At 40.3% G+C, this 72,089-nt stretch overlaps 1 protein-coding gene and 1 long non-coding RNA gene across 5 annotated transcripts; one reads left to right on the forward strand and one right to left on the reverse strand.

Moving 5' to 3' along the window:
* Positions 1–19,893: 19,893 nt before the first annotated feature.
* Positions 19,894–49,284, reverse strand: LOC131226126 (ribonucleoside-diphosphate reductase small chain A). Of its 4 annotated transcripts, none has more exons than XR_009161649.1 (11): positions 49,008–49,283; positions 43,607–43,767; positions 42,485–42,533; positions 42,272–42,398; positions 39,274–39,366; positions 23,774–23,839; positions 23,571–23,687; positions 22,821–22,983; positions 22,667–22,737; positions 20,333–20,613; positions 19,894–20,225 (listed from the first exon to the last, which is right to left on the reverse strand). XR_009161649.1 is itself a non-coding variant. In XM_058221836.1 (11 exons), the coding sequence occupies exons 1-10, from the start codon at positions 49,150–49,152 to the stop codon at positions 20,499–20,501; spliced, it is 1,107 nt and encodes a 368-aa protein (XP_058077819.1). In that variant the 5' UTR covers positions 49,153–49,284; the 3' UTR covers positions 19,894–19,971; positions 20,492–20,498. The 4 variants fall into 4 exon arrangements, 3 of the variants coding, with proteins under 3 accessions (XP_058077819.1, XP_058077818.1, XP_058077820.1); XM_058221836.1 differs by having other exon boundaries at positions 19,894–19,971; positions 20,492–20,613; positions 49,008–49,284; XM_058221835.1 differs by having other exon boundaries at positions 19,894–20,613.
* A 7,712-nt stretch (positions 49,285–56,996) lies between these two features.
* Positions 56,997–57,420, forward strand: LOC131225517 (uncharacterized). The gene is made up of 2 exons (XR_009161380.1): positions 56,997–57,084; positions 57,333–57,420. It is a non-coding gene; the product is annotated as an uncharacterized LOC131225517 (long non-coding RNA).
* Positions 57,421–72,089: the final 14,669 nt, after the last annotated feature.

The raw sequence follows: 72,089 nt of genomic DNA on the forward strand, positions 1-72,089 counted from the left end.
CTAAGTTCTTGTAGAAACCTCTTCATCCAAAGCATCTCATTACATGCCTATGTGACTGCAATGTACTCGGCATCTATCGTCGACAATGTTACGACCTTTTGTAGCCTGCTCTGCTAAGAGAACGCTCCCCCTACAAATGTGAATATGAACCCCGATGTAGACTTCTTGGAGTCTATGCCACCTGCCATATCTGCATCTGTGTAGCCCTCTAACACAAGTTTTCCGTCACCATAGCATTGGCTCAACCTCAATGAGCCCTTAGATATCGCAGTATCCATTTCATCGCTGCCCAATGTTCTTTGCCAAGATTGACAAGATACCGGCTGACAACACCAACTGCATATGCTATGTCCGGGCGTGTACACACCATAACATACATCAAAATTCGTACTGCTAACGCGTAGGGTATTTTTAGCATCTCATCTACCTTTGACTTTGTCTTGGGACACTACATGTCGCTCAATTTGAAGTGACCATCTAGTGGAGTACTGACTGTCTTTTCTGCATTCATATTTAACTGCTTTAGGACTTTCTCAATATACTGTTCTTGTGACAACCAAAGCTTTTTGTTACTTCTGTCATGAGTTATCTCCATTCCTAGGATTTGTTTAGCCGGGCCCAAGTCTTTCATAGCAAACGACTTGCCCAACTCCTGTTTCAGCCTATCAATCTTTTTTATGTCTTTACCCATGATGAGCATGTTGTCAACGTATAATAGCAAAACTAAGAAATCACCATTTGAGAACTTATGCATGAACACACAGTGGTCCGACTCCGTTCTGTCATATCCATGCTTTAACATAAACCAGTCGAACTTCTTGTACTATTGTCATGGAGCTTGTTTCAACCCATACAAGATCTTCCTCAGCCTACACACCATATGCTCTTTGCCCTTGACTTCGAACCCCTTTAGTTAGTGCATATAGATCTCTTATTCCAGGTCACCATGAAGAAAGATAGTTTTAACATCTAACTACTCTATCTCTAAATCCATGCTAGCCATCAACCCAAGCAACACCTGTATGGATGTCATCTTCACCACTGGTGAGAATATCTCCTCGAAGTCTATACCTTTCCTCTGACCAAACCCTTTCACCACAAGTCTGGCATTGATCCTCGTTTGTGAATTCTTCTACTGAGTCTTCTTTCTAAACACCCACTTGTTGCTCAGAGTTTTCTTGCCCTTAAGTAATTTCATCATATTATAGGTGTGGTTCTTATGCAAGAATTCAATCTCCTCTAGCATAGCTTTCAACCACTCCCCCTTATGCTCATCGGCTAGGGCCTCAAAATAATCTTCCGACTCTCCCCCATAGTGAGCATAATGTACTCATGCGGCGAGTACCTCTTGGACGGCTGTCTGTCCCTAGATAACCTCCTCACCTGTGGCTCAACAGGTGGATGAGGTGGGGGCTGCTCTCCCGGTCCATCTTCTGTAGGAACTCCCTCGTCCTCTGCACCTTACTGTACTCCCCCATCATCAGGCACCACGGGAGGAATAACCGGATTCATATCTTCTAGCTCTCCTGAACTAGGCTGCGTCTTTTCTGGCTTACAAACGTCTTCAATACTTTGGTCTTCAAAGAAAACCACATATCTGCTCCTGACAAGCTTCTTCTCAGTCGGATCCCACAATCTGTAGCCAAACTTTTCATCACCGTACCCCAAGAACACACATTGTTTGATCTTCATATCGAGCTTGGACCTTTCGTCCTTTGGTATATGAACAGATGCCCTGCATCCAAACACCTTAAGATGACTGTATGATGGATCTAGTCAAGTCCACACCTTCTTGGGTACTTTTCCATTCAACGGGGCTGATGGAGACCTGTTTATCAAATACACTACCGTGTGCATTGCTTCTCCCCAGAACGTCTTGGGCAACTTCGCATGCGATAACATGCATCTAATTCTCTCTATAATAATGCGATTTATTCGCTCAACCACACCATTATGTTAGGGGTCTTGGGAACCGTCTGTTCATGCCGTATACTCAGGGACTTACAAAACTCATAAAAGTCATCGATGTATTCACCACCATTGTTAGTGCGGATGCACTTCAATGATCTAATTGTCTCTCTAGCATGAAACAATTTAAACACACCAAAGACCTCGTCCTTAGATTTCAAAGCATAAACCCAAACTCTCCTAGATGCATCATCTATAAAAGTGACATAATACAATGCCCCACCCAAGGTTTTTGTCCTCATAGGATTACAAACATCAGAATAAACCAAATCTAATACATGCACTTTATTAACATGAGAAGCAGATTTAACAAATGAAACTCTATGCTGTTTCCCTGATAAATAATCATTACAGGTTTTAAGAGGTATACCTGTCACGTCTGGAAGGAGCCGCTTCTTTGCTAGTAGCTGAAGCCCTTTTTCACTCATGTGGCTTAGACATCTGTGCCACATGTCGATAGCTGAATCTTCCGCTGCGTTCAACCCACCCTTGTACACACTGACACTTGCCTTGTAAAGGGTGCAACACTTCTTTTCTCTGGCTGCGATCAACGAACCCTTTATGAGCTTCCAGCACCCATCAACAAATAGGCTTTCATAGCCATTGTCATCCAACCTTCCTGTCGACATCAAGTTAAGGCGAAGATCTGGAATGTGCCTCACATCCCTAAGAACCAATGTGCAGCCCACATTGGTCTTCACACAAATATCACCGACCCCTACGATCTTCGATATGCCAGAATTTCTCATCTTCACGGTCCCAAAGTCACCTGACCTGTAGCTTGTGAAGAAATCCTTGCTTGTAGTTGCATTAAACGAGGCTCCCGAGTCTATCACTCAATTGGTGTCCTGCTCGTAGCCGTGAAACAAATATCAGAAAAAATTTATTATCGGTTGTCTTCTTCTCATACAGCCCTTACAGTGTCATCCATAGGCTAGCGGATGAGGTCTCTGTAGACACATGGTGAAATATAAAATCGTCCAGCCATTATCCAATAAACCCCACAAGTAAGTTCTCCATCTTAGCCTTCTATATGGTCCAATTAGAACCATGGAGACTGATCATGCTTGATGAGCCACCTTCCATAATTCAGAACCGATCCCACTCTATTCAACCAACCTGAACTCTTTGATACCACTTTGTTGAGGGTCGTTGCACAAAACCTTAGGATCTAGCCTCCCAAATAACACCAGAATTATGGGATAATAAAGCAATGAAATAAATCAAATCACAAACCACATGACATAAGAGATTTTTATGTGGAAAACCCTCAAAAAGGTAAAAAACCACGGAACCTAGTCCAAAGCAACAATCCACTATGAAGTAAAACGTTACAACCGATCACAAGCACACACCGCTTGGATCAAACCTTCTTCACTCACACAGGAGTGGATGAACAATAAGAGAATAATGAAAAATGGAGAGATCTCACCGATTACGAGGACGTAGAAGCGCTCAGACGTCGACTGCGAAGTAGATTACCTCTACGAGCAGAACCTCCCTGCCACAAGCTTCATCTCTCTCTTTTTCTCTTTCTCTCACCCTTTGATAGCCCTAAACTTTTTAGCAAACCCTTGTAAAGCTTTAGGAAACCCTCTTGCATTGACCTAGAATAACCGTAAGACCTTTATTTATAGTTTAAACAACTCCCTTCCGCACCTCTTGCGAAACTGCCTCAAATTTACGTAATCCGCATCAAATCCAGACTAAAATCTACGTAACCTTGATTAGTCGAGCAAGGTTCTTGACCGGTCAAGGCGACAAACTCCTCGACTGGTTAAGCAAAGCAGAAAAATTAACACAATCGGTCGCTGGACTTTGATTTGAGTCAGGCCTCGACTGGTCGAACACCATCTTCGACCGGTCAAGCTTGAGGAAAAAATCTCCATCACATCTTCTATTTTCACCTCTTAAAGTACCATTTATCGTATTTCTATACACCACTCAAGAATATAGAATAATGAGGCAATTCAATTAAAATTTAAGAATCTTGAATTATGCCAAGGAACAACCGGTTCCATGTTCTTCCAAAATTACTGCTCTCATCCCTATGCGTGGGAAATGATCACATATATTTTAACTTATGATAACTACTCTAAATTCGAGCAGTGTGGGGTCCATCATGATGTGTATGCTAAATCCAAACCATGAATCCCATGATGCTCTTCATGATCCTAGTTAAGTTTTCTTAATTAATGAGTTGAATGGCATATAAATAGCACAATGGACCCCACATTCCCTCTAAAAGTTTCATGATGGGTCACCCTCCCAAGTGCTCCCCATTGTTCCTTTTGGTGGGCCCCACCTGAGTTACAAATCAATGTGGGTTTTAGGAAACAAGCTGAACATTGGTGGGCACATCTAATGGACAGTTTGGATGACACTCACATATCAAAGTGTGTGTGTGTCTATATATATGTGTGTGTGTGTGTGTGTGTGGAAATGGTACTATGAGGTTGACCTCATGGGAAGTCGTGTTGTGTGGGCCCCATGTTTATCAAACATCAACACAGTGCAGTTATGGGACATCCCAAAAATCAGACGTACACGGAACTCAGGTGGGCCATATCATCTAAAGCTATATGAAAACATGCCTAAAACATATAAAAGCACTTGGTGGGGCCTACCTGAGTTTTGGATGCTGCTGAAACTTGGTCTGACCCCTCATCCAAGTAGGATACATACAATGGATGGGCTGGATTTGTGAACCACATCTTGGTGGCCCAATAAATGATTATGAATGTTTTAATGGGAGGGTAACCCCTCTCAACTGTTGTATGTGGTGTGGCCCACCCAAGTCATGGATTGACTTGATTTTCAAGCCCGTGTACCACCATGGAATGGTGCATCTAACTGATGGGGTAGATTTTCAATACACATCACGGTGGGTCCCATACAACTCTACCTCATGAGAAGTTACCATGAGGTAGACCTCATAGTACCGTTTCCCATATATATATATATATATATATATATATATGAAACTAATCATTTCCTTAAAAGATGGAAATTAAGGTCAAAATACTTCTGGGTCCTTACTCTTGCTCTGCTCTGGTGCTATACTCTATTGATTTTCAACACCTGATCAAGGGTTCGAGCACCCATAGGTGGTGAAATCCCACTACGGCGTGAGTGTGTGGGGGTGTGTGTGCGCGTGTGTAAAAATTAAAAAAAAAAAAAGGTCAAAATAGTTCTCCAAGAATGATGATGGTGTATATTCTCAGTAGTCCTGCAGACTATCACGTTGTGATTTTTCATTTTTATATATTTTTACACTATAAATGAAGGAAATGAAATTAAAATTCACCCAAAATTTCTATTATTTCTTCAGGTGAAAATCATGTTAAGCAAGTACTAATCCTACCAACTCATTAGGTAAAAATCATCCATTGCTACTGAAAATGACATTTCTCCGTGATCGGTAACGGTCCAACCGCCGCACTAAATGGATTATTAGCCGTATATATGGGTTTTTTTAACCTTATCTAGACCGTAGGTTGTCCCCCACTAGATGAGTTGGTGGGTGGTGGACCCCACACCTAGAATCTAAGAAAATTATGGGAGACAAACCGTTTGCTGAAAGGATGAATTTCAGGCTTAATCCATAAAATGGGCCCATCGAAGCACAAGTATATGATTGATCAGGTAAGAGCTGGGCCATAATATCAGACCTGATTAACAGAATGGGGTATTTGATACTCAGGCCCACTTAATAAACGGTTTGATTATGTCCTGGCCTAACATGTCCTTGATCCAGCATAGACTAGCCCATTTGGCCATGTTTGGGTGCACAATTGAATTGAATTGTAATATTTATAAATTCAATACTGAAGAAATGACAATGGAAAGTCATTCTAGGTTTAGGGTTTTAATCTTTTCTTATCAAGAGGGCCCACAACACTTATTGGACGGTCTAGATTACGAGTATGATTCACCAGCATCCATTTAAGTCGTGGTGTATCATCCATTGTGGATTGAATTTTAGGTTGATCCAACGGTCTTAATCAATTGATTCCATTTGATTTTAATTTGGACCACTAATTATTTAAAATTTACAATCAATTGGAAGGATAGAATCATTAGGTGAAGTGTGCCAATCATAGTGTGATACTCAGGATGAATGGCCTGGATCTATTACAATTGTGCCATGTGTGGCCCACCAAAGTCCTCCATCTTGGGAGCGAGTATACTTGCAATGGAGTGTATGCGTGAGAGTCGTTGGTTGGTGGGTTGGTAGATAGGATAGGATAGGATAGGATAACATGGGGACATGTCTAACCGATTTGGTGAGGTGGAAGTAGTGAGGAAGTTGGGGGGTTTTGGTAGGTGGGATGGCCTCTCACTTTCACTTTTTTTTGTTGATTTTGGTGGACCACCAAACTGCTAAAAGCGACTCGGTCCACGTAAGTGGCTATGTGGGTCCCACCGTGATGTATGGGTTTTATCCACGCCGTTTATCCTTTTTGGAAGATTTTTTTTAAAATAGGGGTTTAAAACGAAGCAGATCCAAAGCTCAAGTGGACCACACCACTGGAAATAATGGGACAATGAGATTTACCGTTGAAACTTTCTTAGAGCCCACCGTGATGTTTATTGGCCATCTAAGCTGTTGATAAAGGTCACATAGATCTGGATGGAGGGAAAATAGAAATATTAGCTTTATCCAGAACTTTTGTGGGCCTGAGAAGATTTTTAATGGTGGCCGTTCAATCCTCACTGTGTGGTTCAGTTGAGATTTGGAATTGTACCATTTTTTAAATTGTACACTAAAATGATATGGAAAAATGGATGGACGGCTTGGATAAAAACACATACATCATGGTGGACCCCACAGAGCCCCTGACTAGACCGAGTCTGTACAGCGGTGGATGGACGCAATTGCCTGATCCCTGTGGGGCCCACTTGGAGATATCCACGGAGAAATCTGATTTTCAATTTGTTTTATGCTCGGAAATGATCACATGGGGTCGAGTCGACTTCAATAGAACTTCTGGCGGAGACGCAATAGAAAATGGGCCCCACGTGATGTGTACATGACGGACGCGGATTGGGTACAACCCTAGCTAGAGACGGACGGTCCTAATAGGGGATGTGTGGGGCCCACTGTGATGTAGTATCTACACTGTTCATCCGTTTTGACTGATCATTTTAGCGTATGATCCCAAAAATGAGGTAGATCTGAGGCTCAAGTGGACCACACCACAGGAAGCATTGGCGATTGAACACGCAACGTTGAAAACTTCTCGAGGGCTACGAGTTTTGAATCAAAATAATATTTTATGTTTTCCATTCATCCAAGTCTATTTGAGCCTAGAAATAGGTTGGATGGCAAATAAACATCACGATGGGCCCTAGGAATGTTTCAACGGTGGACGTCATTGTCACCACTGGTTTCTGTGTTGCGGTCTACCTAAGCCTTAGATCTACCTACTTTATGGGATCATGACCTAAAATGATCTTTCAAAATGGATGGACGGAGTGGATAAAACACATACATCACGGTTGAGCCCCACAAATCCCCTTCTAGGACCGTCCTTCTCTAGCTGGGTCCTGGTGGTGTAGGACCCTTCCGCTTCCGTACATGACATCCCATCCGTCCATCGGACGCACCCCAAAACTCAGGTGGGTCACACCATCTTATGTATCCCACCAGGATGAAGGCACCCTTAAAATATATAAGGCCATTATCAAAACTCAGGTGGGCGTCAGCGAACCCAAGGGTGGTGCCCCGCTCCCAACTATTTTCAATTAGCGTGGCCCACCTGACTCATGGGTCTACATGAATTTTGGGCCATGTGAAAACACAATGAGGAGATGTCTAATGGACGGCTTGGATGTTATGTACACATCACATGGGTTGCAGTTTAGCTCAACTCCACCAGAGCTGACTCTACTCTTTTTCTCGCATCACTTCACAAGTGGGTCCCATCTTGGGAACCAGGGATTAGGTGGCCAACTAAATTAATGGCATTTTGGGCTGCCTTCCTTTTCACCCTTTTCATCTTTCGCTTTCTTTTGTGGTTGTTGTGTGGGCCCCACTCATGAACAATCAATCGCGGCTCTCACCTCTGCTCACTTTTTGTTCATTGATTATTGACTGAACCATTTTAGCCGTTAATTTAAATACCTCCGATCAGAGCATTAGAATCATGTAATCATTGTGGTTTTCGAGTTATAAAACATCCAAAGAAAGTCCCACTAGATGGACGGCCCCGATCCACCTTCCATCGACTTCATGTACTGCGAGAGGTGGGTTGCATGGGAATATATACAACAGATATTGTACAATTTTATTTGGTGTGGAGGTCAATGGTAGAGCATATCCCCAACTCCACTACGCAGGGTGATGAAGTAATGGCAACCGTCCATCCAGTATACTCTAACATGGATGGCCCATAATAGGAAGACTCACCTATCAGGCAATATCCAGTCGTCAATTTTCTTGCCACTGATCGGGAAGATGGGGTTATATGGTCCACATGCATTTTGAACCATTTACCATTCTCGGTAGTGGCCACTAAATGGACGGTCAAAAATGATAGTTAACCCTGCCACGTGTGCTCTGGAGAGATGGATCCAGCAAATCATCTGCCTCACCACCGCATTGAAATAAAATTATAAAACAGCAGATGTCCACCTCGACAATGACCATTTTCCTTTTAAAATATTCATATTTTGTTGGTGGATGTAACTTTTTCTTTGAGTTACATGCAAGTGGACGGTAGGGAAAGTAGTGTAATGGTGGGCCCCACGTGAGTTTTCTTATTATTGTTTTTTCCGGTATGACGCAACTGATGGGATGGTTGGTGGAACACAGTTCCGGATGGTTCCTCAGTATCTTCGAACGCGGAATCTGTGTGGTGGTACTTCGCCCCAGGACATGCATATTATACTCGGGTCCTGAGTTTGAAAAAGGTGGGGATGTCAATGGGTTCTATCCTAGGGTACCCGTTTCCCGGTTAACCGGGTCGGGTCTTGCTTGGTCCAGGTCTTTCCAGGGAAAGCTCCTTTCATTTGTATGATTTGAATATGTCCGACAACCCAACCCCCTCAGCATAGTACACTTTATCTTTGATCATGTGAGATGACCTGTGAGTTCCTAAAACATTATATTTTTATCACATGAGATGATCACTTGTGAATTTAAAAAAGTCTTTAAAATGTATCCAATTCAACCCATAACCATTAAAAACTATAATAAGGTCGACTAGGCTCAATTAGGCCAATGATTTTCGTGCACAATTTAAAATACAAACCATGATGTGGGTGACCCATGTTGCCCTTAGGCCACTCAAGGCGAACAATGGCCTATGAAAGCCCGTCGGGCCACTCATTCATTCGAACAGGACCACACAAGAGAGGAGGCCTCAAGGTCTGCTATGACCTGGGTCCTTACTCTTGCTCCAGTGGTAGACTATTAGAGGGTGTTTGGACGGACGGATTGGAAGGGATAGAATGGTAAAATCACAAGATATGCCAAACGTGCCAAACAGACCCGGTGAACTTGTCCCAGGATATAGCAAACTCATGGATCTTAAACCAATCCACTAACATCACTATCATTACCTTAAAATTGATCCCATCCCTCCTACCCGTTTGATCGAGCCTAGGGAGTGTTTGGATGGACAAATTGGAAGGTAAAATCTTAAGATATGCCAAATGTGCCAAACAGACCCGGTGAACTTGTCCTAGGATATAGCAAACCCATGGATCTTAAACCAATCCACTGATATCACCATCATTACCTTAAAATTGATCCCATCCATCCTAATCCCGTTCAATCCGGCCGACCAAACAGGCCCTTAGGAGTTTCAACACCTGGTCAAGGGTTCTAGTACCCATAGGTGGTGAAATTCCACTAAGGCGTGAGTGTGTGGGGGTATGTGTGCGTGTGTAAAAGATAATAATAATAATAATAAGGGGTATGCTATGACCAAATGTGCAGAAGCTGAAAATAGGTGGGTATAAGATGGCCACCTAAATCTTTGTAAATCTGAACAGATCTCTCTCAAGATGTTCTCGGGGAAAACGGTTTGGAAAAACCAACAATTGAATAGTATTACAATCCCTACTACTAAAATCATTCATTTCAACCCTTACCTATTCAACCAATTATCAAAGTGGATCTATGGTTCTACACTTCTACTTGTTATCTAACGGTTTAGATATATCATGTGCCTACGTTTGCCTTTCAAGTTGCTAGAATTTACCAAATTACCAAACTAATTCTTTATAAATAAAGGCTCATCCTCTCATTTCAAGAGGAAGTGATTTGGTGCAAAAGGGGACAACTAAGAGAGAGTAAGAGTGAGTGTAAAGTGAAGAAGTGAGAGCTCATCTAAACCATCAATCCAAACCTACCACTTCATCCAAGCCATTTAACGTAGTCTATACAAGTGCCCCAGCCATCTCAACCGTCCAAGATCAAGGGAGTATGGTTGGGATCCGAGTTCTACGGCTAGATCCTCTAGGAGGAGTGCTTAGCTCTCCCTTCCTCCTCCCACATCTTCAAGTGCATTGAAGATGATCCAACCGTCCATCTTTAATTTTCAGTTGGCATCATACATCTCCTTGCTTATAGTTGAGTGAATCTTGGTCGTATGCTCTATATCTTGCCAATCTTTCTAAATCTTGGTATACCAAAAGCCAAGTTTGCTTGGATTATTTTCTCCCTTTTACCATTTGCATAATGTAGTTATCTACCTTACTATGTAGTTACCAAGTCCTTGAGTTCACTATAGGTTGAGGCATTGCGATGCCCTTAGTAGCTTGTAACTTGAGTAGCTTGTAACTTGAGTTATCGATGTATAATTTGTTTTTTCTATTGTGGTATTTTTCATTTCATTGCATTTTCGCATTGTTGATTCTTTCTTCGGTGTTACTATCTTCCCCAAATATGCCATGGGGCTGAGAGGGTGTAGTCTTCTTAGTGGAAGTTTGAGGAAGTAGTGGGCTGCTGGTTGATTTCTAACTTTTCAGTGACTAAGTTAACCCTTCAATATAAGGCCTTCTTGGAACCTCAGAAACCCCTAAAAAAGTCATAAATCCTGTAAAGTAGAGACGGCGCATAAGCGCAATCTGTTGAGGGTGCCTAACCTATTCTCTCATTGTCATCAAAGTCCTTACCCAGTCGCAAACCCTATTATCTCAGGTAGTGGAATCTTCAATTCTCTAGCTCAAGACTTTATAGGTCTAGATTCTAAGCTTTTCTTGGCTAGTGGTGACTCCAACTCTTTCAAACACATTGTTTTGAGTCTACATCATATCCATCCATAACTAATCACCACAATATTGCATAAAAATATTTGAGTGTGCGGTATCCATCCAAAACCAATCACCATAACATCGTGCAAAAGCATTTGAGTGCACGGGCCCCTGGGACAACATTCAGAAAGTCACTCGATGGGTGGAATAGATAGCACACGTGCCTACTACTTGTATTGCATATGTGATGCGTAAATGAGCCCTCGTGTGAGGGTAAGCTCCATGACTTGGTAGTAGATAGCATCTGTTTCAACACTTGTGTGGATGTTGTTGAATATCAATGGTTTTTAAAATAATAAAAATAAAAATTTAAATTTTTCAAAATTTTGGAATTTTTCCGTCAAAAAAGCTTTTTGAATTTTTTTGAATTTAAAAGTGCGGTGTATGTGCTTTGTCCCACATCAGAAATGAGAAAAAAACTTTTGTGGTTTATATGTAAACTTGTGAAGAGTATTCTTACTTGGAGTTTTTTGGAGGAGGTGATGCTCGGGTTGGCACTGAAACAAGCGCGCGCGAGCTCGTGCTCGAGCAGTGAGGCAATGTGGCTGAATGGCACACTTTGCACTTGGGTTGAGTTTTATAGAAAACTGAGAACGGTTAGATCATAAATCCGAAACATTCAGCAGTTTCTAAAAACGGTTCTCCACCTTAAAAGCCACAATGGTCCGAAAACGGACGGGCCAGGATGATCTAACGATCAGATCTTCTGATCTAACGACCAGAAACGTCTGAGATTAATGGACAAAGGTTAGAAACGTTTTTCAAACGTTCTAAACCATTGAATACCACACAGCAATAGTACTATACCTGATGCCTATATAAACTGGACCATTCCAGTCCGATTTCATCATCTCAACACACTATCTCTCCCATCAAATCAGATACGATCTATAGCTCCATTCTATCCAGATGAGGCTTGTCTTATCCTTGAAGCAATTCACCTGTAACCCATTAGCAGTTGATAAAGGGGCAAATCATGTTTTAAAGACAACGTATTTTATACGTGATTCAGCCTGGTGAAATATTTTATTTTCAATTTATTTTTTTATATTTTCGGTGTATCCAATCCTTTATTCCCAACACATGTGTGTAATTTTATTATTATTATTATTATTATTATTATTATTTAAAGCCCATGTATGCCCATGTATGTGTGGTTTACCCTCACTGTCCCTAGCTAGGAACAAACTGAGAGGCCCTGTAATGCATTGATTTTATCCACATGATCCGTCCATTTTGCCATATCATTTTTAGGGTATAGGCTCAAAAGTAAGGCAGATCCACTTGAGCCTTCTAATAAGGCATCCTTAGCACAATTTCAATTATATCTTGAAAAGATTTTCTTTTAGACCAGATCTTCTGCTTGCCCTAAAATGCGTTTGCCGTGTGAAGTGCTTCGCTCGAGCTTCTTTTGTCCGGAAGCTCTATCCTCATGAACATTGGCAGCATGGTGTAAAAAAGGTTTCCTTAGGAGGGGAACAACAACTGAAAATGACTACTGATTCCTATAAGCCAAAGAGCAAAAAAGGAGGAATCCGTTTAAGGAGGGTCTCACTTCTGATTAGCTAGTTAGTGAGGCAACGTAGCCTTTATTCAGTCCAACACATGGAAACCAACTGGGCCCAATCTTTAATCGGGTCCAAAACGTGAGAGCCAAACCTAATCCAATATCTTAACAGACCCGGACCTATTAAAATTGGGTTGGGTCCATCTCTACCGTTGGATCCGGGTCCTCATTGTCAACCTAGCATATGACCCTTGACTGAGGACAAACGAGACCCAGGTTTCAGTGATCCATACCATTGAGCTAACATTTCCAACGGTGGATATGTCTTGAAAATCCCAGACTGAAAGTCAAAGACCACGGACACCCTTCGGCTCTTTTTCGTTAAATGTGGACCGTTGTTGTATTTTTCTTCTTCAGCGTCTATTTGGATACGGCAATTGAACGGCTATGATCAACCGATCAATGTTTTCTTTCTTAAATAGGAACCGTTGAGTTACGATGATCATAAATGCCTCACCTATTTTCAATGTGGACCGTTGATTTACATTTTTTAACCATCCATTTGCTGGTCACCAATCAAGGGTTTTAGAATTATTCCATCAGGGAAAATTTGTGCACTACAGCACATCCATGTCTGGGCCATCAGATCAATGGTCCAGATCACCAAATCATGGTCCTTACCTGTCAAGGACACAAGCATCCTTGTTTACCACTGGGTGGGCCCCCTATCATGTGCTTTGTTTAATTACTCCTCCTTAGATTCTATCCTATTTGAGTCACTTGACTAAGCAGAAGGAGAATTATTGTTTCTAATAAAGGAAAAATTACAATCAACCCCCCATATTTATATTATAATTATAATCATCCACCTATGAATTATTTAATTATATTTAGACCCTTCTAATTTTAAAACAATTTCTTTTATATTCTTAGTCAAAGATTCACCAAAATAATTTTATTTTACTACTTAAAATACATCTTTTCATAAAATAAAATAAAATAAATTTGAAAAGGTTGCACTTGTTTTACCCACCCCATAAATGCCAAAAATCTATGGACCGACAGACAGAGATTAGTGGGCCTAAAATATTAAGATGGATAAATAAAATTATGACTAAAATATCTAAGTTCATCCATTTTGGCCCACCCATGTGTTGGAGCAGATTGTAGTACTAGGGCTGAAAGTCGGGCAGGTTCCACCGGACTGACCCATGACTGATCGACATTGGGTTGGCCTTGGGCAGGATGTACCGGGTTTAGTCTCAACCTTGGGTTATATAAACACCAACCCGATAAAGGTTGGATTGGGCTTGGGTTGAGGTCTCGGGTTGCTTGACCCAATCCGAACCCAATCAATATGTAAGTGATAAATGATAATTGAGTGTGGATTGCCTATGTTGAAGGCATAGGAAATTCAAGTGCCGTCGGGGGTCATTGCTCCACGCCATTTCCGATTACTCAAGCTAATAAGATATGCTGGATTTCTCTCTCAAATAGATTGCGTACTACATAACATGACTTTTAAAAGAGTAGTCGTATATTTTAGCTGGTTTATTTAGAAAAAAATAAAAATAAAGTTCTTTACCATAAATAACTACATATATAGTTAATAAAATCATAAGTACAAATTATAAGAAGTGTATTAAAATATAATAAATTAATGTAATAATAAAAATATTAGCATGTATCTACCGACCAACTGACCAAGCTCACTTAGGTTGAGAATTTCCGACCCAAGGTTGGGTTGGGTTGGGATAGGTTTGAGGTATAGGAACCTTATCTTGGGCTAGGGTTGAGCACTGATCCAACCCAACCCACCCGACTTTCAGCCCTAGGTAGGACCCAATCCGCACCCCAAATATAAGCACCACCATGGTGGTCCCACATAGGAACCTATAGTTGTCGACTTGCTCCATTTTTACATGTGGTATGGCCCACTCTAGTTGCAGTTCCAGCTGATATTTTTCCCCCAGGTCCTAGAATCAAGGGCCGCACCTGATGAACGGAGTGGATCCAACACGGTGGGCCCCAAACAGCTTATGTGTTTTATGCGCTTGTGGATAGTGCGTTGAACCATGCTCACGTCATTACACAAAGGCATAAGGGGCGTGCCTACTACTAACATAGCGGCACGTGGGGTAGCATCTGCATGAGATCCACGCCGTCCATCAGGTGCATCGCCTCATGTTCAATCTAGATCATGTCCTAACATGAGCTGGCAAAATGAACGGATGGGGTGGATTTCTCACAAACATCACGGTGGGCCCACCTAGGTTCCGATGAAGGAGGGTCATAGGCAATCCACGTCCCACAATCATACTTCAAGATAAGTATCTTGCGGTGGCCATGATGGCACAGGGCTGACAACATGGTTGGTTTGGATCATCTGGCCACTCAGCATTTGGGCTCAAATGGTTGGTGATGGACGGTGGATCTTGAGTTGTAAGACATCCACTCCGTCCATAAGGTAGCCCCCTCAAAGATAGGTCACGTGGCCTAAAAACCAACCGGATCCAAACACAAGTGGGCCACACCACAGGAAACAATGGTGTGTGATGCCCATCATAGGTTTGTGTGTGGGCCCACTTTCATGGTGTGGCTGTTTCACCAAACCTGCTCATTAGGTGTGACCCATCATGATGAAAGTCAAATTTAAAAATAAAAAATAAAAAATCAACCTAATCTAAGACCCAGTCTTTCGGATGTACGGTGAACATTTAGGGTTGTAAGATGATGTATGTATTGCATGTGGTGGGGCCCACACAATTTTGGGGGAGGATTCTAGATGCAAAATGTCATTAGATAAGGTATTTTAATTATTTAAAAATAATTTTTGGGAGTATTCTATACGCAAAATGGTATTAGATAAGGGTATTTTAATTTCCTTTATTGACTTTTGAGCTGTCTATTATTTGAAAGTATTATAATTTTCTTAGGGTGAGAATGTGTAAGAAGGTTTTAAGTAAAAAAGATAACTTTTAACTTGAAGTGATGGGACATCCAACCCATTCAATAGATTGGCCCTAGTATGAGGATTACCTAATTTAAAAATCAATCTACCCACTTATTAGGTGGACCACACTTGTATTTTGCTATTTATCAATGGTTATACACTTTTTTCTATGGTGTGAATCATCTGATTAGTGAATAGGGCTGATTTTCATATTAGGTCATCCTAATGTTGGGGTCAAGCTATTAGGAGGATTGGATGTCACAAGCACTTGACAAGATGGAAGTTATCGACTGGGTGGACTGTTCTAAGAGCCAAGTGCATAGAACATCCAACCCATTCAATTTATAGGTCCACCATAATAATCACCTAATGCAAAAATCAACTCTATCCACTGATCAAGTGGAGTATGATTGTATTTTTCTATTTATCAATGGCAATACACTGTTTTCTCACTTGATGAGTGGATAGGGCTGATTTTTTGCACTAAGTGATGTGGTGGGCTCCTCACAACATTGGGGGAGGATGGTAGATGCAAAATGTAATGGATAAGGGTATTTTAATTATTTGAAACCAATTTAGGAAGGATTCTAGAAGCAAAAATGGTATTAGATAAGGTTATTTTAATTATTTAAATTAATTTCTTTAATATAATTTTGATTTTTGAGCGTCTATTTGAAAGTATTATAAAAATCCAACCCGGTGTACCCAACAGATAGCTTGTAACTTGCTAAGATCATGGTATATACAACCCATTCCCACCATAAGTATCAAATTGTGCAAAAATCAACCCTAACTACTCATCAAGTGTGGCCCACTGATTAGGTATACCACACTTGTATTTTGTTATTTATCCATGCTTGCTTACTTTTTCTATGGTGTGGCTGACTCGATGAGTGGATGGTGCTGATTTTGTGGAAGAACTGGTTACAAGTATTTTTGGAATGCCATTCATAAGGTGAGCCTTTTGGGATGGGGTTTTTGAACCTACCTGAAATACAGACCACAGCTGGCTGGGCATCACATGTTGCATTACATCTGAGTTTATGCATCATTGATGGGTCATATACAGCTCCAATTCATCTAATAATTTCTTGTTTTGACACATAATCTACCCCATCCAGCTCCAATTCATCTAATAATTTCTTGTTTTGACACATAATCTACCCCATCCAGCTCCAATTCATCTAATAATTTCTTGTTTTGACACATAATCTATTGATCATGCCCCATCGTTTAGATGGTGGAGAAACCATGAGGCATACAAATTGATTGTTTTTATTTTTTTTTCACATTAGCTAAGTCCCTGTTTGGCAGACACCTAAAAATGAGTTCATCTCGTTGTAGTTAACCGCAATGATATATTATCAAGATCATTGATAACTAAAATGAGATGGAACTCGTTGCATTTTCAGACGTCCACCAAATAGGGCCTAAGAGAATCAGTTTTAATCCAGTGGCTGACAACAATATTTGTTATGTGCTTAAACCAACTTATCCCCATAAGTTTTCTGTTTATATATATATATATATATATATATATATATAAAGGTCTCTCTCTCCATATCAAAGGAGGGCCCACACATTGTTTGGTCCACATCTAAGGTGGGCCTCACATGATGGATCACCCAGAATAATATGGGCCAACATAATGAATAGTCCACATCAAAGGTTAGCCCCTAATAACAAACACCCTGCATCCAAAATGGGTGGGTACAATGGATGAACTACTTCAAAGGTGGGGTCCACATGATGGGCAATGGACATTGATGCTGGGCCCCACATGATGGATGGCCCATATCAAGGTGGGCACACATGATGGATGGTCCACATCAAAGGTTGGCTCCTAATGATGAATGGCCCACATCCAAGGAGAGCCCTGCCTGATGGGCAACCCACATTGAAGGTGGCGCTCACATGATAAACAATCCACATCAAAGGCAGGCTCCACACTGTGGGCAATTAATAATGGTCGGCCCCAACCCCACATGACGGATGAGCCATGGTAAAGGTCCCCCTAATGATGAGTGGCCCTTATCCAAGGCAGGTCCTGAATGATGGACAGTTCACATCAAAGGTGGGCCCCACATGATGGACAATAACATTGATGGTGGGCTCCATAAGATGGACGACCAACATCAAAGCTGACCCTGCATAATCGACCGTGCACATTAAAGGTCAGCCCCTAGTGATAAATGGCACACATCCAAGGTGGCCCCCACATGATGGACAGGTCACATCAAAAGTGAGGCCCACACAATGAATGGTCCACATCTGAAGTGTGTCATCCATCATACCAGGTCACATGATAGATGGTGGATGTGAGGGAGACCACATGATGTTAGAAACCAAACATGCTTTTCTACTTTTTGGCGCAAGCATATTTATCTATTGAACAAGTAAAAACTAAGAGGACGTTTGGATCTTAAGCTACTTTGAATACGCTACTAATGACACAAGTAGATTATCTTGAATTTTACTTATTCTAGGTATGTTTGGTAACCAACATAATTATCAACCAAAAAGTTGAAAAGGATGTTTGGTTTCCAACATCATAAGCAATTATCCCTTAAGTCTGTTTGGTCAGCTCACATCCACCATCCATCTTGTGGGGCCAACCTTTGATGTGGATCATTCATTGTGTAGGCCCACCTTTGATGTGGGTCATCCATCATACAGGGCCCACCTTGAATGTGGGCTATTCATCACTATGGGCTGAACTTTAATGTGCACCATTTATTATGTAGGGCCTACCTTTGATGTTGGTCATCCATCAAATGGGGCCCACCATCAATGTTATTGTCCATCATGTGGGGGCCCACCTTCAATATCCATTGCCCATCATATGGAGCCCACCTTCGATGTTGACCGTCCATCATGTGAGCCCCACCTCTGATGTCGGTCATCCATCATTACAGGGCCTGCCTTAGATATGGGCGACTCATCATTAGGGCTGCCTTTGATGTGGACCGTCCTTCATGTAGGGCCCACCTTGATGTGGATCATCCATCATGTGGGGCCCACCATTATTTATTGCCATTATGTGGGCCCCACCTTCAATTTGGGTTGCCCGTTTGCAAGGTTCACCTTGGATATGGGTCATTCATCATTAGGGGCCGACCTTTGATGTGGAACATCCATCATGTGGGGCCACCTCAATATGGGCCATATTTATGTGGGGCCTAAATACAATGTTCACTGTCCATCATGTGGAGCCTACTTTTGATGTGGACCATCCATTATGTAGGCCCCACCTCTGAAGTGTGTCATCCATCATACCAGCCCGCAGGCTTTTTATCATTATGGGCCAACGTTTGAAGTGGACCATCCATACATGGGCCCACATTAATATGGGATCATCCATCATGTGGGGCCCACCTTTTATGTAGACCGTCCACCATGTTAGCCCCACCTTGAATATGGACAGCCCACCACATGGGGTCCCCTTTGATATGGACAATGAAAGAGCCTCCTTTGACATTGACAGTGAGAGAGAGAAGTAGAAAACTCCCATAAAGTTAAAAAGCTAAAAAGAAAAACTTATCAAGATAAAGAAGCTTTTTAACAATGATACTTTACCAAACTAAGTTAAAGTGAAAAAAGTAAACTTAATTAATTAACATAAATTAAAAAGTAACTTATTTGGTGGTGTATCCAAACGGGCCCTAAGATAAGCTACTTGTGGGATAAGTAGCTAATCTAAAGTAAATTGCAATCCAAATGCCCCCAAAGTTTGATAAAAAGTTCAGATTTTTTAAAAGAACACATGGCGCATATGAACACATGAGCTTAGAGACAGCTAATCTCTGCTTCCCAAACCTCTGTTGTTGTTTTTTCTTTCCAAATGGGGAATCAAGTCTGTAGATAACTTGTTTGGATTATGGGAAAAGAAAAGAGGAGTGTAATAATCATCAAACAATCCCATGGATTCCTTGAGCACTGTTGAAACTTGGATTCCCATGGAATTCATTTCTGGATAGCTTGTGGAAATCTTATATTCATCTCACAATGGTCACGTTAAGTCTGGTGCACCATGGAAAAGGCTAATGATTATTACATGGAATCGACTATTTGCTTTGTTATCCAAACAACACAAAAGGTCTAAACAACAGAAAAACCCATTTCTTTTCTTTTATTTCCTTCTCTCTTCCCACAATCCAAACAGGCCCAATGAAAAATGATTGTCATCCAAACACACCCCAAGTTTCCAATTTTTGCCTTTTTATATGGTATAGATGTATAGATATATAAATATCGAGAAGGGCTCAGAGGATTGTTGTCTCTGAAAAATGTTGGGTTACAACAGCAAATGGTGAGGAATGAAAACAAGGGAAATTCCTCAAAATAAATACAAAATTTGGATGCTTTTGCATATCATCCATCAATAGCTTTAAGGAGTTTGCTAGCCCTGCATGCACTTTCATACCCATACTTCTTTTTTTTTCATAACCATACTTGGCATGCATGTAGGACATCTGAGCCATTTATCAAGTGGGACAGTGCGTAGATCATCGGTTGAAAACCCAGCCCTGTCAACTGTCAACAAGGCCATGCGTGTATGAAAGAAATGGTTAGCCATAAAAAAAAAAAATGCTTGCAAATTTTTATGCATCACCCACTGATTTCTGACGTTTGTGGCCTACCTGATAGTAAACAACACAAGCTCTCAGCCAGAAAATCTTATCCGTGGATCCTACATGATACAGGATCAGATGTGCGATGTAAGTGCCAGGTTGGCAGTTGTGTCCGCAGGTAAGAAGTGCATGCTGATCTAGCTAAACCTCCATAGTGTCTTGAAATACCTGTGAGCTAGAAATCTTCATCCAGCTTGAACACATAATTCTGGGTCCCATCCTGCAAGCTAGACATAACCGAAGCCTTCTGATATTCGCCCACCCTTCTCTCAAAAAAGTTGGCTTTTCCTCTGCTCAAACGCACAAACAAAAACAAAACAAAACAAAAAAAAAAAAAAAGGAAAAAAAGAAGAATAAGCAATTGTTATAGTTGTTTAAATAACATTGTGCAAACACTTCCGATTGGTCTATGTAGGACGTGGGACCCATATATGGCGGCCCTTTCTGGAGAAATCTGCTTATGTGGACCAATCAGAGAGTATGGTCAAGCACCTCTTTTCTTTTTTTCTTTTTTAAAATTTATTTTTTATTTTAAACACAAGATTGGGATCGGAATGAAAGATGTATGCAAAACTTATATTTGCATATGCATACACAAATATGTAGAGGTAATGCATATTAAAAAATAAAAAATCCCATCTGGCAGTGGAGAGCTGTTTTTGTTCAGAATAACAGCACTGTGTTAGAAATGATGGATGCAGTTCCAAAACAAAACAAGGTCAACCAATGAGGATGAGATGCAACGAGCAACTGAAAACAAGTTTCACCAGTTTCTATATGATTAAGAAGGGAAACTATACAGTCCCAATGCATCAGAACGCAAATAGTTACATGCCGTGCCCATCTGTGCAGGCGGAGCTCATGGTTGGGTGATCTGGGTCATCATCTGAAGCACCCCATTGTGAATTGGGGATATCCAGACCAAGACCTTTTGATGAGTGGCCTACAAATAGACAGTTTAAAAAAATATTGCAAGGGACCAGGAAAAAACAAAAAGAAAAAGAAAAAAAAAAAGGCCAAATATTTGATGGCTAGGATCTTCCAATGTGAAATGTGAAAGTTTTTGGTCCATCCACATTACCGGTGCAGTGATTAGGAACAAAGAAACATGGACCCTTTGCATGAACTGGACCCAGCAGGACACTTTTGACAATCCAATGCATCAAGATCAAGAGCCTATAATATCTCAATAAAGAAAATGTCATCTATAGACCTACCTACCATTTTGAACTTAGACAAAAGCAGAATTAACATAGGTTTTCTTTTTCTTTTTTTCTTTTTTTTTCTTTTTTTTTTTTGTGAAGGGTAACGCAAATTGTATTAAGAGAAGAAGGAAAAAACAAGAGAAATGGGAAAAACAAAAACATTGGGCTAGGGCGGCTGAGGTAGCAGACCAACTAGATGCCAAGAAACAGAAGATTACATCCTATAAGCTTGTCTACACTAGTCGCCCATTCAACAATGCACTGTTTGACTCTATGCACTAGGGACGTAGCTGAATGCGAGTCGTTTCTAAAACATCTGCTGTTTCTCTCTTCCCAAACAGTCCACCAAACAGCCAGAAGGGCTAATCTCCAGAATTAACATTGTTATCATATATCATTTGGAAGGTCACATCACCAGGAACTTACAATGATGAATTAGTCAATCCATGCATTTCATGGACGTTAACATAACCAATAATACATACATGCATGCCCCAGATAGGAACTACTCAACCAAAGGCAATAATGCCATAGCATCTTTCCCACCAACATGCCACTTGTGGAGGATATCCATACCATAAAAAACAGTAGGACCCACCAAGAAGATCATCTGGCATAAAAAGTAAAGCTGGTGCAATCATCATATGGACCACACTGTTGGAATCAATGGATAAATGACAGTGTGACCCACCGTACAGATCTGGCCGCCTAGTGTATTGATCAGCCTGATTTTCAAGATAGGTGATCTTCATGGTGGGGGCTATGGTTTTCATGGTATAGATGTCCTACACAAGTGGCGTGTTATAGGGAAAGATGGTATGGCACCACTACTTGGTGTTGTTGCTTGTAAGTTATCAGTTCTCGCCCCCAAAATCTGCCAAATTGGAAGATCCTAGCCATTCCATCCTCTGCCCTTTTCAGTTCAATGTGGACCATTGCTTTATTTCTTTTCTTAACCGTCTATTTTCAGACCACAAATAAGGGTTGGGGAATATTAGCAGTCTGGACTCTGGATCATCCAATCATGGGCCCCACTTTTACAAACTGGGGGCCCTAGGATATTTTGCATATCTCCAAATTGAGGATCATATAATGCCTCCAAAACCATAACAACCATGCATTTGATTTCTACACTTACTGCAAGGAAATGAATTCCATCCAGTCAAATGGGTTCTCCACATTATACTTCTTCGGGCACCCCAAAGCAACCTGGAAAAAAAACAATAGGCAGCTTCAGCTAATGCCATCTGAAAATTTTGAGTTAGAAGCTAAACAGAAGAAAATGAATTTACCAGCAGACGATCTGCAACAAACTTTATGTACTGGCTCATAAGAGCTGAATTCATGCCGATCAATGCGCATGAAAGAGCTTCACAAACGAACTCAATTTCTATTTCTACAGCGTCGTGCATGATTTGGTGCACCCTTTGCCAGTTCAACGGCTGCTGTAACAAGCTGTAAATGAAAATAATTAGAGACCCATCCAAGGTTTTACAATTTGGTTTCAGAATGCAACCAGCCTGGGGGCTAGAACCACTACGAGTTGTTGGGTGTATGACTCATCCAGAGCATATAAATATTTTGGGTAGTATGACAAATACCACTGAGATTTTAAAAATATCCCAATAATGTCGTGAAAATTACATTAAACAATAAAATCGCAAGATTTCCAAAATATCGGCAGATGTTAAAATATTGCGTTTTTTATCATGATATTAATTCGAAAAAAAAAAAAAAAAAAATCTTAAGGAATTTGATATAAATAAATACATTTGTAATAAAATAAAAAATAAAAATTCGGCAGGATTTCCCAATAGTATCCGAGAAAACCCTCAAATTTTGAATATCACCCGAGAAATTTCCAGGTTGAGTGATTGCAGAGAACAAGATTTGTGACTGTGGTTTTAGGGAGGCAACTCAGTTTGTCCTCGAGCAAAACAAAGTTGACTTTAGTTTTGGCGAGTTTTAATTCCAAGCACTCCTCACAGAGAAACACATGGCTGCAGAAGAGGTAACGGTCGATGGAAGAAACAACAGTTCACCTGTACAAAAGGCAAGCGAAATCGCAATGGAGGCCCTCGTCTCTTGAAATTAATTCATTTGAATATGTCAATCCCGGCATTAGACCCCTCTTTTTCAGCCAAAAAATGGCACAGAAGCTGAGAAGAACAGAACAAACTGTGGAATGAGAAATGCTGATATTGTACAAGGGAACAGATTGTGAAGGCTAGAAAGAAGCTACTACCTTCCAGAGAAAAAGATTCCCTCGACACAAGAGAAGGCCACTAGTCTCTCTGCAAATGAAGTAGAACTGCATATTGGAAAACTTGGAGGAATGAGAATCATCAAAAAGCACAAAATTCTATGCTTCCAGTACAAATCGGCAGCCGAAAGACAGTACATAAAGCTGTTATAGCATATCAGAATTCAACATACAGGGACTGTACAGCAGCCAGTTGCACTCTATTTGCACAAGTGGGTCCAAGGTTCGGTGATCCATGAGGTTGACCTCACTGTGGATGAGAGATGTCCAAAAACCTACCAGACTGGAAGATCCTAACCATTGAATTTTTGGACATTTTGGTATCATTGCTTTTTTCTTCTATTTCAGGGGTAGTATGTTTCAATCTGGGAGATTTTTGGAGGATCTCCCATCCAGATTGAGGCCCATCAGATCAACAATCTGGATCACCAAACCACATGCCCACTTCCACAGACTTGGCTTATCAGGAAACTATACATGTCCTAATGCACAAGGAAATCCAATAGTTCCCCTGCAATATAAACTAAAACACAAGTCTGATACATCCGACACAACTTTTGAATGCACTTTACTTTTCAGGAGGAATGCACAGAATTTTCACAAATGGCGAATTAATCCCTTTATCTCATAGCCCAGGCCCCACATCTCATGGGTTAGGACCTCGGCCGAACTCCCTTCGTGAGCCCCAAATCACATAGGCCGCCCACCCCGAGTGTGTCCCCGCATCTCACGGGCTACCCCACTTGAGCCCGGTGTGAAATGCGCATTAACCACCCCTAGTAAGGAGTCTCGAACACGAGACCTCTCCCGTGGGCCCCAAATCACATGGGTCACCCACCTCGAGTGTGCCCCTGCATCTAACAGGCGACCCCACTCGAGCCCAGTGTGAAATGCCCCTGCATTAATCCTCTCATAGCCGTTTTTTCATGAATCCTAACCCTATATTACATGATCCCTAATTAATTTGCCCCTTTTTATCACCTTAGGGTTCCTTGAATTGAAATATGGAATACCTTTGGTTAGGGACTGGTTTTTTTGCATGGGTAGTTAATTTTAATTACCTTTTAACTTGTTTGGTTTATAATTTTTTTAGTCCAGTCCTAACCTGTGTCGGCTTGGACCCGCATAGATTCCCCTTTAATTGAATGTTTGGATTTTCATGTGGGATGTGGAATTTGTGTGATTGTTTCTGAATTGGTGTGATCTAAGCCTGCAATCTTGCATATCATATTTAATTTTCCATGTCCTGCATCAAATTTGGTATCAAAGCCTAGGGTTCTTATAGGGGAATTCACCACATATTTAGGGTTTAGTTTGTTTGAGTCCTTCATGCATTCAGTCCATCATATATAGCTGAATTTTAGTTACAGTGTGTAGTCTCCTTCATATAGAGTCTCGTAGGGTCATTTAGTTTTTAGACGCATATAGTTGTCATGCAGGTCCTTAGGTTGAGCAAGTCAGTGTATGCCCACACGTACGGGTCGCGGTTTCGGTTTGCACCCTACACTAAACATGGACCAATTGCAAGATGGGAGGTCTCGTGTTCGAGACTCCTCACTGGGGGTGATTAATGCAGGGACATTTTCACACCGGGCTCGAGTGGGGTCGCTTGTTTGATGCAGGGGCACACTTGGATTGGGTGCGGCTCACGGAGGAGGTCTCGTGTCTCTTCACCGGGGGTGATTAATCCGCATTTCACATCAGGCTTGAGTGGGGTAGCCTGTGGGATGCGGGGACAAATCCAATAGTTCCCCTGCAATATAAACTAAAACACAAGTCTGATACATCCGACACAACTTTTGAATGCACTTTACTTTTCAGGAGGAATGCACAGAATTTTCACAAATGACCCATTATAATCTATTATGGATAGTGTAAGTTAATAAGTCCTAAAAGACGGAAAAATCCATGGAGAGGGCACTAACTAAAGGGGGCAGTGGACAACACATGGAAAGCAGCATTTTATGATTGATTTCTGTTTGTTGAGAATGCAAGAAGAATACGTGGCTCAAATGTCTTCACTAAGTCTCTCATATTCCTCAAAACTGTCGCTAGGGAATTCATGCTTCAAAGAGATGCACTTCAAGATAGAATTTTCTGTTCTTTAAAACAAGTAACAATAAGAAAAAAGTTTGGGATTCAACCCGAATAAATGTTTCTCAAAAGACAACCCCAACAACTCCTAAGCATCATCACTATCTAAGCCTTATCCCAACTAATTGGGGTTGGCTACATGGATCGTGTTCCGTTATTCAGATTCACGATGGAAGAAATGGCATAAGTTTGACACCGGCTGCCAACTTGACACAACCCTCCTCCTTTATCCGGGCCTGGGACCAGCAAGGAGAGCACAAAACTCCCATAGACACAGTGTAGTAGACTATTACATAGGTTAATTACAATCAATCGCTATCTAATAGTCTATCACATAAGTTGATTACAATCAACGAGTTCAACAGCTCCTAAGTGTATTAGAAAAAAGCTTTTCTTTGAGAGGTTTCTAGAAAAAGGGCATGAGTTTTTGCGTGTTGTTATTATAATTTATTACAGTTTTTGCGTGTTGTAAATTCAGTCATACTGTAGACTCCTCCAAGATATTCTAGAGATCTCCTATGTAGTCTTGAGATTGTAATCTTGTAGATATAGGAAGATTATAGAATCCTCATAGATAGACTTGAGAAGCCTATCATGTACTCATTCTAGTCAAGTAATACAAGTCTTCTCTTCCTTTTCTCTATTCTCCTCCTCTTTCACTAAATCTCTGGTTTCACTTGTTACATGATGTTGTATATAAGGGTTAGTCTTGTCATAGTGTAATGTACTTGTTATGTATATACAAGGTCATTAAGGGAAGTTTATTGATTGATATCTGTATTTGCCTAATATATGTCTTAATGCTCTTGTCAGTGAAGATAGATTATTCGCTCAACCTTTTATCACGAGTTTCATGATATCATAGACACTTTCAGATCTAAGCATTTTCCACTGCTTTTGGACATCAAACAAGGTTATCTTTTCATTTTGTTTGTTCATCCGCATTCTGGGTTTTGAATACACTCGCTCACATGAGGCCGTATGCCGATGTCAGCAACCATACGGGTGACAAACTTAGATCTAGTCAAATTTAGATTATCGACAACTGGTTCAGGGCTGTGTCCAGGTGAACCTAAGCCCAACCTGCAAAGTTAAACCTTGAATTGGGCCAGGCCCTGGTTCATGGATGATTTTGCCAGCCTGAGCTCAAATGTCCACTTCTGTGCAAGAACCAGGCCTTTCATTAGGTGTTCCCACCATGCATGTACTGTGGCCTAAAACCAAGTCAGTCCAATCATCAGCACGGCTACAGCAGTTACGAAGGAACAAATTATGGTGAAAAATATAAAATGTGTAATATACTACAAAAATGCCCTTGAGAAACCTACTACACGGCTACGAATGAACAGACTATGTGAAGAATATAATATATTTTTATATTACGAAAATGCCCTTGAAAAACCTAGGCTAGGTGGACCAGCCTTGGGTTGGACTGACAAGCTTTTAGACATAAAGCACAATCTGAGTACTAAATTGGCTTGAATTTTAAGCCCAGGCCCGGCTGTTGGGCCTGATAATCCAGCCTATGCCCGAAAGCCTGACAAACCAACCTTGTCCATTGACTGTGGTAGAAAGTAGTCCCTCTCTATGGATCTCAATCTTTATTTGGTGATGATTTTTCAAATACATTTGGGGCCTGTTTGATTTCCAATTTCATATGAAATGCAAAGTAAATGAGCCATCATTGTCATTTTCAGGTGTTGTTTAAACATAAATGATGGCTCATAAATTGAGAGTCAATTACACTTGTAAAGGAATGAGTTGAAGTAAAATGTAATCATTGCATTTTCACACTATAAAACCCCCATTTTCAAAGTAATTATTGTGTAAAACAAACAATGTAATAAGATAATCATCACAGTCAAATGCAAGTGATGTTGATGAGGACATCTGAGCACCTTTTAGAGTTTATCAGAGGAGGAGGAGAGCTGCCCTAGTTTCTTTATGGTCAGGTGATCATTACATAGAGCCTATTGGGCCCAATTTAAACATTCGAATACGTGTTCATTTATCCATGAAGGTAAGAGGATAAAGCTAAATCCTCTTCCGCCCAAAAGAAACCCGGAGAAGGAGGACGTCAAGAAGGGTGACCCAAAAGATGTGCAGAAGTCGTGCCCTAAGTCTCTCCACATAATCAATGCCAAAGAGTTTGAAAGAAAGATAAAATATGATTTGATGGTGTATGCCCTCGTGGCAAGAGAGGTTACACCCAAGGTTAGTATAGAGTTGCCACCTAAAGTCATTCTAGTGTTGGAGGAGTTAAGTGATGTTTTCCCAGAGGCCCTACCGGAGAAGCTTCCACCCATGCAGGACATCAGCATGCTATCGATTTTGTCTCCAGGTCGACTCTACCAAACCATTCTCATTACTGAATGAACCCCACGAAGCATGCAGAATTGAAGAAGCACGTGGATGAACCCCACGAAGCATGCGGATTTCACCTCTAGCGAAATAAAGCTGCAATGATGCACAAGGAGATCCGGGTCTCATCGCTGAAGCTCTGCCTCTGTGATCAACGTACTGTCAACTCTGGTCTGCCCTTCCACTTGACAAGGTACTCCTAGTAACCTCCATGTCGTGTGGAAACCGCTTCTTCATCTAAGATATCCTCCATCTCCTCTCTTCTCGTAAGTATGGATGGTACGAGTGGTAAAGGTTGAGAAGAAGGGTCAGGTAATGGCCATGGGTTATGGGACAAGTCAGGGGCATCATCATCAAAGTTCATGTGAGGGTTTGGGGAAGGTCCATGAAACGGTACAAGATCTTCCACATTAAATGTGGAACTGATGCTCATGTTAGGTGGAAAATCTATCAAGTAAGCATTCAAGCCCAGTCTTTTTAAGATTTTATATGGTCCAGCGCTACGAGCTTGTAATTTTTTAATGGTTCCATGTGGAAACCTTTTTAGACATATTCTAATCATGACTTCATCACCCATAACAAACTCTTTAAACCTATGGTGTGAGTCAACAATCATTTTGCATGTTTCATTACTTATATTGACTCTTTTTCTAATCTCCACATGCAAGTCATGCATATGTGGTGTAGATGCATGTGCAAACTCTAAATTCCTATGGAACACTAACATGGGTATGCAATCTATAGGGGTTAGAGGCTCATCTACTTGTCTTTTCATATCCACTTCCTCCCCGGGACTAATTTGATCATGACGAAGGTTTGGTAGAGTCAACGCGTGAATGTCCCGCACGGGTGTAGGGTCAACCGATATATCTTTTGGAATAACATAAACTCATCCAATACCGGACTCACCTCGGGTGATAACTCTACACTACCCTTGAGTGTAACATCAGGTGGCATCTTCATAATAACCTTAAGTGTAAGCTCACTTGCCACATGGGCATACATCGTCAAATCAATTTTAGTCTCTTTCAGATTCTTCGGCATTAACTATAGGATGAGACTCAAGCTAGAGTTTCGTCACATCTTCAGTACCACATTGCTTTTGGGCGAGAGAGGCTTCAAGCAAAAAGATTTGCCTTCAAACAGAAACGAACATGTATTTGAGTGACCGAATAGTGTTGCATCCCTGTCATACAACCAAGGCCTGCCCAAAATGATGTGGCCTATATCCATAGGCAAAACATCACATCACAACGTATCCGTATAAGAACCAAACCGAATGGGAATAGGACAACGCTGAGAAACCGAAATCGAAGATGCATCAACCCATGAGACTCAATAAGGCTGAGGGTGAGGAACGACTAGCATAAGTTAGCAACCCACGATTCTAGCAGAGATCACATTAATGCAACTACTACTATCAATAATCACCTTGCAGTTTTTGCCACCACACTTGTTACAAGTGTCGAAAATTGAATTCCTACACCAATCATCACTTTCTAGAATCTAGCTCAAGGCACGGCTAACAATTGCAAGTGGCACAGTCTCAACTTCTTCAATTTCCCATATACGAAATTCATTTTCCAAAAAAAAAAAAAAAACTTCTTCAATTTGATCCCCGACTTGTGATTGAACATCTTCCCTAGTGTCGAGGTTTGCCTGAAAAGAGGCTTCAAGCTGATCGACATGCACATTGGTCACGGTCAATTGAGTCACAGTGGTCCTATTGTGTGCTTCAATGGCCGTCAGACGGTGGTTGATAGCATTAAGGGACTCAACAATCTGCTCTAGATTCATAGTGGGATGTAGACCAAAGTCACGTCCAAAACGAGTAGGCATACACAAGGCAACTCTAAGGGGAAAGCCTAAATCCTAGGGTAATGTTATGACAAACACAAAACCAACCTAGAGATAAAATTGGACACACTAGAGACACTAATATGAAAATTCAGCAAGCTGTTATCCTGAAATACTACCCTGAAATTTCAGCAAAATGGCAATTATTTTTTTTTTTAAAGTAACGATTTATTAAAAGGAGAAAAGAAAAAGAAAAGGCTCTGCTGAGAAGGCATGGCCATAGTTACACGCCTCGAAACAGAAGATTACAGCCCTTTAGAGAGGGGACGTTAACGACCCATTTGAAAAGAAGATTTTTGGCCTGAGATCCAACAGCCTGCACCGACGATTGGATATTATTAAAACATCGACCATTCCTTTCTGTCCAGACAGTCCACCAAATAGTGAGGATTGCCATTCTCCAAATCCGCGATTTGATCTTCCCAAGAGCAAACCCATGCCAGTACAGTAATAAGGAAGAGGCGGTTTGAGGAGTACACCCACCGATGCTGAATCGATGGAAGAAATCCCTCAATATGGAAGAGATGAGAGGGCAGTGGACCAGCAAATGATCGACCATGTCTTCAGCATTCATGCAACAGAGGCAAATATTGGGGAGTTGCATGCCTCTTTTCTTCAGATTGTCAATTGTTAGAATCTTGTTCCTACCAACCAACCAACTGAAACAGATGAACTTGGGAGGAGCGTGATAATTCCAGATAAAAGAATGCGAGGTGGAAGGAGGGGCAGCGGAGGGAGAAAGAAGATAGTAGAGCGATCTGACCGAAAAGAGAGAGGATTTGTCCCCCTTCCACACTATTTTGTCGGGTTCGCCTATGGTTGGCGAGACTATGGAGAGACAATTGAGGAGGGCAGCATATTCCTCCAGCTCCCAATCGTGCAAATTCCTGTTGCAATTGATTTCCCAAACTAAGCCCGATCCAAGACGAGAGAAAAAACAACGTATCGGGCTATCTTTAAGGACGGCGATTTGATAAATGCTGTTGAATCTGCTTTTAAGGGTCGTTTCACCAAGCCAGGGATCCTCCCAGAATCTGATGGCTGCCCCGTTTCCAAGCTGATACCTAATGTTCTGGACGACAGGTTTTTTGGCACGCAGAATTCCTTTCCACAAGTATGACGCTCTGTACTGCGAAGAGTCTTTCGTCCACCATCCCCCATGAGACGACCCATATTTACCTTTGACCACAGCGGTCCATAGAGCATCCTTTTCATTTCCAAGCCTCCAGGTCCATTTACCTAGGAGGGCGCGATTCATCACCTTCAGACTCCTTATACCAGCTCCACCATCCTTAAAATGGGAACAGACTTCTTTCCAATCCAGCAGATGAAGTTTTTTCTGATTCTCCTTACCGCTCCAAAGGAAATCTCTTCGCAAGGTATCAATGTTGGGAAGGATTTGGGAAGGGCATTTAAACAAAGACATAAAGTAGATAGGAATGTTGGACAGAGCTACCTTGATGAGAGTGAGCCTTCCCCCGATAGACAAATACCGACTCTTCCATGTGGCGAGCTTTTTGCTAACTTTTTCAATTAATCTGTCCCACATAGGTTTCGGAGGTGGCCCTAACGCCAAAGGAAGACCCACGAACAATGTCGGAAAGGCAGCTACGAAGCAACCGAAAATATTAGCATAGGAAGATAAATCGACGTCGGAGCAGTGGACGCCGAAAACTCTAGATTTCGCCATATTGATTCTTAATCCTGAAACGACCTCGAAGCAATGTAATGTTGTATGCAGATTTTGCACTGATTCGGGGTCAGCCTCCACCATGATTAGAGTATCATCAGCAAATTGGACATGAGAGATCGTGGAATGAACTCCTGGTATTGATACTCCTTTGAACAGACCTGCACTCTCTCCTTTAATGAGCATTTGGGATAAGGCTTCCCCAATCATGAGGAATAAGAGCGGAGAGAGGGGGTCGCCCAGGCGAAGCCCTCTGGAACTGCGGAAGAAGCCTTTGGGAGTACCGTTTAGGAGAATGGAGAAATGAGCCGATTCGACGCAGGCCCGCATCCACTGTTTCCATTTGTCGCCGAAGCCCATCCGGTCTAGCATATAGTATAAGAAACCCCAATCAGAGTGATCATAAGCCTTTTCAATGTCCAATTTGAGGAATATATGCTTAGTTCCCGACCTGTGACAAGAGTGTAGTACTTCGTTAGCAATCAGAGCCCCGTCGATAATTTGTCTACCCGTGATAAATGCATTCTGAGATTTGGAAATGAGATTGCCCATGACTGCCAATAATCTGGCAGATAAAATTTTTGCCAGGATTTTATAATGATTGCCGATGAGGCTGATGGGCTTGAATTTAGAAAACGAAGATGCACCAGCCACTTTGGGGAGGAGAGCAATGAAGGATGCCCCCAGACCTTTAGACAGCTTACTTCTGGCGTAGACTTCATGTAGGAAATTCATGACGTCACCGCCGAACTGTGGTCCAAAAGGATTGGCAGAAAGAAATGGGAAACCCATCGGGACCTGGGGATTTGTCACCACCCATCACGCAAATCGCCGCTAAGGTTTCTTCTTCAGAGAAGGGGATTTCTAACGCATTTGCTTTAGCAACTTGTAGGGAGTGAAAAGGGATATCATTAAGATGAGGTCTATTCCAGCGCTCCGCCGATTAGATGGAGGAGAAGTGGGCAATGGAAGCATCGGTAATTTCTTCTTTGTCCTCGATCAATCTTCCATCAACAAACATACTGAAGATAGCTTTGGCCCGAGCTTTACTGGCGATGTTGTGGAAGCACCTAGTGTTTTTATCCCCCTCGGTGATCCACTTCGCCCGAGCTTACAGTTTCCACGAGATTTCATCTTGAAGCGCCCTAGAGGATATTTCCTGGATGATTTGGATGCGTCTGGAGAGGATATACAGGGGAATCTCGTTGTCTGCAATATTTGTATCGATGGTCTGCAGCTCCATTAAGAGAGCCTCAGTTTCTTGATCTCTATTGTAGAGCACCTCAGCCTTCTAGAGTTTAATTTTATCCTTCAGAAGTCTGAGCTTGCATAACAGACTATGCCCTGCGAAGCCTATAGTTTGGAAGGACGACCACCACCCCTCAATCAGTTGTTTGAACCCGTCGATCAGAAGCCAGGCTGAATTGAATTTGAATGGTTTTGGACCCCAATCAAGAACTGCTGATGAGAGAAGGATCGGGCAATGGTCCGAAGTTGATCTTGGTGGAGCAATCTAAGAAATGGATGGGAAAGCGTCGATCCATTCCGTCGATAGGAGGAACCTATCAAGTCCGGACTGAATTGGGTGACGACGCCCATCAGACCAAGTGAATTTGGCGACCGAGAGAGGAAGATCAACCAGCTCCTGCTGTTGGATCCAGTCTGAGAAAGCAGACATGGCCTGATTGGGTCTCCTATTCCGAGAGTGTTCCTCGGCAAATTGGATGGTGTTGAAATCACCAACCACACAGCAAGGTCCTGAAAATAATTGCCTAGCTGCAGTTAACTCGACCCAGAAGTTCGGTCTAAGAGAATTGTCATTAGGGCCATAAACAACAATGATGAGACAGCGGTAAGAGGACGACTTATCTTGCAGAATGATTGCAGCGGAGAAGATGCCCATGACTGAGTGCTGCAGGTCCCACTGAGATGACTTCCAGGCTACAAGAATGCCACCTGAAGATCCATCGGCATCCCGAGTCACAAATTTGACGTCGTTGGCGTGCCATAATGTGGCCAGCAGACGATCAGAAAAGGATGAAACTTTAGTTTCTTGAAGACCCACAAAGTCCGGATGATTGCGCCTGATGGAATCCTTGATGAGGTTCCGCTTTTGTTTGGACCCCACCCCACGAACATTCCAGGAGAGGATTTTCATTAATACACCACTCTACCCCGAGTACCCTTTCTGCCACGTCTAGAGAAAGACGTGGGAGATGTTGCTGATTGAGATTGCAGATTGATAAGCTCCCTGTTGGAAACCGACCGAACTGGAGGTTTGATCTGAGTCTTGGTCGGAGGGAGAGGACGACCTCTGTCTTCAATATATTGGAAGAGGCCAATATAATCTTCAAGCCGTGTGCCGAAGGATAATCCTAAAGACCGACAGACATGCCCGACCGCATCCCTAATCCATCTCTTGTTTTGCATCTACTTGAATATTTCCTCGCAGCTTTTTCCTTTCGTGAGTAATGACGAACTGTCAGTCTGTTGCCAATGGGAAGATTCTGCTCTCATCTGTAATGGTTTTGTGATAATGATCCCGGAAGGACCCTCCTCCTGGAACAAAGTCAGAGGACCCATATCTGCCCAATCCTGGCTTTTGGACACTGGGGATGAAGGTGAGGAAGGACAGGATTCATCACGTTGAGATTCTGAGAGAAGACTATCCGAAACTTCCCCACAGAATTGATAGTCGGCCATCGGGGCCAGCTACAGACTAAGCGAAGAGCGGTTTTGGAGCGTAGAGGCTTTTGAGAGGTTGGGCGATGTAAACAGAGGGTGGAGGTCATCAGAAGGATATTTGGGATAAAAGGGAATTGAATCAGCTATAGTGATGGACGGCCATGATTTGTTTTTGAAATGGATTCGGGTCAAGAGGGGACCCGCCTCCATAGACTCGATTTCGTTGAGCGAGGTAAGACGCGGTGAGGAGTCCACGTGTTCGAGAGAGATGCACTCAACAGGACAGGTATTGACCACGTGTTGGCCAGGAGGAGTCGTTGAGGTATCATCATAATGGTTGCTCGGGGAGAGAGAAGGCGGTAGGATGCGTGGCTGCATAATCGTCGTCGAATTGTCCAGGCACGTGAGATTCATAGATGTAGGACCACGTGTCGCACTGAGCGGGACGTGCCGAAGCTTCTAGTGCACGGAACGAGGCGCTTCAGCGATACGGCCTGAGGGATGAGACGGGGAGCTGACACGTAACTCGGATGAAGTCAACAAGCTATGATGGAATTCGGCAGTAGCAGAAGATTTGAAAGCCTCTAGATTCGGTACTCCTCCGAAGTAGGGAGAAAGTGCACTGTCTTCTCCAATACTCGTCTGAAACTGCTCCGGCTGAAGACGATCGATGTCTCTAGATCTCCAGATATTGCCCCATCTGAGATGATTAGAACCAGGGACTTCCTTCTGGACCGAAAGTAAAACTAACCGATTGTCCGCCATGATACGGATGTGGGCGGGGAGGGGGATGCCTTTTTTCCGATGAATCCTTGCTCTAATGACGCCAAGCTCCACCCCGAGTTGGGTTTTAGCATCCACTTCCAAAATAAAGCCCAGGGAGGATGCTACCTTGATGAGGAATTCATTGTACCACAATTCCAGTGGGACGTCCCATATTAGAACCCACATGTTTTCTTTACCGAAAATGGAAAATTCATCCCATGGCATGATTCTGAGGATGGGACCAAATTGGAGGGAGTTCCCTACAATCGTAAGGAGGTCGGGGTTAAGGCCTGGACAAACTTTGACCCATAGAGCATCAGAACCAATCGATTTTAGATCAGAATTGCCGAATTGAACTCCAGTATTATCTTTGAGCCAAGCCTTTACGTTAGGAATAGATGCATCCTTATGCATGATAAGGACTACGGATTTGGCCAAATCTGCCCTGTTGTTATCGAACTTTTCTTAATCAATAGGTATGGACACGACAGAGGAAGATTCGCCATCTGAAATGTGAATCTGCTGCGGTCTGGTGGGGGAAAGCTCCTCCATCATCGGAGAATGAGTGACAGAATCCTTTTTAAAGGTTTCACCGTTCATCAGAACTTCTTTGAAGGACTGGGTCTGAACCGTAGGATTGCTGGTACCGTCTGTAGGAATCGACTTGTTTTGTTGAGAGGAGACGACAGGGATACTAGCATCGGAAGCAAACTGTTTACAAGTAGAAGGTTTGGGAAGAGTTTCGGGACCGTATCTCGCTCTTTGCACTAGGAGCTTTCAACCGTCGAAGCTATTGCCATGGAGCATATCCACCGCTCTTACTAGCTCTGTTTCGCTCCCCATGCGGATTAACGCGAACCCTCGATATTCCCCACTGTTTCTGTCTCTAGGCATGACCACATCCATTACCGCACCCACACGGCCGAAGATTTTTTCGAGGTTAATGGGATATCAACCCTGAGGATAGCCTTTTACGAACAGGGTGGGATAATGAGTATATTTGCTGCGATTATTAACTGCCGAGAGCTGGATGCGCTGTCTAGGGAGCACCTTTATCCATTCACCGTCCTCATGATCAGTCGAGGGAGGACCGCCTCCGAGCTGCAGAGCTTTGCCGGATGCTCTGTGGGTAGAAGAAGCCATTCCCAACAAAATGGCAATTTGAGAGTACCAAGCTGAAAATTCAGCAAGAGTGTAATCTGAAAATTTCGAACTGAAAATTCAGCAAGGTGACAACCTAAGATTACTACGCTGAAAATTGAGCAATGGTATAAGTGGAAAATGCTAGCTGAAAATTCGGCAATGGGTCACTCCAAACTAGAAACAAAAATCTGCAATATGATCCTAGATTCTATATGCAATGTATGCTCTAATAACCCTAGATGTGACTCTAACCTAAGTGCAACACAAAAATCCTATGCTAAACCTATGGCTCTGATGCCAAATTTGATGCAGGACATGATTTAATGCTAGCATGCATAGAGATTATGAAAGAGTCCATAAACTAATTCAATTAACAAAAGATGTTAACCCACCAAGTAATTAAGAGTAAATAATAAGAAAAAAAATTTAATTTAACCTAAATCACATACCCGCATGCTAAGAAATTACATAAATCAATTAAAACTAGCCCTGATGGAAGGATAGAAGTTCCAATTTAGCATAAGCACGTTCCACACTCAAGGGACAAACTTGTAGGTTTTATGATTAGGGTTAGGAAGGGGAAATTTTGAAATTTGGAAAATTAGAGTTCATGGGAATTGGGGATTCTGGAAATAGGATTTTTAGAATTTTGGAAAAATAGAAAATTGGGGATCTAGGGTTTAGGGTATGGTTATGGATGGGTTTTATGGGGAAGCAAGAGAAAATCAAAGGATTAAGAGGTTGTCCATACGGTCAGCTTAGGGGCTCGCACGCGTGAGTCGTTGATTAGGGTTTTTTGGTTCCTTAATGGTTGATTTCGGTTGAGATTGAAGTTGGATGATGAAAAGTTGAAGAAAAATATAATTTGGATGGTCTTGGATAGGAAGGGAAGAAAAGAGTTAAAGTTTTGGGAAAAATACCTCCTTTAGATATAAAGGAAGAGAGAATGAAGATGATAAATGGAAGCCTCACACTTCCGTTGAATGGGGAATGGAATTGCACCACATCCAAGCTCCAAATCACATGGAATATTCTTCAAATCATATGAAGAAGAGAAAACACAAAGCTCTTTTTCAAAATAATGGCATTAGGGCTTCACACACTCATCTTTCTCTTTTATAGTCTTAGAAAAGACCTTTTACAAAAAGACACTCTCAGATAAGATTCTCAACATAAAGACGCTTAATAAATTAAAAGTTGTTCCTAACTCCCTAATCTCAACACAAATATAAGGTATACCAAAATAACAAAGCATGTAAATAATCTAAACTACTAAACTATTTCGTAGTCCATGGGGGTCCATGATCAAGATGTCCGATGATGATCCAACGGTCCGATCATTGTGTCCACCCAATCCAACAGTCCGTTGTGTCCATCAAGCTCCTATATGCAGCCCACATGCATCTTCCCAGTGTAGAGTCTTCAAAGATGCACGAACATGCACGTAGGGTCTTCAACATGGCTAAAAATGTGAATTGGGCCAAGTGGGCCCCATATAATGGTCGTCTAGCTATAAGGAGACTGGCTCAAGCCTCCTCCTATGGTATGGTGCTCGGATGTCCTCATCAAGGTATGCTTTAGAACTTATGGAGGGATGCTTTAGAATCTAAAAGATTTAAAATTAGTCAAACTAAAATAGAGTACATGGAGTGTAATTTTCTTAATAACTAATAATAGGAGTGAAAATGAGGAATTAGTTAACATTGTTGACCAAGAAGTTTTCCAAAATGACCACTTTTAATACCTTGGGTCAATAATTCATAAGAGTGGAGAGATTGAGAAGGATGTGGCCCATAGAATTCAAGTTGGGTGGAAGAAGTGGAGATGTGCCTTTAGAGTTTTATGTGATCATCATATACCACTCAAACTGAAAGGGAAATTTTATAGGATAGCTATAAGACCAGCCATGCTTTATGGGACATAATGTTGGGTAGTTAAAGAACAACATGTTCATAAGATAAGTGTAGCCAAAATGAGGATACTGAGATGGATGAGTGGCAATACAAGGAAGGATAGAATTAGACATGAATGCATTCAAGGGAACCTAGGAGTAGCATCAACACGTAATAAGACGAGGGAAACTAGACTTGGATGGCTTGTTCATGTGCAACGGAGACCAAGAACCATGCCGATTAGGAGTGATTTGGTACAAGTTGAAGGCTCTAAAAGGGCAAGTGGCAGGCCCAAAAGGACATGGATAGAGGTAGTAAAGAAAAACTTGATGACAAATGGTCTAACTGAAGATTTGGCCCTTGATAGAGTGGAATGGCAAAACAACATTCTTGTGGCCAACCCCAATTAATTAGGATAAGGCTTAGACGATGACGATGACGACGATGAAGACGAGGAGATTATTCTCTCAAACTTTTAATTCATGTTTCATCACTAACTTGAGTGGTTTTGCAGTCCGTTTGCATGCATGCAACTGATCAAATCCTATAGGATTAACCTTACTTTATTTTGAGAGGAGATGAAAGGAAACCAATTGTGAAAGAGGCACCCTACGAACGTGTTTCAACTTTGGCATGGGCCATTTTGCAGAAATCCAACATCTAGCTTTTCTGGCAAATTCTTTCGGGGGAAAGAAAAGAAAATTTCTGGATTCCTACAGCATTCCAAACAGGTCCTGAATTCCAATGTAAAGCGGGGATGATCATAATCCACCTCTGGGAAAAATTAGAAATTAATATATAGATGAATTGTGTCTTTGTAAAAAAATCCTAAAAAAGTTTCGAGTCAAGCTGATGCCCAAATCAAGTGTTTAGTCCTCATCTAAGTCAACGACGAACTCATACCAGCAATGAAATTGCTTCCACATGCCAAATGGTACTCATCTTAGATCCATTAAACCTAATCCCAAGAAGTATATTGACAATAAACAACTTACCTTAACATAAGCACACTAATCCACATAAGAACTCCATCAATCACAAAGTAAATCATGTAGATAAAAATGAAAAAATCTCCACTAGGCTTTTGTCTGATAAATACAACATGGGTTATAGAAAAATAAATCAGGAAGTACATAAATAGCATGTACATATTACTAAAATACAAGACTAAAATATTATGGTATTTTCCTAACAGTTAACCCGACATACATCCGACATGCTTCTAGACATGGCACAACATGCTTCTAGACATGACATAATTTAGCAATAAGAGGGCAGAAATTTAGTGATCTTGCTAAAAATATGGTCTCATCATCCCCAGGGACAGCATGGATAGGGTACAACTGTACATGTATGGTTTTATTTAAACTAGATATTGAAGTATGAAGCACATATATGATATGGCTATGTATGACAACAAGACTGACATTGTGCAATGACCTTTCTTTTAACTAAATTAGTAAGTATGATAGATGAAAAGAGATTCGCAAGTATGATAGATGAAAAGAGATTCTGAAAGAATATCGATTTATCTTAGGCACCCACCATATGACTGTGTATGATAGCATTATGAACATTGCAATGCACATTGGAGAAACTTTGGGCCCAAAAAGATGTCAAGAGAATGTTGTTACTAAAGGCACCCAACATCGTAATGGATAACCATCACTAAGCACTCTTTCAATAGAAGCATGGGATGCATGGGTTCCACCAAGTTGAAGAGAAATAACCACCCAAACCACGCCATCAAGAGCTAGACCCTGAGGGCATAAGAGGGATGACAACTTGGTTCCCAACCATCAAGACCCTGATGGAATAAGAGGGATGACACCTTGGTTCCCAACCACCAAGACCATCTTCTTCAAGAGTTAGGTTGATCTCTCTACAACAATAACCCATGTAACTAGGAAGCAAGTGGATATCTATGTTGAACATGGACATGATGTGTCAAGCATCGGGAACAAAGGAAAACCCGACAGGTCCACACATAAATTATAATGGCATTGAAAAATGAATTATTATATGATTTTTGTCAATAAATGTAGAAGTAGAAAAAAATAACAATATTAGAACCAATATCATCATCATCATCATCTAAGCTTTATCCCAACTAATTGGGGTCAGTTACATGAATCCTATTCCACCATTCCACTCTTCCAAGGACAATGTCCCCAGTTTTTCTTTTTTCTTTTTTTCCATCCACATCCTTTTGGGCCTTCCCTTTCGAACCAATTCACTCCTAACTAGTGGAGTTTGTGGTCTCCAGTACACGTGGATGAACCTCTAGTTTGCATCATCTATTACTTATTGGGGCTACTCCTAAGCTCCCTCAAATTTGTTCATTTCTAATTCTATCCTTCCTCATCTTGCCACTCATCCATCTCAACATCCTCATTTCAATTATACTCGGTCTATGAATGTGTTGTTCCTGCACCGCCAAACATTCTATCCCAGAAAGCATGGATGGTCTTATAGCTATCCTATGAAATCTCCCCTTCAGCTTGATTTGTATGCAGAGATCACATAGAACTCCGAAGACACATCTCCATTCATCCACCCAGCTTTAATTCCATGAAAAAGATCCTTCTTGATCACTCCATTCTCATCTCATCAATTATAGACCCAAACTATGGGAATTGGTCATTTTTGGATACTTCTTTGTCATTGATAACCACATATAAAAAATGATTAAATGCAGTAGTAAAAAAGATAAATGAAGATCTTTTCCTAATAGTTGGTCCTACATATGTTTGGCTTGTATGTCCAGTCTAACAAGTGTGCAACATTCCAATAATTTAGAAACGAGTCCCTGTAACACTGGCAGAATCTTTAGAAATAATAGTTGGCTATTAGTTTTGAAGTTCCCTGGGAGAGTGGATCATTAGGACACTAGTTTCGATGAGGTTGCTGCGCTGTTGCAAGGGGTGAAATTCGCAGCAGAGTCCAAGTTGTGCCCTTTCATTATTGAGAGACTCGAGTAATGTCATCAAGTGAGTTAAGGAGAAAGCTGCTCTGTAGAGACTTGCTCATTAACAGGAAGAAGCCATGGGTCTCTTCTCTTGAATTCAGTTGAACTTGGTGGATGTCAAAAGATCAGCTAATTCCGAATCAGACAACATGGCCAAGGAAAGTGCCCGCAAGTCCACAATTAATAGGTGGTTTTTAGCATCATGGTTAAAAGACTCCGCAATTTGGACCAACATGTTCAATCTTGAGTCGAGTTGTGACTCACTTGAGTCAGGGGTGACTCATCCTGGTGGCTCGTGTTTTTGAACCAGATTGGGTCCAATTGAATCCAAGTTTATTACAACCATGTTTTACATGACCTCTTGGTGCTGCTGTATCTGGAGGTTTTATTGTTTTTTTCTTTCATATTGAGTGAATGAGTGTAGAGGCTTCCTAGTTTCATGGTTTGTGTTGTATTTTAATTATTGTTTTGTTGTGACCCCTTTTGTTGTTTATGACTAAAATTTTCCAATCGTCAAAAAAATAAAGTTGCACTTAGCAGAAGCAAATCAACAAACAAGTAGCATATAAAACCTTTTATCTCCTCTAAACAGTGAAATAAGAACATTTTCATAACCTAATTGGCCCTTGGCTGTTGCAGAAGGAATACCTTGATAAAGAGAGTTTCATGTAGACACACCCCTTTGGATTGTGCTGGTATAGTTCAGCTTGGGGTTAGTACTGGGTAGGACCATGGATGGTTCCACCAGTCCAAGTAAAAGAGGAAGGTTGATCTCTGGTGGGCAGCTGATCATAAACCTTTTCCAATATACCATTTAGAAGCCAACCCCAAATAGCTCAAGAAAGGCAAAGATGATGACAGTGATGATGACTGAAGTATCTAACAAAACTATAATAGATCAGAACAATATGAACATTGTGATGCGCATTGAATAAACTTTGGGCCGACAATTGCATGATGGCCTTTCTTTAACCAAATGAGCGAGTATAGCAGATGAAAAAGATGCTAGAAGAATTATGAATTACCTCTCAATCCACTTCAGTGCCCACTTGGCCTTTCTAGCAATACAAGGAATGTTTTCTACAGCATTGAACAACCTTTGCTTCTCCTTTGTATCCTTGATATATGTCTCTAAAAGTAAGCTATACATCTCTGAGAAATCATGAAAAACATTCAATTTAGACTGCCAGAACATCTCAAATCGTTGCAAATCCACAACAACACCTACAAAGCTCTACCTGAATGAATATTCTCCATGGCAATCTGAAAACCATAGAATGCTCGAGCCTACAAAAGGGAGAAACTTACTGTTAGAAGGGTTTGTGTTTGGGGGTGCTCACGACTTCAGAAAAGTAAGGTTGGGTCTGATAATTAATAATTTCCATTGGACTTAGTGGCTGTAAACCTAAGCTAGCCATTGAGTTCGCTTCTTGGAAAACAAGAAATAATCATATAAGCACTTTTGTACCCGTTCGACAAAGAAAACTAACCGGATGCACTGCAGTGTGTTATTGTCATTTTCCAAATGTTAGACAAAACAAAATAGCACTTAGAACCATTGAAATTAGCACTTCCCCAAATGCAGCCTAAGAGCATGTAAAAGGCGACAAAACAATAGGCCAATACTATTTTTAGCTACAAATATGTAGTAGCTTGTCAATTCTGCCTGGTGTCGATGCACCAACCAGTCCCAAGCCCAGGTAAAGGGCAAGGGTTAATATCAGCTGGACAGCTGGTCATCAAAACTTTGCCAAGTAAACCATAAGAATTCTTGTTTCAAATCTTAATTAGAAACAAGATTAGCAAAGCTGATCCCCAAGCCCAAATAGATGGACTGCTATGATGACAATGACGATGATGATAACGATTACGACGGTATGATGAAATGCAGAACTTTACATGCCAATTGGGCACCTGTTTGCAAGATCCTAGTTGTTCGTTAGGAGAGCCACAGTGTGAGTTGTGGCCCAGAAATCAGACCTGTCCATCCACGGGGTGAGCTGCTTATTGATTAGAAGGATGGTTAGTAAAAATAAGACCATGATCCACATTCACATGCAGGTGTTGCTCATCTGATGATGGTATCAGTCTAGTTGTGGGCCATAACAGTAACACAAACATAGTACAGCTGATGATGAATTGGCCCAAATGCCGTATGCATGTTCCAAATGGGGAGAGCAGTAGTCAAAGTCCAACTTCGGTAGGTTGCCATAGCAAAGCTCTTTTGGTTATTCTTGTCATAAAAAAAGATCATAACATCCAATTAGAAGCACCAATTTCTGTGGTAATGAATGGATAGAATTGGGAGAAAAATCAATGTTTGATAAAGAAGTAGTGAAGTGCATGTTCAAGGTAATGACCTCTGGTATTTGAACATCTTTCAAAAATCTTGCAGCCAAATTTTCCAAAACAATACCATCAGATGCAGCAAAAAATGCCAATATATGACTTATAAAGTGCCTCTCGGAACCAGAAAGAGCTTCCCAATGCTGAATATCATGTGAAAGATCAACCTCCTCAGCTGCAATTCCATGAACACATTATCAGAATTCAGATGTGTACAAAATAGGACTATGAAAATAATAATAATAATAATAATAAAGGAATCGTTTCACAACTGAACAATTTAAAAAGAAAGGAAATAAAAGGAATGAATATTGCAGCAGTAGAATCCATTTGAGTACAGGAGAGATTCCAAACCAAAAATACACCTGGGTGCTATTTGAACAGTCAACTCCCCAAAAACGAACAGAGGAAAATGTGCTTGAAATCTACATATCGTGTGTTTTTCAGAAATCAGATTTTCCTCCATGAATACACGAAAGAGGGAAGGGATGTAGTGAAATGGAAGAAGAAAAAAAACATTTGAAAAAAAACAAGAAGCTAAAGCTCACAAATGACATCCAAGAGACGAAAGAGAACGCCAGAAGGAATCAGATTAAGATGCTGAATTCATGCGCAAAAATGGAGTTCAATTTAAACAATTGATTAGAATCCCAATTCAAAATCTAAGATCATGAAGCGATGACTCAAACAAGAATAAGTCCAAAATGAGATTATCAATAATGGTATCATCATTATCATCATCATCTAAGCCTTATCCCAACTAACTAGGGTCAGCTACATGAATCATGTTTTGCCATTCCACTCTATCAAGGACTATAACTTTAGTCAAACCATAGGTCATCGCATCTTTTCTTACTACCTCCACTCACATCCCCTTAGGCATTTCCCTTGACCTTTTTCGAGCCTTCAATATATACCAACTCACTCCTTTTAATTGGCACAATTCTTAGTCTCCATTGCAAATGACCAAACCATCTAACTCTAGTTCCCCTTGTCTTATTACCTATTGGTGCTACTCGGTTCCCTCAAATGCGTTTATTTCTAATTCTATCCTTGCATTGCCACTCATCCATTTCAACATCCTCATTTCAGCGACACTCATCCGATGGACATGTTGCTCCTTAACTGCCCAGAATTCTACCCCATAAAGCACCGCCAGTCTTATAGCCATCCTATAAAATTTCCCTTTCAGTTTGAGTGCTACACAAGTATCACATAAAACTCTAGAGGTACATCTCCATTTCCTTTACCCTGCTTGAATACTATGGGCAACACCAACATCCTTCTTAACCTCTCCACTTATATGGATTATCAACCCAAGATATTGAAAGTGGTTAGTTTGGGAAACTTCTTGGTTAGCAATCTTTACTAATTCCTCGTTCCCACTCCTGTTTTTACTAACATTGCACTCCATATACTCTGCATTAGTTTTACTAATTTAAATTCTTTAGATTCTAAAGAACCCCTTCATTAATCTAGCTTTTTGTTTACGCCTCCCTTGTCTTGTCAATCAAAACTATGTCATTTGCAAGCAACATACACCAAGGGATCTTTTCCAGCAAATGCCTCCTTAACTCCTCCATAATCAATGTGAAAGATATGGGCTCAATGCCAACCCTTGGTGCAAGCCTACAATAATTAGGAACTCAATTGTTCTCAGCGGTCCTCACATTTGTTACCGATCCCTCAATCATATCCTTAATCATGTCAATATATCATTTTATTACTCCTTTCTTTCCCAACATCTATTGGATCAACTCTCTAGGGACCCTATCATAAGCTTTCTCTAAGTCAATAAAGACCGTGCGGAGATCCTTTCTCCTCTCCCTATATGTCTCCATTAATTGTCTAAGTAGGAAAATAGATTCATCAATTGTTTAATTATCGACAATAGTACGCAAAATGAAAAATAGAAACTTTGCAATGTTATAATGTGAATTAAGCTTAGTCATGTTTACCAATGGGTTTTGAGCTTCACCAATTGTTTAATTATCAACAATGGCATGCAAAATGAAAAATAGAAGCTTTGCAATGTTACAATGTGAATTAGACTTAGCCGTGTTTACCAGTGGGTTTTGGTCAGTATTGGTGCTAAGGTTTACATGTGTAGTGTCTATGAGTCATATCCTAGAATGTTCAGATCTTCGGGAAAAATTAAAGGTGAGTGGTTATTTTTAGGCACATATAAAATAGGAATTCCTGGGTTGCTTTCATCTACTCACCCAAATAGATAGTGGATTTTATTGATTGGTTTTCTTTTAGTAAAATTTTTCTCTATAACTTTCCCTTATCTTCGTGTCTCCCCCTATGACTTGTCATATGTTTACTATGTGAGGTCGGGTTGAGAATTTGAGGCTTACTCATTCAATTGCTTGAGGAGATTGGAGGCCACACGTGTCTACGAGGTTGCCTTTTAGTTTGAAGATATTCTAAATATCTAATAAAAATTATTCAATATAAATAAGATTACATGAGCATGAATATACTGACAAGATAATTCTATATTTATATTTATATAACCATTTTACACCATATTCCTCATGGGTTGGCATGAAATTCATGCAATTTGTGGAATTCAACCCACTAATGCAGATCCCTAACCATTTGACACAAATTCCCTCAAGAAATTTGAGACATTTAAATTTAAATTTAAATGAATAGTGTTGGCCAATTCATGACCATTCAACTGCCCAAAATGGCCCCAAATTCATGCAATATATGAAACTCATCCCACTAATGCATATCCCTAACCATTTGACACCATTTTCCTTAAGAGATTGAGGAAAGAATTAAAATTAAATTCGGATGAATGGTGTCAAGCTAATTTAGGACCACCCAGATGCCCCCCAAACAGTATGAAATTCATGTAATTTATGGAACTCATCCCACTAATGCATACTCCAACCATTTAACAATATTTCCCTTATGAGATATAAGGAGAAAATTAAAATTAAATTTGGATGAATAGTGTCAGGCCAATTTGCGACCACCCAAATGCCCCCAAAATAGGACAAACTTCATGCAATCCGTGCATATTCCTAAGCATTTGACATCATTCCCACCAAGAAATTTAAGAAAGTTTTTTAAAAAAAATAAAAAATCCGGCACTATTCATTCAAAAAATGACCCGAAATTACAAAAAATAGAAAAGGAAAAGGAAAAAGAGGCAAAAACACTGTTTTGTTGCATGCATGTGTGGATTTAAACTTTAAACGTGTATTTGTATAATTATATTCCAAATATTTTACAAAAAATTAAAAAAATGGAAATTATTGTAAATTCTATGAACCAGCGAAAATGCCAAAAGAAAATTATACAACCATGACCAAATTGAGCACAAATCTAGCAAGATTTGGTCCATTTAGTAATATAATGTTAAATTAATGTATTTGCAACAAGAAAGACAATTAAAAAAAGTATTTTTACCTTTTTTATTTCCCCAAATTTGGCCCTAGATCCTTGATTTTCCAAAAATGGCTTAAATTATGTTTTAATCTTCAAAGATTGCACAAATCTAGTAAAAGAATGAATTAAAAATAGTCCAAAGAAGTAAAAATATCAAAAAGTGGAGGATAAATTGTGAAAATTGGAAAACGGTCCCCAAAAGGGGGCTTACACGGCCTTGGGCCATTACATTGGACCATAATGGTCCGTTACGGGCAACTATAGACCCTTTTCTTTGGAACATGCTATTACGACCTTGTTACACGAAACGACCGCGACCGCTACGTAACCGTTTTTTAATACCATGCATGGGAGAGGTCGGACCAAGAAAACTAGTGGCTATTACAAAACCAAGGTAAAGGTGTTGTGATTGTCTTAGGCTACTAGACTTAGCAAGGAGCAAAGTTGCTAGTAAAATTGTTATGTTAGGAGCATAATTAAGGTTAATTATGCTTATAGATGGGTTATGGTAATTGTTGTGGCAAGGGTTACCTATTGTTGGTGGTGTTTCCCCATGTACTATGTGTAGGAGTATTGGAACCACAACTTAATTAGTTAAGTATTCCAAGTTTTAGGAACATTCTGTGAGCCTCTAGCATGGCTGGATCTAGAGCTCGGGTAAAAGCAAAAATTGATGAGGTGGCAAACAATTATAAAAACTTTTGCCAATCTATCATTTAAAAGCCAACCCCAACTTGCTAAGAGAGAAGCTAAGAGGATGATGAAGGTCATTCTAGGTTAGGGCTGCAACTTGGGTTCAGGTCAACCCAATTCGATTTACCCAGCCCGAGTTTGAGTCATGTTATTAAAAACAGTTACATAACAGTAGCATTGGTAGCCGTTACGTGATATGGGGTCATAATGCCTTTTCTGAAAAGGAAAAAGAAGGGCTCATAACAGCCCATAACAGTCCGATGTGGGGGAGATACATTTTCTTCCTTTAAAAACAAAACAAAACAAAACAAAACAAAAACTGTTATATGCCCAAGTTACCATAATTGAATACCTTGGTTTGGATCAGGTCGAGATCCTTGAGTCAGTTTTAGGTTAGAAAATGCCAACCCAATTTGAAATCAGGTCAGGTTGGGTCGGTTGGGAATAATAACATGCATTTGTGCCAGGTTGGGTGAGGTCAGGTAGGGCCAAGGATAGAGGAACTTGGGTTGGACACCTTGGGATGAAATTTGGATTGGGTTGGGTCCTCTTGGGGTCAGATCAGGCTCGGGTTGACACTTATCCCAACCCATTCCGCCCGAGTTGCACCCCTATTCTAGGCCATAGGAAAGACTAGAGTAGGAAGATTATTTTTTGGGATTTCTAGAATAAGTATCCTAGCCTAGGGTTGTTTTAACGAGGGAACGTTGTTTCATCCACATACGGGGTGGATTATATCATGTAAGTTATCTGTTAGTGAATTTTGTTTTCTCTTTATCTCCTCTCTCTCCCTCTCAATTTTTCCTGCATTCACGACACGCTATTGGAATGCTACATATAAACTAATTTTATAATTGACACAAAACAGAAATGATTAAATCCAGAAGAGTGAATGGTTAATCCTAATTCTTTGAGAAAACAAGTTCTGATTTCATATATCTTTTCATCGTATTTTCTACCCCCACATCAACGAGCAATGCAAATGCATTTTAATAGTATAGAGACATAAAAGAAACCCAATTTCAAAGAAGTAGTTTGTCACACACACACACACACACACACACACGCACGCACGCACGCACGCACGCACACACAGAGACTCTGTTCCCAAAATCATGATAAAGATACGGAAGAGAGAAATATCAAGATGAACAGGAACCCAGTTCCAAAATCAGAGAGAGATAACTCAACTTCCATGAAATAAACAGGAACCCAGTTCCAAAATCAGAGAGAGATTGAAGGAAAATACCCAACTTAAAATCAAATAAACAGAAAGAGAGAGAGAGAGAGAGAGAGAGAGAGAGAGAGAGAGAGTACCAGTCCAAAAGCTGGCTTCAGCCTTCTTGTACATTTCCCACAACTGCTTGTATCTGATTGGAAACATGCAAAATCTCTGAGAATTCTCCATCAGAATCGGCTCTTCTTCTTCTCCTCCTCCTCCTCCCTTCTTCAGAGAACCCATATCCACCCCAAACCCAAATTCCTCCTCTCTCTATCTCTATCTATCTATCTACCTATCTATATCTAAAACCCTACCAAAACCCTCGAATTGTCGGTTTCTCGCTCTCTCTCTCGTCGGAGCGGTTGTTTTCTTATGGCACGGATTCTGGACGATCCTCAACGATATTGTACCAACCGCGAAACAAACTTCGCGGTTAGACGCAAAATCGCGTACTCCTACGCAGAAGCGCTACTCCAAGCGCTCAAACTCGTCGCAAGGTTGCACACGTGCGAGAGATGTTTTGAATCAATACTTGTATTTTTCTTCTTCAAGGTCTGTGTGACCTTACGGACAGATGGGAAATAAATATTATGGTGGGCCGCAGAAAGTTTTCAACGGTGAGCGTTTAATCAATACTATTTTCTGTGGTGGATCCACCTGAGATTTGGATCTGCTTTATTTTTTAGCCCATGGAATTAACTTACCGTACGGGTGGATAGAGTGGATATACAACACATCTATCAAGGTGGCCGGCACCCAGCCTCACGGGGACGCGGATTGCGTCCTAACCCCGCCCGTCTCCGGCTGGGAAATGGCAGTAGCTTTGAGTCGCCACCGTGATGTATGGATCTTATCCACACCGTTCAACCAATTTTTTCATATTATTTTAGGGAATAAGCCCAATTATAAGGTACATCCAAGGCTCAAAAGGATCACACCACAAAAAGCAACGGCAATAATGATTCTCACCATCGAAACTTTTCCAAGGCCCACCGTGATGTTTATTTTCCATCTATCCTATTCATATAGTTAGATAGACCTGGAGTAGGAGAAAACATAAATATCAGCTTCATCCAAAACTAGAATAGGAGAAAACATAAATATCACCTTCATCCAAAACTTCCATGACCCCCGAGAAGTTTTCCCCAGTAATACTTTAATACTCATTGTGTAGTCCCCTCGAGCCTTCTTGGATATACCTCATTCTTGGGATTATACCCTAGTTGCCCGTTCCTAGCTGAGACGGGCAGGGTAGGACGCAATCCACCGCAGTCCGATAGACATGCATTTCCTATTAAAATAGGAATGGATGGATAAAAAGATATATCACAGTAGGCTGCACGGTACGCATTCTTCGTGGTATAGCTAATATGTCTTCCTACTCTCGTATGTTATTCTATCGTATAGTATTGCATGCATCTAGGTATGGTTTTCTTTCCTTCAGTTATCTCATAACACCGCTCGCATTATTTTTTCACACGTCTAAATTCCATTTGTTGAGGCATCGGAATCTGAGCTTCCCGTTTAATTCTTCTAATTTACATATAATGAACTTATTACTATTATGAGTTCAGGATGAAAGATATGAAGAATGCGAGAATATGAAAGACATTTTCAATGAGCTGGAGGAAGAATCAGCAGAAGATGGAGATGACTCGGATTACCATCCGTCTAATTCTAATGAGTGATTATCTTTTTTAGAACGGATAATTGATGCATTGCATGTATCTCATGAAGCTTTATCACTAAATCAAAAGCTGAATATAAAATACATGAAAATTACTTTCATCGATTAAGCAATGGCTTGAAAACTATTGATCCTAGATGTCCACTCCATCCTCTTCTGAATCTAAATAATTTGTAATAATTATTATTTCTGACTTGGATTATTTGCTAGATATTTTCACACTTTTTAACATGTTAGCTTACAAGTATTAGCTTGTCAATGCTTAGTTACTTGATGCACTTTAATGTAGTTAATATATATTATTACTACTTCTTATATCTCTCTTAAATTTTATCTTCATTTGTCAACTTGTGACAAAAAAGGGGAGAGCTATATATGGTGGAAAATCTCATATTTATATGGAAAACAGGATTTTTTTTAAAAAAAAAAATTAATAGTATATTTCTAAGGGGAGTAGGCGAAGCACACAACAAATTTGATCTTCAAGATTCGATCCGAATTTGTATTTTGTTTCTATTTCTGGTTGTAGAGTCCATGTAGCCATTGTAATTATTCGTAATGTGGAAGTGATGTGTATGTGGAATGTGATGTGCATGTAATATTTTGTCACAAAATTGGCAAAGGAGGAGATTGTAAGTACTAATATTCTAAGCACACATGTAGTTGTCAAATTTCATAGACAAAATACGGTATGACTTTTCAACAAACTTCAGTTTTCTACGACACTTAAAGAGTGATACTCAACATTTCAAGAATAGAATGTTCAGAATGATTTCAAGTGAAAGATTAAGTGTACGCAAATTTACAGGTAAAAATGACCTTATAAAAGACCCCAGGATATATTATATTATCATGATTTTTCAAACTTGAATTTGTTGAAATTTTACATGAAACTTTTGAGTATGTTCAGCCAGTCGAACTTAGCTCGAGCCATCCCGATATCAGTCTAAGTCAAGTTTCCAACAACTTCAATTGTGAAATTAGTTGGAAGTTCGGCCAACTGAACTTATCTTGGGTCAGCCTGAGGGTGACACGAGTCAAGTTAACAGCAATACATATTTTCAGATTTATGTGAGCTTAGGCCATTCAAACCCTGTATTTGGCCAGCCAAATTTTTGCTTAAGTCAGTATAATGTTTGATAAAATTAAATCCTGCGAAATCTGATGGTCATTGGAATAATATCGTGGAAATTCGGCTAGCCAAAGCAATTCTTAGACCGACTGAATATCCAAAACATTTGGGTATAAATAGAGATATTTTTTCATTGTTTTATACACGAAAAAGTGAGATAATTCTTCCACAAACAAAGAAAGAAACTCTAGTCTTTTCCAAAATATTTGTGTAGTAATTCTATTTTGTTTATATCTTATTCAATTTACTTCTCAAGTAGATTTAGATTCAATTAAAGAGCACGTTATACTCAACTTAAGATTAGAGAATTAAATCTGCAGCTTTTAGGGTTTTATTCCTTGAGAAACTATATATCCCTATATCCTTTATGGTTGAGCATACATTGATTCATCGTCATCTAAGAAAGATGATCACTGTATTGATTGAAGCATCTACAAGACTTTGTCAATATCCTCGCATCGACATTCGTTTACGAGAAGATAAGTATTTATTTTCAAGTCATTACGTTCTTTTTGGATTTGTTGAAATTGCCCGTAAATCTCATCAGGTTGTGTAGTGGTTAGACCGTAAAAATCACTTAAGGTTTTATCGTGGTAAACCTATGAAAATCACAAGAACTATAAAAGATTGTTAAAGTGATCCTGTGAAAATCTTGAAAATAGTGGAAAGCCAAAATTACGTGGAGTATTAATTTTGGGAGTGGAGTAGGTGTGTGTTAACACCGAACCACTATAATTCTCTATGCATTGTAGTGATTGATAATCTTATTCTAGTGATTAATAATTTTATTCCCTGCTCTTATTATTTTGAAATATTTGATTCATGGATATCGTGACATAAGATTGTCCTGTCTAAAATTTTATGTGAAAGTTGTTCTACAACTTAATTGAAATTAAGATTTCATTATCTTTTACTATTGAGAAGTTATTTTTCACGATTGATTATCAGAAATTGGTTTAATCTTATTCACTCTCATCTAAGACATTTATAGCTCATTTTCCAGAAAGCTCCTACCATAGGAAGTTAGGTGGGTTCCATTGAAATGTTTGTGAGAAATCCACTTCGTCCATCAATTTCTCCCACTCATGCTAGTACATAATTCTACAAATATGCTAGTTCAAAACACAAGTGGACCACATTATAGGAAACAATGCAATTGGAAATGCCATCATCAAAACTTTTACGAGGACATGGAAGTTTTTAATTAGGCTAATATTTTAGGTCCTTTAGCACCAAGGAAATTGTAGTAAATGGTGGGAATTGATGGTAAAGACATAAAGTAGGTGCATTTGGAGAGTGGATATGATGTCAGCATCAAAATCCCATTACCACCGTTTACTACAGATGATGTTAGCATCAAAATCAACACTATACTTGCTCCAAGAATTAGTAGGCCCCACTTTCATGTTTACATGAAATCCACCCTGATCAATAAGGACCAGTTTGGGAGTGTGGATTTGGAACCCCTTGGATTTGAAATCCTCTAATTGTCTTGGCACCCTGGATTGGGAATAAATTTTAATTTAAAAGCAATTATAAATGGTATATTTAAAGGGGTTTGAATTTAATTACTAAATCAACTTTAATATCTCTAATTAGTGAACATATGTAATGTTTGACACAATGGTTGTAATAAGCCCACTGAAATATATACTTTGCTCGGAAATGATGAAATTCCAAAACTCGGATGGGTGATAAGAATATATATGCTTTGCTTGGATATATGATAGGTGTTATGTGAATATCCGAGACCCTTCAATTCCGAGATCTGACGCCACACTAACCAGATCGAATACATAAGAGTAAAATTGGACTGATCTGAAGGATGATGTGCCCAATAGTTTAATAATCTAGTGACACACATATTACACATGCAATTCTTAGAAGCATTTTAGATGTAATCCAAGCTCTCATCGGGGATTTGAAACCCCCTGTATTTGAAACCCCGTGATTTGAAACCCCCAATTACTTTATGGTGCCAAACAACCAGGGGATTTAAAATCCCCTCAAATCCCTCCAAATTCATGGTGCCAAACAACCCCTAAGTGCATCCCATTAATTTAACCATAGAGCTCAAAAAGCAGTTCGGTGTGTGATTCAAGTGGACTAGACTAAGGAAAAAGTCAAGAGACAGATACTCAACTTTATTTTTTTTTTAAGGCCTATCATGTTGATTATATGAAATTCACTCCAACCATTAAAGCTAGGCATTTCTGATCCAATCCGGTGGATCCAACCTGATTCGACCCAACCTGAACCGAACCGATGGCCTGGATCAGTGCGGTTCGAGTAGGGCCAATCAGATCCGATCGTTCATCGGATCAAGTTCAGATTGTGGTCAATCCGGACCGATCTGAAACTGTTGCAAATGATTGACGGCCCAGATGTCACGCGCACGTCATTGTTGGTCCCGAGGCTTTTTGTGGCACGTGCTACAACCTCGGGAGTCGGAACCAAACAAAGAGAAGAACCTAGCCACTCCGCTACACTTCCCATTCGGCTATTCTCTTTCTTCCTCACAACCATGGCAATCCGATGGGCTCCTGATCCCGATCGCCCTGGACTGATGTTGGGATGGCCATTTGGGTGTCATCTTTCTTGTGCTGGTGTAGCACTCCTCACAGCTGGTGTAGGCCAAAAAGATTTTTAGAGTGGGAAATGATATTTTAAATGCCCAACTCTACTGACGGGTTGAGTAGCGAGAATGCTACTGATGTGATGTCACCAAGTTCCGTGGGCCCCACCATGATGCATGTTTTGTATCCATGCCGTCCATCCATCTGGAGAGATCATTTTAGGGTAAGATCCAAAGAATGAGTCACATCCAAACCTCCAGTGGACCCCACCACAGAAAAACAATGGGGAGAGTGACGACACCGTTAAAAACTTTTAAAGGCTACAAAAGTTTTCCATCGAGTTGATATTTGTGTTCTCCATTCTTTAATGTCTTTGTTAACTTTTGAACAGGTTAGATTTCGAAAAAACATCATGGTGGGCCTTAGGAAAGTTTCAACGGTGGGCATCAATCTTCTCGCTGTTTTCTATGGTGGGGTCCACTAAAGCTTTGGATCTACCTCCTTCTTTAGCTCATACCTTAAAATGATATCTACAAATGGATAGATGTTGTGGATACAACACATACATCATAGTGGGGTCCACAACTTGATGACATGGCTTCAGTAGCGAGTCTCACTACTCAAAGTCAGAAACGGATTGGCTACTCCCCCTGCCACCAGCCAATGGTTGGTGGTCGGTTGGTGCTCTGTGGGCCCCACCATGATGTATGTGTTTCATCCATGCTGTCCATCTATTTTTATAGATCATTTTATGTTATGAGAGAAAAATTGAGGTATATCGAAATCTCAAGTGGACCGCATTATAGGAAACAATGTTGAATGAACTTTGACCATTAAAAACGTTTTGGGGCCATGAAAGTTTTGGATCAAGCTGATGTTTATTGTTTGCCTTCATCTGGATCTTTATGACCTAATCAACGATGTCAAATAAACAGTACAGTGGGCCTTAGGAGGATTTTAATGGTGGATATCCAATCACTATTGTTTTCCTGTGGTGTGGTCCACCTGAGATTTATATCCCTATCCTTTTTTTTTAATCAATCCCTAAAATGATCTGTAAAAATGGATGAACGGGATGGATGAGACAAATACATCATGGTGGGGCCCACAGAGCACCGACCACCAGCCCCAATTCATCTCCCTCAAAGTCTCAACCAGTCATGTTGTGCATGTCACTATCTAATCCGCCTCCTTTTGTGCTGTGCACGTCAACACTGCTGGTGTAGATATGTGTCGTGCAAGGACGAGTGGAGACATGCCTCGAGCTTTGAGTTGTACGAACGGCTCAAATGAGATCAATATTACATGGGCCCCACAATGATGTATTTATTATATCCATACCATTTATCCATTTTTCGTGTTCATTTTAGAGCATTTGAAAAAAAAAATCATATCTAAAGCTCAAATGAACCACACCGAAAATAACAGCGAGGATAATGATTTTCACCGTTAAAAAATTCGTAGAGCCCACCATAACGTTTATTTTCCATCTAATATGTTAATAAGGTTAAAAATACATGGATGAAGAGGAAAAATAAATTTCATATTAATCTGAAACTTCCGTGATATCTAAAAGGATTTCAATGGTAAACATTCAATCCCTCACTGATTTTTGCAATGTGGTCCAACTGATCTTTAGATCTATCTTATTTTTTGGCTTAAGCCTTAAGACGAACTCTCCCAATGGATGGACGGTTTGGATATAACACATACCTCATGACCCACAGACCCAACTCGATCCGACTTGGTTCGGGTCAGGCCAACCGTGCATCGAATCGGTTTGAGTCAGATGTCCCGGACTCGGTCCTGGATTGGATTGAGTTCGGGTTAGCCCACGTACATTTCGGACCAAATCGGGTTGGACCCAATCCGATCCAAATCGGTCTGATGCCCATGTCTACCAACCATTATATACAAATCTAAAATATTGGTGTACATATAAAAATTCACGCTCATCCTTGATTCATATGGACCACACAAATAGAAACAGTTTGAAATGCATGTCATGCCGGGAAAAGTTCCGAACAAAAAATTTAGATTGACACCAGGATGTTAAATACTACCTACCATTCTAATTCACATAGAATACATAAAAATAGAGATTTGAATTTCAATTCACATAGAATCCATGCAGCCAAATGACCCCTGTGTGTTTTCAGTTCATCCTAGTTAGAATGCCCTTATGAACGGTTTAGATGGCGCCTAAAAATTATGTTGGTCTCCCAGGTGATTTCAACCTGCATTTACTCTCTACTGTTTCCTGTAGCGTGGCCCACTTGAGTTTTGAGTTTTGGATCATGCCCCCGCACGAGCGTGGATTCATCGCTGACATCTCGACGGGGAGTCGGGGATACTTCCTGCGAAAGCCTTTCTCAGGAAGTTACTGCGTAAGGATTGGGTGGGTACTTCCTGCGCAAGGATGTTGGCTGGGCCCACAGAGATGTTTGTCAGAAATCAACTTCGTCCATCCGTTTTGAGAGATTATTTTAAGTTGTTCGATCAAAAGTTACGGGTTACAACACTCAAGTTGTCGACATGAGAGAAAAATGTGAACATTCAATGAGCACCATCGAAGCATTGTTACGGCCATACAAGTTTTGTATTAGAATATATTTTAGTTTTTTTTCATTTCATTTCATTGGGAATGACTCTATAAACGGTTTGGATAGCATGTAAACATCAAGGTAAATCTTCGTCTAGAAGAGATTTTTCTTATTTTCCGTGAGAAAAACTGTAATTACTCGACGTTTTTGCTGCTCTTTAACGGGGTTTTGTCTGTGAGTTTCCTCCTTCCATTTCTTTCCTCTTTTATCTTTTTCTTCTGAATAAATCGTAGTTTTCTCGTGAGATTTTTCATGGGTATTCTGCAAATCGTTCGATTCCAGGAAATTTTGAGGTGGATTGCTTTTTTTTTTTTTTTGCAACTGGCGTAGATCTTGAGGTAAAAGATGTTTTCCATCCAGATTGGGCGGTTTTTTTCATCTTTCTGGAAATGGATTTTTGATCTTTTCGTTGTTTTGGGCAGAAATGGAGCAGGAAGGAAAGAATCAAGGAACTCTGGAAACCGATTTTCTCTTACAGTGGGGCAGTCGAAAGCGGCTCCGATGTGCTAAGGTGAAAGGAAATGGAGTTATAGAGAAATCTGATGCAAATGCTTACTCATGAAATTTCAATTAAAAAAGGGAAATTCCACAAAACAGGGGAACCCATTTTCTCTTTTTTTTTTAGATAGTTCTAAATTCATGCCTTTCACAACCCCTTTTTCTATCGTTTTGGGAAATGGGTTTTGTTATTGAATCCATTCCATTGCTTGTTCATAGTTTTCAAGATCTGGGATACAAGAAAAATCCAATCTTTTTGCGATTTTGGTCGTTTCTTTCCATTTCAAGAATTGAGTTTTCTTTGAAAGCTAAAAATATTGAAATTTTCAGAGAAGTATTTCGGATGCTCTCTCTCTCTCTCTCTCTCTCTCTCTCTCTCTCTCTCCTGATTTGTGAAGTGGGTTTTTACTGGAGTGCTTGAAAATTTCAATCTTTTTGTTTTTTTTTTCTTTTTTTTCAGGAATTGAGTTTTCACTGAAAACTAAAACTTTGAAATTTCAAGGCAGTTTCTTTTTTTTCCTGGATTTCTGAGAAGTATTCAGATCCAAAATAGCAAGAAATTCAGATCTTATCTAATTGGTGAAGTGAGATTTTTTACTGGATTGCTTGGAAATTCAGATTATTTTAAGTTGTTCGATCAAAACTTACGGGTTACAACACTCAAGTTGTCGACATTAGAGAAAAATGTGAACATTCAATGAGCACCATCGAAGCATTGTTACGGCCATACAAGTTTTGTATTAGAATATATTTTAGTTTTTTTTCATTTCATTTCATTGGGAATGACTCTATAAACGGTTTGGATAGCATGTAAACATCAAGGTAAAGCTCAGGAAGGTTTCAACGGTAGGAATTTCTTTTTCCAATTCTCCCTCTCGTGTGAAGTAATTGAGTATTGTATACACCTCGTTTTTTGTCACACGTCCTAAAATGAGCTCGTAAAATGGATGGACGGAGTTGATTTCTCACATACATTTCAGGGCCTCACCCAGCATCCTTGCGCATGAACTTCCTTCCAAAGGCTTTGGCTGCAAATCCGCGTCCGCCACACGACATAGCGTGATCCACTCATTCGATGCGCCACACCTGTGGAAACGGATTGGCTACTCCCCCTGACACCAGCCCCTCAGCTGGTGGTCGGTGCTCTGTGGGCCCTACCATGATGTATGTATTTCATCCATTTTTAAAGATCATTTTCCTAAAAATGAGAGGGATATGACTATCAGGTGGGCCACACCACAGGAAAACAATAGCGATTGGATATCCATCATTTAAATCCTCCTAAGGTCCAATGTACTGTTTATTTGACATCAAATCTGTTGATTAGGTCATAAAGACCCAGATGAAGGGAAAAAACAAATATCAGCTTGATCCAATACTTTTATGGCCCCCTAAAAAAATTTAATAGTCACTGTTCATTCAACACTGTTTCCTGTAATGTGGTCCACTTGAGATTGGTATATACTTCACTTTTTCTGTAATACCATTAAATGATCTAGAAAAATAAATGGAAGGCATGGGTGAAACACATCATCATGGTGGGCCCACAGAGCACCGACCACTAGCCATAGGCTGATGGCAGGGGAGTAGCCCATCCATTTCCGGGAAACGGATTGGCTACTCCCCCTGCTACCAGACAATGGCTGATGGTCGGTGCTCTGTGGGCCTCACCATGATGTATGTGTTTCATCCATACCGTCCATCTATTTTTATAGATCATTTTGTCTTATGAGACCAAAAGTGAGATACATAAAAATCTCAATTGGACCACATTACAGGAAAGTGTGTTTATTGAAGGTCGACCATTGAAAACTTTTTAGGGGTCATAAAAGTTTTGGATCGATCTGATATTTATTTTTTATCTTCATCTGGTCTTTATGACCCAATCAACATATTGATATCAAATAAATAGTACAATGGGCCTTAGGAGTATTTTAATGATGGATATCCACTCATTATTGTTTTCCTTGGGTGTGGTCCACTTGAGATTGGTATATACTTCATTTTTTCTGCAATACATGAAATGATCTAGAAACATAGATAGAAGGGACGGATGAAACACATACATTATGGCGGGGCCCACAGAGCACCGACCACTAGCCATTGGCTGGTGGCAGGGGGAGTAGCCCATCCGTTTCCCACACCCGTACGTTCTGTCAGATTGTCGGACGCTGATTGTGTCCTGCTCGGCCTGGACGGAAATCCGTCCAGGCAGGGACTCTATGGTCCACCATGATGTACAGGTTTCATCCACGCTGTTCATCCATTTTTCCAAATCATTTTAGAGCATAAGAATAAAAATTAGATATATCTGAGATTCAAGTGGATCACACCACATGAAGCAGCAGTGATAATGATTCCCACCATTGAAACCTTCACAAGGCCCACCCTGATTTTTATTTTCCATTTAACCTGTTCATAAGGTCACATAGGCCTGGATAAAGGGAAATAAAAAATTTAAGCTTGATCCAAAGCTTCTATGCCCCCAAGAATCTTTTTAATGGTGGGAGTTCAATCCCAACTACGTGGTCCACTTGAGCTTAGATCTCCTATTTTTGGGCTCATAGCCTAAAATGATCCGAAAAAAATGTAATAACGGCATGGATAAAACCCATACACCATGATGGGTCCCACAGATCCCTACATGTACTGATTCCCTCCAGGCGAGGCAGGATGCAATCTGCCTCCCAGACTGTCGGCTGTCCATTAATTCCGATAACTTCGCCCACGTGATGAATGGACTGGGGCAGATTTGACAGTTAGGTGATTTTCACGAGCCCTAGTGTTTTAATGGTCTGGAGATGTCTTACACATTTGGCACGTCGGTGGGGGTATGTCACTAGAAGTCGTAGTTCCCTTGGGCAAAGGGTGATTATTATGATTATTATTTTTTATCATTTTCCTTTGAAATATATTTTCTTTGGATGCTTTGATGGTTTATTATTATTATTATTATTATTATTGTGATTGGCCATTTTTAGAGAAATTTAAGCCTGTTATATGTTATTTTGTGGCTATGGGGCCCACACAATAGAAAATTTCCATGGGTCACACAAATGGGAACTATATAAATTGCTCCTAAAAGCTCCAAGTGCATGTGGTGTGGCCCACGTGAGTTTTGGATCAGAATGATTTCCGTATTTTCACTTTATCCCAGTGAGTTACAACTGATTAACGGGTCAGATGAAATATATACACTGCAGTTACCCCACATACAAACTTATGGTTGGCTTCTATCCTAATTGTCCCTGTCATGTGGCCTATATGATTTGTGGATCTGATTCAATTTTTGAGAAAAGGATTAGAATCGAGAATAGAATCTGATGATTGGAGTGGATTTTGTATATAGGATAAATTGGGCCCCAGATGAGTTGGGTATTTTAAGTGCGACTATTCCGGTGGGTTGTTGTTGGAGCTGGTTGCTGGAGTTGTTATTGCCGTCGCCATCACTGAGGTTTGAGTTGTATGTGTCTCCTATCCGCACCACACCATAACTTTATGTGCTTCGATTGATGGAAGCGGGGCCCACAGAGACCAATCTCTGTCCATTAGTTTTGAAAGAGCAAAATAGGACAGGAATCTAAAAATATAGAAGATCTAAAACTCAGGTGGGCCACACCGAACGAGACAGTGGGAACCAAAAACGTCCACCGTTGAAACCTTCCTGCAGCTGAGCATGATGTTTATATGCCATCCAAACCGTTCATAGGGTTATTACCAGTCAGATAAACTGTTGGTACAAATATCATCTTGATACAAACATTCTGTGGCCCCCATAAATTTTCTAAGGGTGGGCGTTCAATCCCTGATGTTTCGTATGGTATGGCTCACGTGAGTTTTGGATCCGCCTTAGTTTTGGAATCCTACCTGTTTTGGTCTTGAAAAACTTATGGACGGAGTGGATTTGTCACGTGGGCCCCACACAGCTTCGGACAACAGGTCCCTCGGGGCACAGGTAATCGGCATCGGATTGCGTACTGAGTCACTCAGTGCGCTCTTATCATACTGAGTAAACTATGTTAGGCCCACGTGAATGTATCTGGTCTATCCACGCCGTCCATCAGTTTTTCCATCTTAATTTAGGGGTTGAGACCAAACTTTAAGCATACCCAAAGATCAAGTGGACCATACCATTGGAAACAGTTGGAATAATGACTTCCACCGTTGAAACCTTTCTAGGGCCTAAAGTGATGTTTGTTTATCATCCAACCTGTTCATAAGATCACACAGACATGGATGAAGGGAAAAAGCAAATATTATCTTGATCCAAAACTTTTGTGGCCCCCACGAAAATTTCAATGGTAGATGTTCAACTCACACTGTTTCCTATGGTGTGGTCCACTTGAGGTTTGGATATACTTTTTTTAGGCTTACTCAGTACGATAAGAGCGTACTGAGTAACATAGTACACAATCCAATTTCGTGGGCGGGGGTAGGACGCAATCCGCATCTAGTATTGAAAGAGAAATTTAGGACTGTGGACCCCACCTTTTATCCAGCTATTTTTATGAAAGAAGACAAACCTTGTTTTGCAACTTCGACCTCCACGTGCGGAGATCGAATTTCAGGACGAAAATACCCCTCCTTTTACATACTCCTTTCACTGCATTGCTTTCAGCGTTGTTTTCACCCCCCTTGACGAAAAAATAGGTGGTTCCAGCCCTACACTCTCTTGGAACTAAGAACTGAAGTACGAAGGGTTTTCTTCTCATTTTCCTGGCTGAAATCTCTATGAATCATCTAGATATCATCATTCTACATTTGCCATTTTTCATCTTGGCTAGGGTTACGTGAAATCCCATGAGCTGGTTGCATTTCCTTGAAAGGTTCAAAATATTCTCTCACTCTAAAGCATCTCTCTTCAACTTGCATTTGACCGATACTACGGCAGTCGGAGGTACAGATCTTGAAAAAAAATGCTACACTTGTACAATGGCATTGCATGCCAAGTTCGGTCAATTCCATGTGTTAGGCTTAGTCAATTTCATGTGTTAGGCTTAGTCAATTTTATGCATTGATTGATCAAATCCATGTCAAACTCGCTCAATTGAATTTGAAGCTTACTCAATTCCATGCTAGGGCTCACTTAATCTCATGTTAGGCTCACTGAATTCCATGTTTACCCTGCTCAATTTCATGCTAGGATAGCTCAATTTAATGTTTACCCAACTTAATTTCATGGTAGATAAGGTCAATTTAATGTTTGTCTTGATAAATATCATGCTACGATCACTCAATTTAATGTTTGCCCAGCTTAATTTCATGGTAGAGAAGGTCAATTTAATGTTTGCCTCGATAAATTTCATGGTAGGATCTCTCAATTTAATGTTTGCCAAACTTAATTTCATGGTAGATAAGATCAATTTAATGTTTGTCTCGATAAATTTCATGCAAGGATCGCTCAATTTAATGTTTGTCTAGCTCAATATTATCCTATGCTCGCTCAATTTACAGTTTGCCCATTCAATATCCATGCAATGCTCGCTCAATTTAATGTTTGCCCAGCTCAATATCATGTTATTCTCGCTCGAAGAAATGTTTGCCCAACTCAATATCACGCTATGCTCGCTCGAAATATCGTTTGCCCACATCAATATCATGCTATGCTCTCTCGATTTAATGTTTGCTTGCATAGTTGAATTTATAGTTTGTCCCGCTCAATTTTCAGTTTGCACCATTCAATTTCATGCTTGCCGCGCTAATGTTTCGGATTTTCCCGCTGAATTTTTCAGTTTGCCCCACTCAATTTCATGTTTGCCCCGCTCAATTTTCATGTTAGCCCCGCTAAATTTCATGTTTGCCCCGCTGAATTTCATGTTTCCCTTGCTCAATTTCAGGTTTCCCCTGCTCAATTTGTAGTTTGCCCCGCTGAATATCATTTTTTCCCCACTTAATTTCATGTTTGCCTTGTTGAATTTCATGTTTGCCCCGGTCATTTTCATGTTTGCCCCGCTCAATTTCATGCTTGCCCCGCTCATTTTCATGTTTGCCCTGCTCAATTTCTAGTTTGCGCTGCTCAATTTCATGCTTGTCTTTGCCCTGCTCAATTTCATGTTTGCCCCGCTCAATTTTTAGTTTGCCCCACTCAAATTCAAGCTTGCCCCGCTGAATGTCATGTTTGCCCCGCTCAATTTCATGCTTGCCCCGATGAATTTCATGTTTGCCTCGCTCATTTTCATATTTGCCCCGCTCAATTTCCAGTTTGCCCCACTTAATTTCATGCTTGCCTCGCTGAATTTCATATTTTCCTTGCTCAATTTTCAGTTTGTCTGGCTCAATTTCATGCTTGTCCCACTCAATTTCATGTTTGCCCCAGTAGGGGAAGTCCGTTCTTTGCCCGTTTCGATCTGTCTTGATTGGAGTTTCGTACGATCCCCCCTGGATGACTTTCCAACCATAGCCTTTTTTTCTTTATCCTTAGGCATTATGACTGTTGCGATGATAGTACCTGTTTCAAACAAAGGAAATGATAAACTAAACTCGAAAAATCTATATATATATCTGACTAATTTATGATTTATCATTGAACAGTGAACTGATGTATCTATATAAATCATCTAACGATTGAGTGAAGAACTCTACATGGGCAATTGTAGCACAACTTATGGTGCCATACCATACTTCATACGAACATGTCACTTCTATATGAAATCAGCTCCATTCACATCTATTCACACAAGCATAAAATGAATTTGGCAGTCTCATTGAAAATTATTAAGAGTCATGCTTGATGCATGTCCGCTTTTTGCAATCTCAGTAGCTCAGTTTCTTTTGTCCATGCACATTATAATGCAAAGGACATCTTTCAATCAGAAAACATTAAAGGACATCTCAGTAAAGCCTCGTTAATAAAAACCTCAAGTCCAAACAGCTCTCATCATGCAAATCATTTTAATATTTGTCCCAACTCCCGACATCAATCGACAAACTCAAAACACTCAATAAAAGAAAGGAATAACAGAAGAACTAATCATCTTGGAACCCCAACAAGAAACCTTGCCATAGTCAACGAACATATTTCAGACATACTGATTAAGCTGAGGCTTCATTTAGATGCATAATAGAATTGAATTGCGAGCCTTCAATTTAATCAAGATGAATGGAAAAGTTAATTGCTGCTCATGGTATTCATATGGGGAAATGACACTCAAATTGTAGTTGTCCCTATCATGTCTAACTTGAAAGTAATATAAGGATTCAAAAACCCATCCTAAATAAGAATGCTGAGGAAGGAAACTACAATCTAGTTATTTCCACTTTATTTGACAGATGGTTGCAATCCAATTGGATAATGCAACCAAAGACAACCCAAAAAAAGAGAGACTAGAAAGATAGAAGACCTTAAATTTAAAATGTAGAAATGGAAAACATGACTCAATTTGCTTGTCCTTAGCAACCAAAAGAATTATCCCATATCAAAAACCAAACAAACCCAATATGAAACAACATTTCTAAAACACGCTCACCGAAGAAATCAGATTCAAAATCAACAACCAAAATAGATGGCTTTTGACATTGACCCTCACTCAAACTGTCCCATCCCTGCAAACCCAGCATAAAAACACCAGGCACAAACCAAACAATATTATACCAATTCCAAAAAAGACTCACAAAACAAAATCAGATTGCAAACAACTAAATGATTTCAGCTATTTAAACAACTAAAAGAGTTATATAAATAAGTTCAATTGGAAGATAAAATTCTGTGGATAAATGATTTCCAATTTGTTAAAAGTAACTTGTTAGATTAATATAACAATAGAATAGTCCTATTAGTCATAGATTAATATAACAATTTGGAGAAGAATCCAGCTTTTGAGGTTCAACTATCTAAACAACTAAAAGAGTTATATAAATAAGTTCAATTGCAAGATAAAATTCTGTTGATAAATGATTTCCAATTTGTTGAAAGTAACTCGTTAGATTAATATAACAATAGAATAGTCCTATTAGTCATAGATTAATATAACAATTTGGAGAAGAGTCCAGCTTTTGGGGTATCTCTTGTGAAACTAAAACCATTTGGAGCTTTTCTTCTTGGGCTGAGACTAGCTCTCTCTCTTTTCTCTACTTAAGCCTCATTGAGATCAATGCTTCAAGATTTGTTTAACATTTCTTATCATGCTATGATAAATTCCACTAATTAATAGTCCTTACAATTGCAGTTGCATTGAATCAAGGAGACATGGATGATTTTCTTGCGTTGAGAATGATTCTCCGTGGAATTCCTCTTGATGAACCGTATTTGAAAGCTCACTTGTCAGCGCTAATGAAATGCAGAATTGAAAAGTCTAAAGGGAGGAAGGCTTCATGCACAAGTATTTGGAGAATGTTATTGGAAATTCTAAATATGCACAAGTCTTTCTCAATATCATTGATTTTGGCACTTGATTTTCACATGAATTGAGCGGGGCAAACTGGAAATTGAGCGGGGCAAACTGAAAATTGAGCGGGGCAAACTAGAACTTGAGCGGGGCAAGCATGAAATTTAGCGGGGCAAACTGGAAATACAGCAGGGCAAATTGGAAATTCAGCGAGGCAAACTGGAAATTAAGCGGGGCAAACATGATATTGAGCAGAGCAAACATGAAATTGAGCGGGGCAAACTGGAACTTGAGCGGGGCAAACATGAAATTGAGCGGGGCAAACTAGAAATTCAGCGGAGCAAATCGAAAATTGAGCGGGGCAAACATATACATTAAACAAATACCTTTTTTCTCTTTTTTTTTTTGGTTTTTATGTTACTTAGAAGGTGTTTGATAAAACACCTATAAAACCATTGTAGTTCAGGTGTTTATGAAAATACCTCATGGTAAGGGCTGCATCACTCTGGGTGAGGCTGGGGTGCACCTAATATACTCTTCAAAATTGGGTGGCTTTTCACTTATCGGACAAGACGTAGCAAATCGTTTGCATTATCTTTGCTCGTGCAATTGTTTGCATTCAGCAGAGCAAACTGCCATTATTAGCAAGGAATGAATGTTTAATTGACCTATAAGTGAGGAAATAGAAACTTTACAGACATCATTTTCCGATAGTCAATGGAAGAACTAATTATATGAACTAAACATCTCTCTTACGTTGAAAAGTTATCAGATGTGAGACAAACAAATTGTTTCCTTTTAGTGTTCAAATTGAAGGGAAAAAGTGAAATAACATGGAGTTATAAGAAATCAAAGCAATAATAAAGAAACCTGAATTAACAAAGAGGAGAGGGAGACCCTCAGGGCCATCTGTAAGGTCTCGACCTCAACACAGGTTGTCGCAGCCACTTCCAGCTCCGCAGCTTGGGACTGGATTTACTTCATTTTTTGAAGCATGCCTTAAAATGAGCCATCAATTTCATTTTAGCGGGGCAAACATGAGCCATCAATTTGAAGCATGCCCCGCTCAATTTCATTTTTGCTTCGCTCAATTTCTAGTTTGCCGCACTCAATTTCATGTTTACTCCGCTCAATTTCTAGTTTGCCCCATTCAATTTCGTAATTGTCCCGCTCAATTTTTAGTTTGCCTCGCCCAATTTCATGTTTGCCCCGCTCAATTTTCAATTTGCCCCTCTCAATTTCATGTTTGTCCACTTGATTTCTCATTGGCCCCATTCTATTTCATGTTTGCCCCGCTCAATTTTACGTTTGCCCCGCTGAATTTCTAGTTTGCCCCACTCAATTTCTAGTTTGACCCGCTGAATTTCTAGTTTGCCCCGCTCAATTTCTGTTTGACCATGAAATGAAGGGAATTGACCGTGAAATGCACGGAATTGACCGTGAAGTGAAGGGAATTGACTGTGAAGTGAAGGGGAATCGCCGGTATTGATCGTGAAATGCATGGAATTAATCGCGAAGTAAATGAAATGAATGAAATTGATCGCGAAGTGAATGAAATGGATTTTCGACCATCGACCTGATGGAATCTTGAAAAATAAATAGGTTGGTTGGCAAAAGTAGCTTCTCCTACCCCAAAATCATATAGGGTACGTTAAGTAACTAATTTTAGTTTAGAAGATATCATTGTTAAATGAATAAAGAAAGAAATGTAACAAGAGAGAAATTTTTTTTTATATGCTTATATATACATATTTATATAAATATGTATTAGAGAATATTGTAGGTAGAATAAAGTTCTCCATGTAAAAATAAAAAAAATAAAAAATAAAAAAGAAGAAGATAAAAAATAAAATAAAAAATTGTATAGATTGGCACAGACTATAGTTATAGCTACGGTTATAATCCGTAGCTATAAGTAAAAATACCTTCGATATATATCGAAGGTCTTTCAATATTATCGAAAACGTCCATAACTGTCCAGCGAGTTAGCCTAAAAAATCTAGCAACTATGTTTTTTTTTTTGCTTTTGTGGGTCCCATCATGAGGTCTGTATTATATCCAAATCATCCATATATTTGGAGAGATCATATTAAGGCTTGAGAGGAAAAATAAGATAGATATAAGGACCACACTATAAAAGGGAGTAGAGAATTGAACGTCTACCATTGAAACCCTTTTAGGGGTTATAGAAGTTTTGGATCATTATGAAATTTGTTTTTCCTCTTCATCCAGGTCTTTGTGACCCTACGAAGGAACTTAGATGGGGAGGATTTCTCACAAACATCACATTGGGCCCCCTAAAAGTTTTTAATGGTCGACGCTCATTCAACACTGTTTCCTGTAATGTGGTACATTTGAGATGTGGATATACCTCATATTTTTGGTCTCATATCATAAATTGATGTGGAAAAATATATGGACGGCATTGATGAAAAAGAATACATCATGGTGGGGCCCACAGACTACCGACCATCCGCCATTGGCTGGTGGCAGGCGGAGTACCCAATCCGTTTCCGTGGAAGGAGGGGTATTTTCGTCCTGAAATTCGCTGTCCGTACGAGCAGGTCTAAGTTGCAAAACAAAGTTTGTATTCTTTCGTGAAAACCGTTGGATAAAAGGTGGGGTCCACAGTCCTAAATTTCTCATCCGCTTCCGGCTTCGTTGATTGGACGAGAGAAGGATTACCTGCCTCGCGCGGCACGTCATTTTCGTGCCTCTAGATCGTGTACCACACACGTGGCACGTGTATATGATTATCCGAACCAGACATCCTGTGCAAGTGGCCATTGACTACCCATTAATAAAATATTTCTTTGATTGGACTATATTAAGATCTAATAAATGGGCCCTTCCTAGAATAATCAGAGCCGTTTCTTGTTGGATAGCGATTTTTAACCATGGGCCATTCACTATTGAAAGCACTGAATGGATGGTTTCCATCTCATCCATGTGTGCCACGTGTTAGAATGACACTGAAGCACGGAGTCTTCCAAAACGGACGGATTCCGTGGATCCGTGAATATGGGCCCACGGTGATGTTTTGATTTATATCCATGCCGTCCATCCTTTGTTTTTTCATATCATTTTAGGGAAGAAGATCTAAATCTCAAGTGGGCCACACTACAGTAAATAGTGGCAATTGAATGCACGCCACTAAAAACTCCCCGGAACCACAGAAGTTTTGGATCAAGCTCATATTTGTGTTTTCCCTTCATCCAATTTTGGGTGACCCTCGTAATCAGGTTTGATAGCAGATAAAAATCATCGTGGTACTAAGAAGGGTTACACAGTGGGTGTCATTATCCCAGCTGTTTCCTGTGGTGTGGTCGACTCGTGCCCTAAAATGATCCCGCAAGATCTACGGTGTCGATAGAGCTGGGAGTCGAGTTGGACCGAGTTAGGGCTGACCTGACTCGATGTGATTTTCAAATAAGCTTGAACCGAAGACCATGCGACTCGGGCTGAGTTTAGCATGCCTGACCTGATCCGAGTACATATTATAGATAGGTATATGAATAAATAAATATAGATGGATGCATATATCTTTATTAAGATTGTACATCTCTTTTTACTTTATATATATATATATATATATATAGTCATGCTCCCTTGCATACCTACGCACGTGCGCACCTTTGCACACGTGTCATGGGTGTCTAATCTGAACGGTCCATGTGATGCGGAATCTCATCAAACCCTATGTGACAAATTTTCACCCTGACCTAAAATTCTAGTGGGCCATAGCAAAGAGAAATGCAAATCAAGGGAGGAAATTGTTTTCATTTTTCATGGCCCATAAAAGTTTTAGATCAAAGCAAAACATGGTCCTAGAAGGTTTTACGAGGTTCTGCTTCACATGAACGGTTCAGATTTTGGATCCACATCACGTAGGATGGGTTCTCAAAAAAGTTCGTACCTAGCAGGTGAGCGTTTCCGCGCGAACAGTCCATGTGATGCGGAATCCTATGAAACCTCAGGGGACAAATTTTCACCCTGATCTAAAATTCTGGTGGGCCATAGCAAAGAGAAATGCAAATCAAGGGAGGAAACTGTTTTCATTTTTTCATGGCCCACCAAAGTTTCAGATCAAAGTAAAACTTGGTCTCTGGGGGTTTCACAAGGTGCTGCTTCACATGAACGGTTCAGATTTTGGATCCACATCACGTATGATGGGTTCTCAAAAAAGTTCGTATGTAGTACGTACGAACTGGTTCGCAGGTGAGCGTTTCCGTGTGTGTGTGTGTGTGTGTGTGTGTGTGTGTGTGTGTGTGTGTGTGTGTGTGTGTGTATATATATATGGGAAACTTTCTATGAGGTCGAGCTCTGTGGGCTCCACCATGACATGTGTTGAACATCCACCTCATCAGTCAGATGCACCATTCCATGGTGGGCCTCGGGCTTAAAGTCAAGTCAATCCATTACTTGTGTGGCCACACCACATACAAAGGTTGAGAGGAATTACCCTCCCATTAAAACATTCATGATAATTTGTTGGGCCGCTAAGATGTGGTTCACAAATCCTGCTCATCCATTATGTGTGTCCCACTTGGATGAGGGATCAGATCAAGTTTTAGATGCATCCAAATTTCGAGTAGGCTCCACCAAGTACTTTTATATATTTTAGCATGTCTTCACATTATTTTAGATGGTATGGCCCACATGAGTTCTTTATACAACTAATTTTTGGGATATCACATAATTTAAATGGGACCATCAAATGCACTATGTTGATGTTCGACACACATCATGGTGGGCTCACATAGCTCGAGCTCATGGGAAGTTCCCATGAGCTCGACCGCATAGAACCATTTATATATATATATATATATATATATATATATATATATATATATATATATATATATATATATATATATATATATATATATATATATATATATATATATGGAAATGGTACTATGAGGTCGAGCTGTGGGGAGCCCACTATGATGTGAGTCTAACATTTACCCCATCAGTTAGATGCAGCAATCCATGGTGGGCCACAGGCTTAAAAATCAAGTCAATCAATGACTTGGGTAGGCTACACCACATACAACAGTTGAGAAGAGTTACCTTTCCATAAAAACATAACTAATTATTTATTGGGCCCACAAAGACGTGCTTCACAAATCCAGCCCATCCATTATGTGTGTCCCACTTGGATGAGGGGTTAGACCAAGTTTCAGCCGCATGCAAAACTCAGCTGGGCCCCACCAAGTGTTTTTATGTATTTTAGGTATGTCTTCACATGATTTTAGATGGTATGGCCTACTTGAGTTCCGTATAGGGCTGATTTTTGGGATATACCATAATTTAAAGGGGACCCATCAAATGCAAAGTGTTAATTTTTGACACGCATCATGGTAGGGCCCACACAGCTCGACCTCATACGAAGTTCTTATGAGGTCGACCGCATAGAACCATTTCCACACACACACACACACGCGCGCGCACACACACACACATGAGTGGATCAAGTCGAGTCAATACCGAGTTGGATTTCAGGTCAAGTCGAGTCGAGTTATTGGGTGACTTGAACTTGACTCCGTTTGAGTTCGGATTGGACGAAGTCACCTCGATTCGGATCAACTCACGCACTCGGTTCAAATCCAGTTGGATTTGAACGAGTCGGAGTCGAGTCGTCCCGTGCTCAACTCTATACACATGCATCACAGTGGCCCATCCTCCCAAAACCATAAGACAGAAGATCAGCTTTTTTCTCATCACTTCAACTTTCTTAAGAACAAGAATTCTAGATCCTGATTACTATCCTAATGCACCTGTTTGTATATGTATGGCCCACATGCAAGGATCAATTATCAATGGACCCCAATGGATGAGGCCCACAAAATTTCAAGCCTGCGTTACCATTCGAAACTTTCCTTTGATGAAACTCCGGTAGAGTACGGTGGTTCATGCTCATTCACTAACGAATTATAAATATATAATGCATGTGGCTAAAATTAAACATTGCATGGTGGGCCCTGGTTTGGGTGGGCCATAAACTTTAAAAAACGTAATGAAATAAATGTCCTAAATGAAAGGTCCACTAATTAAAAGTTAAAAAACATCCAATCAACCTGGGTTTTTTTTTTTTTTTTGGATTATAATATATTGAATTCTACAGTGGGCCCCACAAATCTAATTATAACTGTGGGGCTGAGCCTTACGGTTTGGGCCTGGGCTAGATTTTTCCAGGATCGAGTCATATCAAGTTGGATATCGAAAAGGCGTATAACCATGTTAATTGGAATTTTCTTCCGTATATGCTGGACTCATTTGAGTCATCAATCTATGGGCCACAAGCGTTAACGTTGCTGATTCCCATTGGTTAGATATCCAACTCATTGATCTGAT

This window comes from Magnolia sinica, chromosome 14, assembly GCF_029962835.1.
Source record: "Magnolia sinica isolate HGM2019 chromosome 14, MsV1, whole genome shotgun sequence".
NCBI lineage: Eukaryota > Viridiplantae > Streptophyta > Magnoliopsida > Magnoliales > Magnoliaceae > Magnolia > Magnolia sinica.

What these genes read in the sequence shown, in the direction of transcription:
- LOC131226126 (XM_058221836.1), bottom strand. Translation starts at nt 49,152, where the DNA reads ATGGGTTCTCTGAAGAAGGGAGGAGGAGGAGGAGAAGAAGAAGAGCCG. An exon ending in CATGGAGAATATTCATTCAG is followed by an intron (nt 42,399 to 42,484) that starts GTAGAGCTTTGT and finishes ATGATTTCTCAG; the next exon opens with AGATGTATAGCTTACTTTTA. An exon ending in TTGTTGCAGATCGTCTGCTG is followed by an intron (nt 22,738 to 22,820) that starts GTAAATTCATTT and finishes TTTTTTTTCCAG; the next exon opens with GTTGCTTTGGGGTGCCCGAA.